Raw genomic sequence first — 72,089 nt, 5'->3', positions numbered from 1 at the left:
CCCTTTTATCCTTGTTCTCAGAAGAAAGTTCATAATTCCAATTATTTGAAATGTTCAAATTTAAAAGGTAGATGGATATAAAAGAGGGAGTATTTTGACAAACTACCATTGGTCTAAATTGAAGGATGGTATGGGATTTAGCTATATAAATTTAACACTATCTATTGTAAGGATCCCATCAGGGTAGGAGATTTTATTAACTAATAACAAATATTTGCTTCTCACTAGAATATAGAATTGGTATATGCTAAAGAATGACCATGCAATATATTAATAATTAAACTATATGAGGATTTAAATAGTTTTATTGATTTAATGTAACTCTATAGAAACCTATAGTGCAATTATCTCAATTATTATTTGAAATGAAGCAAGTAGTTAGAAATAAAAAAGAAAGGAGAGATAGCATAATAGTAAAGTGAAAAGAAAGAGGTAAAGTTAAAGAGTTCCTATGTATGTATTTATTTTCTGTTTACATTTTTCTAAATCACATTCTTTTGTTTCTTTCAGTTTTATTTTCTACATATATACACATTTTGGGAGGGCCCACGTGTGCAGTTAAATGTTGTCTCTCATTAAGTAGAAGATCTGTTTTGTTCTGAACTCTGTGTGTGTGAGTGTGTGTGTGTGATTTGCTTTCAAATTATTTTTAAAAGACTAGCATTTTGCTACCTAATTTTGATCCTATTTAATGTCTGATATTGGGCTTCCCTCAACAAAATTCCTGCCTGGTTCAATCTATCTTTTAAAATGTTAGTTGTGCTCTTTTCCTTCAGTGTTTCTAGTACCCACAGTGCCTGGCACACAGCAAGAAGTCAGTAAACATTAATGAAAACAGAGAAGAGCTCTGAATTCCACAATTTTACAAAATGCCTCAATTGTTAGACAAAATGGAAGTATCCAAGATGGACCCCTGTAATCAAAACAACTTGGGAGGCTGAAGCAAGAGGATCACACTTTCAAGGCCAACCTGGGCAACTTAGCAAGACCACTCCCCTCATCCTACACCAAAAAAAAAAAAAAAAGCTCAGGAATGTAGCTCAGTGACTGAGAGCACTTGCTAACATGTTCAAGGCCCTAGATTTAATCACCAATCCCAAAGGGAAAAAAAAACATCTAAGGCAGATATCGCCAGAGTGAAACAATAAAGAAGAAAAAACTAACAAACAATACTTCCTCAAAATTACACAAAAATTCAGAGGTATCAAGCTCTGTGCCAGTGAGGAGCACTAATCAGCCAAGATCAAAGTTCTAATATGTTTAAGTTAGAAACAAAGAAACTAGTATAGTGATGCCACCTGCTTCACTCTTCCTGCTAAGGATTGCTTTAGCTATTTTGAGTCTCTTATTTTTCAAGATAAATTTCATTATTGCCTTTTCTATTTCTATGAGGAATTCCGTTGGTATTTCGATCAGAATTGCATTAAATCTGTATAGTGCTTTTGGTAGTATGGTCATTCTGATAATATCAATTCTGCCTATCCAAGAGCAAGGAAGATCTTTCCATCTTCTAAGGTCTTCTTTGATTTCTTTTTTTAGGGTTCTGTAGTTTTTATTGTATAGATCTTTCACCTCTTTTGTTAAATTTTTGTTTTGTTTTGTTTTTGAGGTTATTGTAAATGTAGTTTTCCTCCTTTCCTTCTCAGAGAATTTGTCACTGATATACAGAAATGCCTTTGATTTATGGGTGTTGATTTTATGTCCTGCTACTTTGCTGAATTCATTTACTAGTTCTAGAAGTTTTCTGGTGGAGCTTTGTGGGTCTTCTAGGTACAGAATCATATCGTCAGCAAATAGTGCTAATTTAAGTTCTTGTATATATATATATATATATATATATATATATATATGAACTTAAATTATATATATATATATATATATATATATATATACCTTTAATTTCTTTTGTCTAATTGCTCTGGCCAGTGTTTCAAGAACTATATTGAATAAAAGTGGTGAAAGACTGTCTTGTTCCAGTTTTTAGAGGGAATGCCTTTAATTTTTCTCCATTTACAATGATGTTGACCTGAGGCTTAGTGTAGATAGCCTTTAAGAAGTTGAGATATTTCCTGTTATCCCTAGTTTTTCTAGTGTTTTGAAGATGAAAAGGTGCTGTATTTTGTCAAATGCTATTTCTGTATCTATGGAGATGATCATACAATTCTTATACTACAGAGCATTAGTAACAAAAATAGCATGGAATTGGCACCAAAACACACTGGTAGACCAATGGTACAGAATAGAGGACACAGAGACTAACCCACAAAATTACAATTATCTTATATTAGACAAAGGTGCCAAAAACATGCATTAAAGAAAAGATAGCCTCTTCCATAAGGGTGCTGGGAAAATTGGAAATCCATATGCAATAAAATAAAATCAAATCTCAATCTCTCACCATGCACAAAACTTAACTCAAAGTGGATCAAGGACCTAGGAATTAAACCAGAGACTCTGCATCTAATAGAAGGAAAATAGGTCCTAATCTTCATCATGTGGGATTAGGCCCCAACTTCCTCAATAAGACTCCTATAGTGCAAGAATTAAAACCAAGAATCAATAAATGGAATGGAATCAAACTAAAAAAGTTTCTTCTCAGCAAATGAAACAATCTGTGAGGTAAACAGAGAGCCTACATCCTGGGAGCAAGTTTTTACTCCTTACACACCAGATAGAGCACTAATCTCTAGGGTATATAAAGAACTCAAAAAGCTAAGCACCAACCCCCCCCCCCCAAATCCCCAAATAACCCAATCAACAAATGAACCAAGGATCTGAACAGACACACTCAGAAGAGGATATATAGTAAGTCAACAAATATATGAAAAAATTGTCATCATCTCTAGCAATTAGAGAAATTAAAATCAAAGTACTCTAAGATATCATCCCATTCTAGTCAGAATGGCAGCTATTATGTAGACAAACAACAATAAGTGTTAGCAAAGATGTGGGGAAAAAGGTCACTCATACACTGCTGGTGGGACTGCAAATTGGTGCAGCCAATATGGAAAGCAGTATGGAGATTCCTTGGAAATCTGGGAATGGAACCACCATTTGATCCAGCTATCCCTCTCCTTGGTCTATACCTAAAAGACTTAAAATCAGCATACTAAAGAGACACAGCCAGATCAATGTTTATAGCAGCACAATTCACAATAGCTAAATTGTGGAACCAACCTAGATGCCCTTCAGTGGATGAATGGATAAAATAAAATGTGGCATATATACACAATGGAATTTTACTCAGCAATAAAAGAGAATAGAATCATGGCATTTGCAGGTAAATGGACGGCATTGGAGAAGATAATGCTAAGTGAATTTAGCCAATCACAAAAAAAAAAAAAGCCTAATGGAATATTTTCTCTGACATAAGGAGGCTGACTCATAGTGGTAGGGAGGGGGAGCATGGGATGAATAGATGAATTCTAGATAGGGCAGAGGGGTTGGGGAAAAGGGAGGGGGCAGGGGATTAGCAAGGATGGTGGAATGTGATGCACATCATTATCCAAAGAACATGTATGAAGATATATATTGGTGTCAACTTTATATACAACCAGAGATATGAAAATTTGTGCTGTATATGTGTAATAAGAATTGTAATGCATTTCTCTGTCATTTGTTTTTTTTTTAAATCAATAAAAAAGAAGAAACAAAGAAACTGTAAACAGGGCATATTAAAGAAACAATACTTTGTTTATAAGGATAGAGCCTTAAAATAGCAATCCCATGTCACCAAGTCTCTTAACAATAACTGGGGATGGTGAAAGTAGCTACCAACTAACATTCGGGTACTTCGCTTTATATTTCTCAGGTTTTTGGAAAATTGGTCTTAATCCTTCATTTACTCATGTATCCCTTACTTACTTCATTCCACTTCTTTATTCTGTTGTGTTTTTTATAGTGTTATTTTATATTGCTTGAAATCCCCAGATAAGATTGTAAGGTTTGTATTTTTTTTCCTTTTCCCCTTCTTTTTTATTCTCATAAACTTCTGAAAATTCTCCTGTATTACTAGTTGGAGCCCAAAGGCAAACTTTTAGATTTTTCCAAAATTGGTTTTTAGTTCAGACAAATATTTTAGAAGAAATGTAATATTAAAAAACAAAGAAAACAGTGAAAATACTAGAAATATATTTAGTGGTTACAATAACTTAATAGCTAAATCCTTGCTTTGCAATATTTTGTGCAATGACAAAATATAAATAAGTAACAAAGTCTTATAGTTTTTGTTACTGTGTGTTTTTTTTCCTGTCATTTTGTTTGTTTGTTTGTTGTTATTGTTGTTTTATATTCTCCTAGTTAGTCACTACTCAAATTCAAATCATGTCTTGTAGAAGTCACATTTTTAGAATCTTAAAAAAAAGAACATGCAGAATTACAGAATTTATTTGATATAAACACCTTTACAGGCAAAGACACTGAAGTCTTGAGAGACAAATCCCAGTTGAAAGACACTAAGTACTAAACTTGCTGTCCAATTCGACATTCACCACAGCTTCAAATTCCTAATTGAAGTCTGACCTCCTTTAGAATGTTCTCTTCCTTTCCCCTGGACAAATTGCTTCCTGTTAAATCAGTCACTCCATGTCTCAACAAGTCCAGTAACCAGTTCAACTCCTATAGATCTCATTCTCTATGAAACACTCTGCAATCTGCCCCAAAGCTCACTTTTAATACTTACGTTCCTTTTATAAGTTCTCTACATCAATCAAACTTGTATTTTTTTTCTTTCTGTGCCTTTTTATAACATCATTTTTCTATCTCAAATATCCTCCTCTGTTCGTCAAATATTACATATCATTCCTGTAGCAGAACAACTCATTCTACCACAGGCATTATCTGAAGCTGAAAAAAAAAATCTACCAACAGCACTGTGCAGACAGTAGTTTTACTTCCATTTAACACATAACTTAATCCACATTCAGAGAGGCTAAGTTAGTTGTCAGATGCAGAGCTACTAAGTTAAAAAAAAAAACAGGTCAAAATTAGGTAAATTTATTCCAATCACTTCAATATGGTAAAACATTGCTAAAGTTTATTAAGGCAAGATGCTCTCATCTATGCCAGTCCTAAAATGTGATTCTAATCATACCATCATTTTAAAGGTTCACATACCCTAGCAAACAGAAATACACATGGACGCATGGCAAGAAATATCCATCAGTGACTGGGTCTCTTCTTCCATTTCACCACTTCTCTTCAAGTGTGTCTCTGTCATAGTGAAGAGGTAAAAAGTGTATTACCACAAATTGTTCTGTTCCTGTTCTTCTAGACACTGATCATACTGCTGCTACAGAGCAGGTGCAATTATCACTGTAGAAAAAGGTAAAAATTAGGAACTTCCTGTTAAAATTTCTGTTAAAGGATTAAATAGATAAAAATACCGTGAGCCAGGAGAAGGCAACGGTTTGCGCCTGTGACTTTTTTTTTCTACTTATTTATGTATTTTATTTGTTCTTTTTAGTTATACATGACAGTAGAGTATGGTTTGACATATTTATACAAACATGACTTTTCTTTCACTTCTGTTTTTTCATTTGGTAGTAATGATATTACAAAATGTTTCTTAAATCCATCAAGTTGAACAACAGCATAGATTCTGTCAGGTATACTGTAATTTTTTCCATGGCTAAGTATGTCCTATTGTGGTCAATTTTAAAAGAACCAAGTAATTGGTTTTCCTAATGTAATGACACAGAAGGAAAAATTCTTACTTGGCCTAGCTTTTTAGAAAAAATGTTATATGTAGAACAACAGGGCAAAAAATGGTGGTTAGTAAGGAAGCCTTCTTTCTGTGATATATCACTCCCTGTGAGGACTACGTATTAAATGATGTGGTAGAATCAAATGTCTCCAAGTTGATGATACAGCTCCATTACAAGAGAGTATTCCCTACCTGAGCCTCTTTGAATGAAAAATACCTCTCTCCCACACAGAGATAAACTGGTGCACATATAGGCCTCTGTTTCTACTTACCTATTTGGTTCTATCATTCATTGATTTAAGGTCTTCTTTTGAAAATCTCTAACACATTATAAAATATTTTAAAAGTTTAACCCTATAATTTGGAGGCTAATGAGTTTTTCTCCTCAAAGGATTACTGAAAGAAGGGTTACATATTATTTATAAACTAAAAATGTAATTTTTGTGGAATTTCATTGTTCATTTAAATTCTTTCTTAATGCAATTAATAGTGTTAATTTAGAATGACTCTATTAAATTTTACAGTGGAAATCTAAAAAGAAATGACTTAATTATTGGATGTCAAATCAGCAAAAGAAATTTGGAGTCACAAGATATGTTTATGTTGGACTCTTGAAATTTTCATATTAGAACTATGTGTTTACAAGGCTTACTCCTGAGAAAATCTTGGATCCTTCCATAGCTGTGCAGGTGACCTTAAGAATCTTCCCTGGAGTCCCTTCCAATTTACTCACTTGTTAAAATGAGTCACTCCTAAATGCAAATAATGCCTCACTTGATGCTTAACCTGCTGGATGCTGCTCTGTTTCAGATGATTTATGATCATACATTTAAATAATTACATTGGTCTTGTTGTTCTAATATTTCATCTCAGCTTACAAGAAGATACATGCAGATAAATGTATTACAACCTCCATTCCTTTCAATTATTTTCCTCTATTAGAAATTAAGCATCCTTAAAATAACAAAACAACAAGTCTCTTCCCACTGGAACTTAGAGAGTAAATCTACATTAATATGTTATTTTATAATTCCAAACAATAAAATATTCAAAGCTAATGTTTTCACAGCTACCTTCTAGTAGATATGAATTAAAATACATTTCACATAATGGAAAAATACTAAACTTTACTTCTTTAAAAGAAAAATGTAACTAAAAGGTAAAAAGGAATTGCTTTAGAAATCAAAATAATAAAGTAGATATTTAAAAAGCAGGTAACAGATTAAATACTTGGATAAATTTCACTAAAGTTGAAGATATTTTAAATAGCTATGATAATGTGAAGATAATGATGATAAGATGAATGTGCTAAACTACTCTATGGGAAGGAAAAAATTTCAGAATAAAGAGTTACAATTCCTGTCACATTTCAAAAACTCAGCATAAGAGAATTATTATTATTATTAATGATAGAATATCAGATAAGCTCCCAGAAACCAAAGGCACCCATACTTATTATAAGCCCTCCCTGGCACTTGGATTCCACACTCTACAGTTTGCTCAATCTTAATTTGTCCTTCCTTTTTCTTCCAGGGTTATATTTTCCTCCAGTAAATAAAATCATGGTCAGTAGCCCTGGAAAGAAAAAAAACAATGCTTTATTTAGAAACAGAGGTTGAGGTCAAGTCTGTACTTAACAGAGAAATAAAGAACTAAAACACAGGCCAAAATCTCAAGTGTCCCAACTGCTTAGAGGGAAAAATGCAACAAAATGTAAGTAAAACATTGAACAATGTTCTGCTTCGTACAAGCAGAATAATGTGCCAACTTTTAATTAGATGTAAATGCAGCTCATTGACATGATTTGTCCAGATTAAGTGATGGTAAATCCAGATAATAATACTGACCTCTGCATTACTTTTATTCAGTAGTCCTGGCTAGTAGTCCTGCCTTTAGTTTGAAAATAAAAAAAGTAATAATTATTTTATTAAATGCCAGTTTATCATATTTCCTCATCTAGAAGCATATTTTGTGTTTTTAAAGATTCTTGGAATTAAATTTGTTTCTAGATACAGAATACTGAGAGGATATAAACAATAGCACAAGGTCATAGCTCAAGGTCAGGAGATTTAGCACAATGACTTCCTGGAGAACTCAAATTTTTACAACTTCTGTTTCCTCATCCTGACCAAATTGGCTTTCATCCTGAGTTTTTCTGCCTTATGGCCAACATATTGCTATTCAAGCATTATGGATCACAAAGTCATTAAAAGGGGAAAAGGACATTTCCCCTTTAGAATTTACTTCAATCGAGGAGGAACTTTTCAAAAATGTCCATTCCATGGACATTTGTCATTTGTCATTCCCAAAGCATTCAGCAGTTAAAAAAAAAAAAATGGAAATACCGTTTGTGGATGAGACAAATTTTGATTCCCCTTCTTGGGCTCAGAGAGAAAATCAACATTCTTGAATACAGCATATTTAAATGATTGAACAAAATTAATGACTGTGGGCAAGAAAAAGGGGAGAGTAGCACTGTGAAGGCACAGTAGAGTCTGTCCCATTCAGATGATAGTGTCACATTCAGATGATACTTAAATAAATGCCTCAATAACTTTTTCTTTCAACTTTTGTATAATGTATAATAATTCTTTTATGTTTCATTTATTAATGTCTTTATTTGTGCATTATAGTCATACAAATGGTGGGGTTAATTTTGACATGAATACATCTGCATGGAATATAACTTGCTCCATATGAGAACCCAGTACTTGCTCTTTCCCTCTCCTTATCTTTCCTCCTATTCCTTTTCTCTACTGGCCTTCCTTTGATTTATTTATTAGTTTTTGATTGGTGATTTATACAAACACATAAATGTGATTCACTGTGATATATTCAGATATACACATAGCATAGTTTGGTCAATGTCATTCTGCTGTTTCTCTCTTTTCGTATCCATTCTCTCTCCACCTCTATTCCTTTCCTATATTCCACTGATTTCCCTTGTATTTTCATGGGATCTCCCCTTATATTTTCTGTATTTTACTATAGCTTCTGCATATGAGAGAAAAAATATTCAACTCTTGACCTTCTGGGTCTGGCTTATTTCATTTTAGCATGATATTCTCCAGTTTCATCCGTTTGCCAACAAATGACATAATTTCATTCTTCTTTATGGCTGAGTAAAACTCCATTATGTATACGTACACAATTTCTTAACCCATTCATCTATTGATGGGCATCGGGGTTGATTCAATAATTTAGCTATTTTGAATTGTGCTGCTATAAACATTGATGGAGCTATATTGCTATAGTATGTTGATTTTAGGTCTTTTGTATAAATACCAAGTATTGGGATAGCTGAGTCATATGGTGTTTTTTTCCTAGTTTCTTAAGGAATCTCTATAATATTTCTATTTATTTGCAGTCACCAACAATGTATGAATATAGTTTTTTTTATCCCCACATCCTCACCAGCATTTATTATTATCTGTTTTCTTAATGACTGCAATTCAAACCAGAATGGCATGAAATCTCAACATAGTTTGATTTTAATCTGACTGATTGCTAGGAATATTGAATATTTTTTCATATATATATGTTGGCAACTTTGTATTTCTTCTTTAAGAAAATGTCTTTTTAGCTGTTTTTTCCATTTATGGATTGGGTTTGGGTTTTTTTTTGGGGGGGGAGGTTGTTAAGTTTTTTGAGTTATTTATATATTCTGGATATGGATCCCTTATTAGGGGATTAGTTGGCAAATATTTTCTCCCATTCTGTAGGCTCTCTCTTCACATTTTTAATCATTTCCTTTGTTGTGCAGAAGCTTTTCAATTTGATATAAATCTGGTTATGGATTTTTGATTCTATTTCTTGAGCTTTAGGGGTCTTATAAGGAAGTTGGTATCTGCACCAAATGTTGAAGTGTTGTTGATCATGCATTTTCTTCTAGAAGTTGCAAAGTTTCTGGTCTAATTTCTCATGTTTGATTGACTTTGAGTTGACATTTGGGCAGAATGGAGGTAGGGATCTTGCTTCATTCTTCTATATATGGATATATGGTTTTCCCAGCATCATTTGGTAAAAAGGATATCTTTTCTCCAGCACAAGTATTTGGCATCTTTGTCAAGTATCAGATGACAAGAACTATGGAGGTTTGTATCTGCATCTTCTAGTCTATTACATTAGACTTCATTCTGTTATGATGCCAATACCATGCCATTTTTGTTACTATAGATCTGTATTATAACTAGAGCTCAGGTATTCTAGCATTACTCTTTTTTCTCAGTATTGTTTTGGCTATTCTGGGTTTTTTCACTTTTAAAAGTTTAGATTAAATTAGAGAAACACATACCAAAGGGATTTTCTTCTAAGCAAGTATTTAATTTTATATCAATGAATTTACCCACAAACACTCTTTCTCTCAAGTTCCAATATTGAAAATTTAAAAATTCTCTCATTATTTGTACTCTCACTTAAATCCACACACAAAAATACACACACATAAGAATTTATTTTAATCCAATTTTAAACTTAATTATTTAAAACTTGAAAATGTCACAAAATATTTCAGCCTTTTATTTTAATATCATACACATACATTGTTTGCCATGATCATTCAAAGACTATTTAATTTTCATAAGAAAATATTCCCAAAAGTTACAGTCTTACTGCCCTGTAGGAAATTAACTATTGCATTGAACTTATTTTATTGTGTTATCTTTGTTGTTTTGATCCTCATTTAGATAATTTTTTTTCATTTTACTTTTTTCCTTTATTCATGTGTTGAATATAATTTTTAAAATGTGATAATTATAAATATTTAAAAGGTGACATATATGTATATGTATGTATACATACACATTTATACTTACACTTTGATATGACAAAAGAATAAATAAAATAACTTTAATTATTTTTATGCTTGCCACAAACCTTAAATATTAAGAATCACTAAACATGGATATGTACTGAGATATATGGTAAACCAGCTATGACCCATATAGCTATTTCATAAAATTAGGAAGTTATACTTTGTTGAAGTATAAAAAAATAATCATAGTGAATTTGTGAAATGGGTTAAATTCTATTTAGGTTCTAGCTAATGTTAAAGGTACACATGATGAATTAGAATTTTAGTTTAAGAACTCAGAGATCAAATGGAAATTATAAATAAATACAGTTTTAATCAATTAGTTTCTAAGATGTTAACTTGGTCTATTGAGACAACAGTTGAAGGTAAAAAAAATAAAATAAAAATGAACATTGCCAAAGAAAGAAAAGTAAATCACTTTCTGTTTCCTCAGTGCTTGCTATCAGGTTTTGCTGGGTAAAATATTTTAAAGAGAATTTCATAACAAAACAATTTTACTTTATATTTCTGTTAAATTTCTTTCATTAATTTTTTTTGCCAATTCAGTTCTGTGCATTAAAAACATAATTCACCTCCTAATTTCTACATCTTTAAAAATGCAAAATCAATTTAGCTCTCTTTTACTTATCTGTGTATTTCATTTCAAGCATTATTTGTGAGAAAATGAATTGGAAACAGATAAAATTGGCTCAGCTGTTTCATCAGGTGCTCAATTTTCTGTTTCTCTCTCACAGACATTCAAAGCTTTGAAACAACTTTTCTTTTCTGTTGGAGATGTCAAAATAGTCTCTGAATATCTATACAATAACTACCTACCAGAATCGATACTTCACATTTCATAATGTTTAAAAAGTATTTTATAAACTTGAGAGAGAATATGAATAATCAGAAACTTGACAGCTTAAAAAAAAAAAAAACCTCACAATCCTATTATTTGTATATGTTTGCCTTAACAACTTTCAAAGTTCAACTCTTGTTCGACATTATCCTCCTAAATGTAAAGAAGCCAAATACAAAAGGAAAATGGCATGAAATTTCTTCAAGTATTTATTCTTCGTTCTATTCTGGGTTATGAAACCCGAAGAATAAGTTCACGTTTTGACAAAATCTCAAAATTCTTAGCCATGAAGCAAAAGTAGAAAAGCATCTGCACAGTTAGTTATACCAAAAGTGTGTGTATTGTGCTTCCTCACTGATTTATATAGTACAGGAGAAGGTTAAGGTAATGAGTTAGCCTGGCGTAATGGCTCATACCTGTAATCCCAGCAGCTCGGAGGCCGAGGCAGGAGGATCATGAGTTCAAAGCCAGGCTCAACGACTTAGCAAGGCCCTAAGCAATTCAGCAAGAACATGTCTCTAATTTTTTTTTTAAGGGCTGGGGATGTGACTCAGTGGTTGAGAACACCTGGTTTCAATTCCTAGTACAAAAGGAAAGAAAAAAAATAACAGAAAGAAAGAAAGTAAGTTAGATAAGAATAATTATAAATGGAAAAAGTTATAGCTAATTAATTAATTAGAAACATTATTTTGTCTTAAATTATTGAATTTTTTTGAGTGTTTGTATGTGTAAAAAGTCTTGAAACAAGTCAAAATTTCAAAAATTTAAAAGGGTAAAACTGGGCTGGGATTGTGGCTCAGCAGCAGAGCACTTGCCTAGTACATGTGAGTCGCTGGATTCGATTCTCAGCACCACGTATCAATAAATAAAATAAAGGTCCATTGACAACAACAACAAAAATTTTTAAATAAAAGGATAAAATTGGAATTTATAAAATTGTATTTTTATAAATACCAGTAAATATTAAGAAAGAATCATAAAGAATATCTTGAAAAAATAATTTCACTTACAGTAAAAATGTACAATCCTAATCCTTTCTGTTTTACCTAATTTTCTAAACCTCCAAAATTTTTACTTTTAGACCTGTGTATACACCAGAGGTACTGTGAGAATAGACTCCACTGCAATTCAAAAGTCAGAGTTCATTGTTCTGGTCTTTAAACAACTATGAACATATAATTCGCCTGAAATTAGAATACCTGTGTGTTCAGAGACACAGAGAGTGAGAGAAAAAGATTTTTCTATTGTATGTTTTTTTTAAAATGTATTTAACTATTTCTACCATTTAACTAGCTCTACCAACAAATCCAACTACAAGGTTGTCAATCTCAGCATTGTCAAGGATTTTTGTTTGTTATGCTTTCCTTTTCACAGTTTATCCAGATTGTCTCCTTATATGAGCAATAAACTTTGAACTCTGCTTTTCAGCAGTGAATTAAAATTTGGTGCTTCCTTCTTCATATCTCTCTAAAACAACTCTTTTATTACATCTTGATTTCCATGACTTCATTGGGCTTCACCTGGTATGGCCTGCCAACCCTAATGAATGTAAATTTTAAGATTTGCTGTTCAGTCAAAATATAACATAAAAGTCAGTTTCTAGCTACACAAACTTAACCAAAACTGTACTCTTTGCCTTCTTTTTTAAGTTGGCATGGAGATCTAAAATCAAGAACATTGTTTTAATTTGTGTCTTAGACTGTGGCATACTATTGAATATATTGCCAACTATGTTTGCCTGGCAAAGTTGAAACCTATTGTTTAAATTGAAAGTATGATAATTAAATGGGTACAATTCTGCACACAATAATTTACAGAATATTAAGTTAGTTGTTCTCATCATTATATCAAGAATCTAGTCTTCCAATTTGAATCTAGAGTTGTTTGCAATATGCCACACTATCTCCAACACCTGTTGATTCTTTACTAACATGCAACTCAAAACAGTCTCCAGCCGGCAGCATCTTCATCACCCAGTTCCTCTTAGAAATGCTGATCTCAAGGCACAACCTAGAATAGCTGAAATACAAGCCACATTTTAACAAAATTGCCAGATAATTTCTAAGTGAAATAAAGTCTTTAAAGCTTTATCTTAGTACATTTCCTATGTAAGCTAAAGTAAATTTCATTCTTACTTAAATTCCAGATCTATGTACATTATTTCATTTTCTGGGAAAATAAATGGCCTTCTACTTAAGTGAAAAGTACTGGATTCTGTCCATTCATATTTTTTTTATCTAAGCCCATTTGAAAAGCATTCATTTATTTATATACTAACATTTTTGTATTCTCAAATAATTATTAAGAACTTAATATTAGCAGGCATTATTCTAGATTCAGGGAATTTCAGAGTGATGAGAGAGAAAAAACAAAACTTTCCCTCATAAAAATTACATTATATATGAGAATTTGTGCTCCATTCATGTATAATGTATCAAAATGCATTCTACTGTCATGTATAACTAACTAGAACAAATTTAATAATTTTTGAAATACAATGACATTTATGGTTATGTAGTCAAAAAATTCCTAAACATTTAACACCATCAATTTCTTATTATCAAATTAGTAGTCTAACATCTGATGAAAACTCTTGTGATCTTGCTATTTTTTTCTCAACCCCTTCTGCAGTCCACAAGTGAGAAAACCTTACATATTATTAAGTTCTGTCAAATTCACAATGACTCCCTCTCCAACAACTTCTTTATCTTTGTGGCTCCTTTAGGTGCCTTTGTATGGCCTCAACACATCTGGAGCTCAACTCTGTTTTAAGTCCTGCAAAATAATAATAATAATAATAATAATAATAATAATAATAATAAAATGAAATCATTAGTGAACAATGTAAACTTTGTAGAAGATTCAATAACACAGAAAGAGAACAATATTTGCTTTACACAGTCACAGATTGGATTCTCTAAATGGAAGATTTCTCTGTAGGAGTTCTATTGGAAAGTGCTGTCAAAACACACTAGAAAGGCAGTGATAAAGCAAGTTTACAAAGAGGAAGAATTTGAATTGTGATAATTAGGTTGTTAAAGAAACCTCAAACAACTGCAGCAGTGGGAGTTCTAAGGTTGAGGTGGTTCTTTGGAGACATTCTTTTTTATTGTTATTAAATTATTTATTTATTCTAATTTGTTAAAGATGATGGCAAAATGCAATTCATTTCATATTACACAAATAGAGCACAAATTTTCAAGTCTCTGGTTGTACTTAAAGTATTTTCACACCATTCGTGTCTGTATACAAGTACTTAGGCTAATGATGTCTAACTCATTCCACCATCTTTTCTACCCCCAAACCCCTTCCTTCCTCTCCCTCCCCATTTGCCCTATCTAAAGTTCCTCCATTCCTCCCATGCCACCTCATCGCCATTATGAGTCAGCATCCTCATATCAAAGAAAACATTCTGCCTTTGTTTTTTTGAGATTGGCTTACTTCATTAGCATTATATTCTCCAACTCCAACCATTTACCTAAAAATACCATGATTTATTCTCTTTTAGTGGTGAGTAATGTTCCATTGTGTATACATACCAAAGTTTCCCTATCCATTCATCTACTGAAGGGCATCTAGGTTGGTTCCACAGTTTAGCTATTGTGAATTGTGCTGCTATAAACATTGATGTGGCTGTGTCCCTGTAGTATGCTGTTTTTAAGTCCTTTGGATATAGACCTAGGAGTGGGATAGCTGGGTCAAATGGTGGTTCCATTCCAAGTTTTCTAGGGAATCTCCATGCTGCTTTCCAGATTGACTGCACCAATCTGCAGTCCCACCAGCAATGTATGAGTGTGCCTTTCCCCCAAAATCCTTGCCAGTTTGTATTCTTGATAGCTGCCATTCTAACCGGAGTAATGCCGCAGTCTGGCTGGGCACAAAATAACCGAGCCACCTCAAAAGCCTTGTAGATTCAAACAGCAACTCTTTATTCCTGAACTCTCACCGGCACTCTACACGCACGTTCTGGGAAAAAATACACTCCCTCCACTGGGCTCTGCTTACCAATACTCTCAGAACCCTGCGAGAACTCAACGGGAGGATACGCCCTAATCCTGGAGCCGCCCTCAGGATCCACCCTAAACCTGGAGCCGCCCTATTCCCAGCAGGATCCACCCTAAACCCCCTAAACCCCCTAAACCCGGAGCCACCTTAATCCCTGAGCAGGGTCACCTTTCAAACCAAAATGCCATGCGTCATTCCTACTTGGCTATGGCTCTCAGCAGAGTAAGATGAAATCTTAGAATAGTTTTGATTTGCATGTCTCTAATTGCTAGAGATGTTGAACATTTTTTCATATATTTGCTGATTGATTGTATATCATCTTCTGAGAAGTGTCTGTTCAGGTCCTCGGCCCATTTATTGATTGGGTTATTTGTTTTTTTGGTGTTAGGGTTTTTGAGTGCTTTATATTTCCTAGAGATTAGTGCTGTATCTGATGTGCTTGTGGTAAAGATTTGATCCCATTCTTTAGGCTCTCTATTCACCTCACTGATTGTTTCTTTTGCTGAGAAGAAGGTTCTTAGTTTGAATCCATCCCTTTTATTGATTCTTGGATATAATGCTTGTGCTATTTGAGTCTTTTTAAGGAAAATGGGGCCTAATTTGACATGATGAAGATTTGGGCCCACTTTTTCTTTCATTAGGCACAAGGTCTCTGGTTTAATTCCTAGGTCCTTGATCTACTTTGAGTTTTGTGCATCATAACATACAGAGGTTTAATTTCATTTTGTTACATGTATATTTCTATTTTACCCAGTACCATTTGTTGATGAGGCTATCTTTTCCTCAATATTTGTTTTCGGTGCCTTTGTCTAATATGAGAAAACTGTAATTATGTGTGTTTGTCTCAGTGTCCTCTATTCTGTGCCATTGGTCTACAGGTCCATTTGGGTGCCAATATCATGCTGTTTTTGTTACTATTGCTCTGTAGTCTAGTTTAAGGTCTGATATAGTGATACCACCAGCCTCACTCTTCTTGCTAAGGATCACTTTGGCTATTCTGGGTCTCTTATTTTTCCAGATGAATTTCATGATTGCTCTTTCTATTTCTATGAGTAATGTCATTGGGATTTTGATTGGGATTGCTTTGAATCTGTATAGTGCTTTTGGTAGTATGGTCATTTTGACAATATTAATTCTGCCTATCAAAGAACAAGGTAGATCTTTCCATCTTCTAAGGTCTTATTTAATTTCTTTCTTTTGCATTCTATAGTTATCACTGTAGAGGTCTTTCACCTCATTCATTGATTCCCAGGTATTTTATTTTATATTATTTTTTGAGGCTATTGTAAATGGGGTGGTTTTTCTAGTTTGTCTTTCTGAGGATTTGTCACTGATGTACATAAATGCCTTTGATTTATGGATGTTGTTTTTTTATCCTGCTACTTTGCTGAATTCATGTATTAGTTCTAGAAGATTTCTGGTGGAATTTTTTGGGTCTTCTAGATATAGAGTCATAATGTCAGCAAATGGTGATAATTTAAGTTCTTTTTTTCATATCCTTATCCCTTTAATTTCTTTTGTCTGTCTAATTGCTCTGGCTAGTGTTTCAAGAACTATGTTAAATAGACTTGGTAAAAAAAAAAAAAGTATCCGTATCTTGTTCCAGTTTTTAGTGAGAATGCTTTCAATTTTTCTCCATTTAGAAAGATGTTGGCCTGGGGATTAGCATAGATAGCTTTTACAATGTTGAAATATGTTCCTAAAATCCCTAGTTTTTCTCATGTTTTTAACATGAAGGGGTGCAGTATTTTGTCAAATGCTTTCTTTGCATCTATTGAAATGATCATATGATTGTTATCATTGAGTCTATTGATGTGATGAATTACATTTATTGATTTCCATATGTTGAGACAATCATCCCTGGGATTAACCCTACTTGATTGTGTTGCATGATCTATTTGATATGTTTTTGTATTCGATTTGCCAGAATTTTTTGAGAATTTTTGCATCTATATTCATTAGAGATATTGGTCTGAAGTTTTCTCTCTTTGATGTGTCTTTGTCTGATTTTGGATATTGGCCTTATAGAATGTGTTTGGAAGTGTTTCCACTTTTCTATTTCATAGAATAGTTCAAGGAGTATTGGTTTTAGTTCTTATTTAAAGGTCTTGTAGAACTCAGCTGCATATCCATCTGGTCCTGGGCTTTTCTTGGTTGGTACGCTTCTGATGGCATCCTCTATTTTCGTGCTTGAAATTGATTTGTTTAAGCTGTGTCTATCATCCTGATTTAATTTGGTTATATCATATGCCTCTAGGAATTTGTTGATCCCTTTGATATTTTCTATTTTATCGTAGTATAAGTTTTCAAAATAATTTTTAATTATCTTCTGTATTTCTGTAGTGTATATAGTGGTATTTCATCACAGATGTTAGTAATTTGAGTTTTCTCAATCCTTCTCTGTTAGCATGGCTAATGGTTTATCAATTTTATTTATGTTTTCAAAGGAATAACTTTTTGTTATTTCATTTTTTTCAATTATTTCTTTTGTTTCAGTTTCATTGATTTCAGCTGATTTAGTCTATTTCTTATCTTCTACTACTTTGGGGGCTGATTTGTTCTTTTTCTAGGGCTTACAGATGTAATGTTAGGTAACTTATTTGTTGACTTTTTCTTCTTTGAAGGAATGGAATCCATGCAATGAACTTTCCACTTAGTACTGCCTTCATAGTGTCCCAGAGATTTTGATATGTTGTATCAGTGTTCTCTTTTACCTATAAGAATTTTTAAATCTCCTCCTTGATATCTTTTGCAACCCATTTTTATTCAATAGCATATCATTTAGTCTCCAGATGTTGGAGTAGCTTTTATTTTTTTATTTTATCATTGATTTCTAATTTAATTCAATTGTAGTCTGACAGAATGAAAGGAAGTATCTCTACATTTTGTATTTACTAAGAGTTGCTTTGTGGCATAATATATGGTTTATTTTAGAGAAGGATCCATGTGCTGATGAGAAGAAAATGTATTTTCTTGTTGATGGATAATATATTTTATATATGACATTTAATTCTAAGTTATTGATTGTATTATTGAGTTCTGTATTGTCTTTGTTTAGCTTTTGTTGGAAAGATCTATTCAGTGATGAAAGAGGTATGATAAAGTCCCCCACAATTATTGTGTTGTGGTCTATTTGACTCCTGAACTTGAGAAGAGTTTGATTGATGAACATAGATGCTCCATTATTTGGGGGATATATAGTTATAACTGTTATATCTTGTTGATGTATGATTCCCTTAAGCAGTACAAAATGTCCATCTTTATCCATTTTGATTAACTTTGGCTTGAAGTCTATTTTATTTGATATAAAGATGGAACTCCCGCTTGTTTACACAGACTATGAAAATGGTATATTTTATCCTAACCTTTCACATTTAGTCTCTGGATGTCTTTCTTTAAGATGAGTCTCTTGAAGGCAGTGTATTTTGGGGTCTTTTTTTAATCTAATTCACCACTCTATGTCTTTTGATTGGTGATATTATTTCATTGAAGAGACTGTGCATTACTTTGGTTTAAATCTCTGAATCTTCCTCTATCCCAATAAATCTTAAATTTGGTCTTTTGATGGTATCCTATAATTCTTGGATATTCTGTTCATGATTTCTTACCATCTTCACTGTGAGGTCAACTTTATTTTTAAGTTTGTATATTTTGTATTCATTGTCTGAGGTTCCATCTTCCAAGTAATCTAGTCTGTTGGTAATGCTTTTTATTGAGTTTTTTATTTGCCTTATTTTTTCTTTCATTTCAAGGATTTCTGTTTTTTTTTTCATAATCTATATCTTTTTTTTTAAAATAATCTCTTGCTACCTGTATTTGCTCTCTTATCCCTTAGTTGGTGTGATCCATGGTTGCCTGTATTTGTTCTCTTACCTCTTTGTTGAAGTGATTGATTTTTGCCTATATCTGCTCACTTAGATCATTATTTAATTCCCAGATTATTTTAGTTATGTATATTCTGAACTCCTTCTCTGACATTTCATCTACTGTGCTATCTGTGAATTCTATTGTTGTAGTATCTTGGTTTGTTTGGGGCACTTTCCTCCCTTGTTTTTTCATGATATCTACGTGTCTTCTTCTCTTGCAGTGTAGATCTGAGGTATTACAGCTTCTGCACTATTGTCTTATAGTGTCCCTGCAGGTTATCAATACCTCAACTTTAAGAGGGAGATCAATATCACTGCACTCAATATACCCAATGTGCAGCCATAGATCAGTTAGCTTCTATTTTTACATTTACAGTTTTGTTGCTATAATCAGAAATGATGAGTTTGGTAATCTTCTACCATGTAGTCAATAGGTTTGTATAATGTTTTACAGTTTCTAATGGTAAAAGGGGGGTCTAGGGGGTTGGCTGAGGTGTTATGAGGTAGGACGTAAGAATATAGGAGCATTAGAGTATATGACTAGTGAAAGGGTAATCATAAGAAGTTGGCTGTTATTAGGAGAAACAGAGAGAGGCAACCCCATGCAAGACTCTCTGTTACCTCAGAACAGGATAACTGTTAGCACCCCTAGTAGAGATACCTCTGGTGTAGCTAGGCCCACAGGGACCTTGGTGACATCTTACCAGGTCCTTTTTTGTCCCTTGATAGAAGTGGCGATATCCCAGTTTCATGGCACTTGCAGTCTCAAGACTATATGTATCTTCATATTGGGCTATGGAGCCACTCTGATGAATAAGGAACCCCAACGCACATGGGGGTCCCTCTTTGCCAGGGCGCGGGGTGCTTCTCCAGGCGGGCCTCTCTGGGGGTTGCTGGCCCAAGTGGAGCTGGGGCGGGCCTCTCTCTGGGTCACCAGGATGTGCCTGGAGACATTCTTTATTGAAGAAAAACTTCCAAACCCTTGCCTTAAACACTCCAGGAAATGGACAGTGGACAGAATGAGCCATGAAAGAGATCTAAAATGGCAATATCTGTGAGAGAAATTGGGAAGGAAGGAGAAGGAAGCTGGGAATCCCATCAGACTTCTGAGGAATTTCAAATCCCAAATGAAGTGAGTGAGAAGAAGAAGGAAGCAACTTTGAATGGAAGCATCTCAGACATAGTGTCATCACGAAAGTTTGGTAAGACTACCAAGGTGTCTTTGAGTCAAAGCTGCTTATCAAAGAATTCTGCACCACCTGGGAATGAATTTGCTTTGGATTCCCCTGTATACTTGATCATTGTCTGGAAATAGTCCGTAGAAATTATGGGCTTAATTTCAAAGTTCAGACAATTAAACATCAGAGATCTAAGAGTGTATCTCATCATCTCCATAATAAGTTGCTAGTGTTTGCTGCTATAAAATGAGGGCACAGAGGAACAAATCTGGAATGTATAAAATTCACTTGGATACCTTTCAGTATTTTTTTTAACTGTGATGCAAGTAAACAAGCATTTGTAATAATTATGAACTGAAAATAGCAAAGTACCTGGGAGCTTAGAATTCTCAAGATTGAAGACCTGTCTTCAGTAAGCATTGTGACATAAAAAGTATAAATGCCCATTAAGATTAGAGGATCTCTAAAGTGGGAGGTATAAAAGGAGTTGAATATATATTATAGTCTTTATCCATAATAGCAGATAAATTTTACTAACACTCTCATTCTGTGCTCTTATTTTAAATATTAACTACCACTGTAATTTGAAATGCCAATAACAGAGTGGAATCAGTATTATGGACAAGCATATCTCAGCATTACAAGAAGTAGATCACAGGTAATACAATGAGGAAATCACTCCATATGCCACTGTTTTACCTTGCTTTCAACTGTGACTGTGGCAAACAAATTTGTGCTTCACTATACCTCAGTCCGACTATCCAGCATCAGAGATAACAACATTTCTCAGAGGATACTCAAATTGTGACCCAGTAATGACTCATTGACACAGTCTTTATTGGCTTTTTCCTTCCTTTATTCTCACTCTCCCTATTCCCTCTCTCTTATTTTCTTGAAATATCTACTGAATTATGTACCTGTGTCCAAGTTTTTATCTCACACTGCTTTCGAGTGGGCTCCAGGCCAAGACAATGAGGACACTAGATATTTCTTCTTATATGTCAGGAAGCTTTTTAACTAGTATTTACTATTTTGGTCTCAGTTACTCTGACTATCTCAGAATGTTATTAAAAAAATCATCTCCTATAGAAAGGAAAACATTTTGATCTTAAGATTTTATTATAGTTGGAAATTGATAGATTGTTATTTTTCATGATTTTTTAAAAAAATATTTTTAGTTCTGGATGGACACAAAACATTTATTTTATTTTTACGTGATGCTGAGGATCGAACCCAGTGCCTCACACGTGCTATGCAAGTGCTTTACCACTGTGCTACAACCCCAGATCTTTCATTTTTAATGTAATAACTATTTTGGTATTTAGAAAAACAAATTTGGCCAACACAAAAGCATACTCACACATACAATCAAACCATTTGAATCTATTTACTTGTAGTCAAAGAAGGATTAAAGACTGTATAATTTTAATTCCTAGATTTAAAAGTTTCTATGAAAAGTATGTTGAAATGTGTTTATGAAACTAGATAGAAATTATGAAATGTATAATTTGATGAAAATGAATTTTTCACTAGTTATTCAGTTATTCATATGCTAAGTAGAAAGTAGGTGTCACGAAGTCTTAGTTGAAGAAGAGAAGAGCAAGACATTTCTTCTTCATTCTATTATAACATAAAGTGCAAAAATCAAGAAATCAGACACTAGAATCCGGTTCTTTACACAGAAAGTCTTGGTAAGAAGAGTGACTGACAAAAAAGAAGATCCTTTTACCAATGCCTCTTGATGAAAGAAGGATGATGTGTGTATTGGTCTACATCTGATAAAGCAGACAGCTAATTTTGTTTTATTCTTTGAAATAAATAAATGAATTGATAGAGATAACTGTAAAATATATTATGTGCAACAATTTTGAAATATATATGCACATGTGAAATGATTAATTCTATTTAATTAACATATGTATTACCTAATATAGTTATCATTTTGGGTGATAATTTTGTAGTGTGCACTTCACATCTGGTCTCTTAGCATTTTTCAGGAATACAATATACTGTTCACTGTAGTCACCATGTTATACAATAGTTCTTGATCTCCTCCTATCTAGCTGAAATTTGTACATTTTGGCCAACGTGACCCTAAACTCCTCCCATGTATTGTTTTTGTCTCTTTTCAACTAAGAATCAAAGTCTGAATGACTCTCAGAATTTCCAAATCAACAAACATCTAGATTATAAATTCAAAACCCCATTTCATTAAATTCAGTTAATAAGTTTGGGTTCAGAGCATCACAAAACCTTGATAATATTTTTCTTAATATATGTGTTTCATATTCACTTGAATAATCAGTGATTTTTAAAAATTCATTATCATATAGTGTATATTATATAACAGTAAAATAGTACAGAAGGGCATACTCTGTGACCCAACTGGGCAGACACAAATTATTTACAGTTTATTGTACCCAGAAATACAGCATTACCAGAAGGCAGAGTATAGTTATGAGTCCCTATGAGAAAGCAAATAAAATTCAAATTTTACTTCAGAGAAATCAAATATCAGAGTTTTCACAGTACAAAAATTCAAAGTTAAAATATTCCATTGAGTTTTTCCATGTAATAAGATCAGGAATTATATATTATCATTTTAATGAATATGTATATTAGGAAAATAATACTTCCATTGTTTCTCAAAATAATTGTTCTTATTTTTAACTGAAACTTAATATTTACCAAACACTATGGTGGGACTAAGGAAAATGTTGATTTATATTCTTTATTTTTCTTTCTTTAAGACAAGAGTGTCAATGCTGTTCTGAAATAGATTCTTTTGTGGGCACAGCATTCAAGAAATTGTATGCATGCCACATCCTTAAGAATCAGCAACTGCGTGGAATGAATATTCAAAGAAGGTACAAATCTCCATACACTACTTTTGCAAAGCTAGTTGAATGCTTGTTAAAGTAGGCAGAGTTCCCAATGCTAGAGTATAAATTTAAGCCATCTAAGAAATCTTATACAGACGAAGCCCACTCGCTTCAGGGAAATCTAGGCAAAATAAGATTCAAGACAGTCAGACATTAAAATGTTTCATTTCAACAGCATCTTTCTCGTGACTGAGAGGTTCCTTTAAACTGAAATATTTCTAGACATTCTGAGCAAAAAAAAAAAAACATAGCTTAAGACAATATTCTAATTGAAGTTTAGAAAGTTATTTTTGATTCAATATTATACATTACAAAGAAAAACTACTTGATATAAATCAAAGACTAGTCTGAGTCGCATAGATCTCATAAATCTTACATTTAAGTGCTCTGTATTAAAATAGCACTTCAAGGCACCCCAAAACAGTATATTTCTATGCCAATCCTTTCACAAATAAGGGAAGGTTGAGGAATTCATAACTAGGACTTTTTGATGCAAATATGAAAGATACTAAAATAAACTTAAGTAATATAATGAATAAATAAAAGTATTTGACTATTCATAGATGGATTGTTAACTACCTCTGTAAAATGAAGTGCCAAATTTATCTTGAGCTTACTAGAATCATTTCTATATTTTAAGAGCATCATTTTTTTTTTTAACTTTCACACAGAGGATTTTTACTAGTCTTAGGAGAGGAGATTGCCAGACAAAATGTGCAGAATCTAAATGAAGTGGTAGATTTATTTTTTCAAAATGCTTTATTAAAATATTAAACCAATATAGATATGCTATATGTATACTCTGGCAAAGAAAGGAATGATCTATGTCACAAAGGAACAATATAGCTTGCATAATAGGATTTTATTTCCTGATTAATGGACAGCACAGAAAGCCAAAAGCAACAATTTGGGAGACCTCTCTTTTTTTTTTATTTGTATCTGCCAATCATATGGAAGTATGGTGTTCCAACACTCACTACCAGCTTTTTAGATTTCACTTTACAAAGGTAAACCTTACTTTTGAAGTACCTGAACCTTTTTAATCTGGGTATGCTGTCATCAGATGTATCCAGATGTATTCTTAGCAATTACTATATAAAGTCACTTCAAGTTTGACCCTTAGCCTCCACATATTTTAATCATTTCTATCCCATTTACTTTTTAAAAATGATGGTCTAAAAATTAGTTATCTAAATTTTAATACCTAAGATTTCAATCTAAACATTTGCTTGATTACAGTTTCCAAGTATTATAAACTTCTTAAAAATGTGAGAATCAAATTCTGACTATTAGGATGTGTATACACTGTGAAATACCCAGAAAAGCTGGAAACTTCTTGGCTGCATTCTTAATGCTCAGTACCTTGTATGTACTGAACAAATTACCTCTCAGTGCTTTTCGACACTACAATGTTAGGTGGGGGATGGAAGGATTACTGGGATAGAGCAATGATATTTAAAAAAATGTTGTAAAGAATAAAACTGAACCAAAAGACGAAATTTAAATTTCATTAGCCTGTCAAAGATATCATTCATCTTCTTCAAAGAAATCTCTGTCATCTAGTTTATTTACACATTTTTCTGATCAAGAGTTCTTCCTACTTTCATAATCCCATAGCAAAAATTTAATATCCTATTGAATTTTGAATTTAGGTGGGCATAGTAAAACTGTCTTTAAATTATGGCTTGGAACTAGGTGTTTTATAGGTAGCATATACTTTCCTTTTGTGGTGTGCTTGCTCTCAGATCAGGAAAAATTAATGTTTTATGTACCTTATAGACCAATTCTTTTTGTTTATTGGTGGGAGTCATAATTTTATATCTTTCTCTCAAAGTCACAAATTTCATACAACCGTTTTTTTTTTTAGCTTATTTGGATCTATTCCATCCAGATAGAAATTATTAATCTCTAGTTTGGTTTTTCTAGAGGGTCTTACTTTGGAAAATCCATACAAGCAATGATTTTTCTTAAATCATTATGAAAGTATAAATTTCACCGCAGCATATTTTGAATACCTATTATCTTTGCAATGGAAAAAAGATTTTATTTTTATTTTGAATTATTTAATTACATGGCAACAAAATTCATCACATTGACAGAAAAACAGAAGTCATATGATCATTGCAATACATGTAGTAAAGCATTGATCATAGTCCATACCTATTCATTAAAAATCATTCTAGAGGAATAAGAATGAAAAGAATATCAATGATAAACAACATCCATAAAATCCCCAAGCAAACAGTATTCTTAGGATGAAATGTTGAATTATTGAAAAATTAAATAGGATACAAGTTTGCCCACAATTACCATGCCTAATGAACATTGTCTTGGCAGTCTCCTGCAGTGTAACAAGAATAACAAGAATGAATTAAGCTAATTGAAGTTTGTTTATAGAGTATCATTCAGCAATGAAAATGAATGAGCTACTGCTACCCAGAACAACATAGATGTGTTAAAAACAAAATGTAAAGCAAATGAAGCCAGTCCACAAAGTAAGATTCTATTTGTCAAAGTTCAAATACAGATACAAATTTCTCATATATGAGGTTAGAAGTCAGGGAAGTGATGTCCTTGGAGAACTTACTATTCATTAGGAAACAGGAGCTCTGATGAGATTTTCTTTATTGATCCAGGTGTTGTTTAAACAAAGGTATTCACTTTATTAAAGCTCACCTGTCTTTTCAGTTATGACTTATTGTTCTGAATTTATGTTATAATTCAATAAATGTATCTTAAATAAGAATCTCCTATTGACCACTTTATAAAATGTGAGAGTGAGTGATAAAATAATAATATGTATGATAATATAGTAATAGCATTTACCAAAAAGTATAATAGTGCTATAAAATAATATGGTAGATTATAAAATAATACAAAAAATATATAGCTAAGACATATGCCTAATGGGTAAAACACCAAAATGTTTTACATATTTATATATTCAATAATCCTGAAAGACCCTATGATTCTATTATACACACTATAGAGTAAATAATAAATTATATAACAATATGAAATATTATATTTAACAGATGCTTAATGTATGCATTGTTCTACAAGCTTTGTTTACATATTTTAAAAATTCTATGATCCTATTACTATCTTTAATTTACATATGCTTTAACAGGAGTACAGAGAAAACATGAGGACACAGTGTTTTGTCCAATGTATACAGCTATTTCATGGCAGAAAATATTACACAGCCAACTATGTAAATGCAATAAAGAAAATACATGAATATCTATGACAGGTATGCATTTGTGATGTGCCTTTACTGTCTCATGGCATAGGCAGAGCTCCTATTTTAGTTTAACACAGAGAGAGCTCCACTTGTGGATACTCCTAAGCTTTTCTATTTGTGTATTAACATTTTTTGCCTTTGTCAGATGGCTCTGCGTTTGTCCTCCCTGTCTCCAGTAACAATGCCTAGGTTGGTGCTGCTGTAATGTTCAACAAGTAATCTCTTGATGAGAAGTCACCTAAAACAGTGGGACTTATTTGCTCAGGCTCAATTTTATTACCCCACTATGCCTCAGCCATCTCTTCCCCCCTCACCGAAAATAGTGAAGCAAGATAAATACAATACAAAATTATCTGGAATAATAAATTCAGTTTTCCCCAATTTAATTCTGTCATCAAGAGGTAGGAAATATACTATAATCTAATTGATTTTGCTGTTACTTCAAGTTGGTTCTTTGACAAGATATGACTTTAATATTTATTTTAATATATTACTTTTTATTTACCTGTGTTTTTGCCTCCCCAGTTAATATGAAAATTGATATGAAAAAGAACAAAAAAGGAAAAGTAGACAGATATGATATGGATTTTTCAGGCTGTACAGAATATTAACATCATAATTATTTTTGTTTATAAATTCCCTCCCAATTTACAGTGGAAGAACCGATGAGAATCCTTGCTCAGATTAAGTGAATAACAATATTTGAGTGGCTGCCTTTGTTGTAACATTCAATGAATTTTTGGGTTTCAGTTTCTCTTCTCAAACCTCACACATGCAAAAAAGTCAAGAACAGATGAATACTGTTCTATTTGATGTGACTTCCCATTTTTTTGAGTTTGCTTCAATTGCAATTTGTACATATTATAAAACTGAAGGGTGTCTCCGAGACATTGTGCAACTGTGAAAGGTAAATAACTCCACCCCTTAAATCTTTTTCAGTTCTAGGAAAGTCTTATTTCTTCGATTCTCCTAAATCTTTCAATTAGATTTTTTGTAAGTAGGACCTTTTGGGTATGTATATTTGTTTTGTCGTAGTTGTACTTGGGATTGAATCCAGGGGCACTTAACTACTAAGCAACATCACCAGCTCTATTATACATATATACATATTTTTTTCTTTGTTTAGAGACAGGGTCTCACTAAGTTGCTTAGGTTCTCACTAAATTGCTGAGGTTGGCTTTGAACTTGAGAACCTCCTGCCTCAGTCCCATAAGAGGCTAGAATTACAAGTGTAATCCATCACACCAGTCTAAATATGGTATTTAATAGTGGTAGAACAAAAGAAAAAAAATCAATTGACTAGAAAAAAAGAAAGAAATCAATTTAACCATTGATTATTTTTCAATACCACTCTAATGCTAATCATTCTTAGTTTCTTTAGCTTGTTATTCACTTAATTTGGGCAATGATTCTCATTGGTTTTTCCATTGTAAATTGGGAGGAAAAAACAATAATCACCAGTGATTTGGTGTCAGCAAACCAGTCATTTATTTCTTTGAATATGCTTCAAATGCTGTTTTCCATAAACACTTTGGTATACCATCCTAAGCAAACTATTTTTCAAGGTCCCAAGAATGCAGTAGGAAAAGGCCCTAGAGATTTTGTATCTAAACCCATATGTTAAAGAGGAAGATAGGAAAAATATAACCTGGAAGTTCATAAGTGTTTCATTGAAAGTTATTGATGCATGAAATTTAAATCTCTAGGCAGCCTGAAAATCCAACGTGTATTTTTTTCCTAATGTATCATATTTTATCTTATGTATGCATTGTTTTGCTATCATCAAATTAAGGAAAAGAAAATAAGATGTTATGATTTCTGTTTCAGTTTCCAGAACTTAAATTAATATTATTATGGCTGTATTAATTGGTAAAATCTGAGCTTGAGATTTAAGGTGAAAACTATACCTGAGTTTTCCTCCAGACAAACTTTTTACTTTTATTCAGCATACTGATTAATGTAAGTGGCCTCCCCAGTCTTCTATCATTTGTTAAAATATCTGATGACATATTTAATCACAAATCTGACTCAAATTTTGATGCGTGAAAAAAATGTTCTGATATTCTTTTTTTAAAGTGAGCATGTAAGTTCAAATCAATAGGATTATAAATACCCCATACCATTTCAAAGCATAACTAACCAAGTATTAGTGATGCCTTTAAATGTAGCCATGAAAATATATTATGGCTACATTGATTGATTTTTGTACATGTTTTTACTCATAAGCCATTAAAGCTCCAATGACTATCCTTATGATCACAATAACTGTAAAATTTTTAAATGAACATAATTTAGTCTTTGCTTATGTTTTGCTTCCCTGTCCCCATTATTTTGCTTTCTTAATTCTTACTTTAAGTGGTAAAGAAAAAAATAAAAAGTTCCCCTGTGATCTTGTTTTGTTATAATTTGTTTCTAATAAATTAATGTGGGTTAAGGAAAACAGAACATATGCAAACACCAAAGACAAAAAAAAATATATGCTCAGATAAAATACTTAACAATATATTAAGCAACAGCACTTTTTTTGTTTTCTATTTTTTTTCTGTCTAGCTGTATATGTGTCTATATGTGAAGATAAACCTACTTATTAAACCTAAAATAATATAACTGCTTTCTATTATTGCCTCCCTTTTGTCTGGGTCATTTTAAATTTTTTTTTCAGTTGTAGATGGACACAATGCCTTCATTTTACTTTTATGCAGTGCTGAGGATGGAACCCAGTGCCTTCCACGTGCAAGGCAAGCACTCTATCACTGAGCTACAACCGCAGTCCTGTCTGGGTCATTTTTAATCATTAAAAGTCATTGATTATTGATTATTATTGTTAATTATTTAGAAAAACTAGATTGTTTAAAATTTTGCTCATAAAAGTAATGTGTCAATAAATATTATCACTCATTATTATAATGAGGGGTGTAGACTATCTAGAGTCCAACTTCGTATACTTAAGTTCCAGTCCTAGCATTATCTGCATTACTAAGCAAGTCACTGAGTTCTGTTATTATTATTATTATTATTATTATTATTATTATTGCTTTTTTAATTGGTTAAATTTATTCTTGCAGTGATATCATCTGCAAAATAATGATAATAATGACATCTAGTCATAGATCTGTTAGAAAAAATGGGCAAAAAGTTTGTGAGTAGCACATATAAAACCCATAGGAAATGCATAGCAGTTGATAAGTACATGTATGTGAACTGCTGCAAAGTTATTTTCTTTATTTGGGACTTTAGGGAGAATTCTAAAAGTGAAATTAGTGGTTCAAATCCTATTGTGATTTTTTAAAATGTTAATATTAATTGCTTAAATATTTTCTGAAAAGGCTGCCCAAAGTTGTATTTTACACCTTACTAGCAAAATATGTACTTAGATTTTAACAGTGACTGGTATGTAGAGTTCACCATTAAGATCATTTTATTACAATTTTTTGTTTTCTATTCTTATAAGTCTTCTAAATATTGTAAAGTTTCTACATTGAGAATTTAATAAATGACAGCTAACACTTTCATTTTTATTTGACTACACATGATGGTAAGTATGTGGGAAATGTTTATATGCCAATTGTTTTTCCTCTTTTTTGCCTATTATTTAATTGAGGCTGTGATTCTTAATTAAATCTGTGCATTTTTTCTATTGCTTCTTATAGCACTTCTAAATTTTGTATGTTCTCCCCTATACAAAAAGTTTATACACATTCAGTTCCTCTATAAGCTGTATAAGTCACACTTTTATGTTATTGCACTATCACTTATAAAATTTGTTTTGGTGTATGACCAGATGAATATCTATCATCTTATTTTATATACTTTTCTGTGCCCTATGTCTCCCTTACCTAAACATTTCCATACATTTCTCTTTGTATTTTCCCCTTCACATTCTTGATCTTTGCAAATTTCCCTCCACATCCATCTCTATGCCAATATTTTCCCTTTATTATAAGGGACCACTCCTTGTACATTCAAATTAAAATCTAGGAGTTTTGCTTCATTCCTCACTCAACCGAACCTTTCCTCAATCCAAAATATCATGAGGTATTAACATTAATTCCCAAATATGTCTCTGTATCTCCACTTTTCATTGTTTCTACTGCCATCACCCAAGACTGAGGCATAAATATTTCTCCCCTAGACTTTGGTAACAGTTTCTAACTGATTTGCTGACATCCCCTCTTCTATTTCTATGGTTCTTTCTCCATGTAGAATCCAGTTATCTTTTAGAAATAAAATTTTTACTTTTTTATTTGGAATCTTTAAAGACTTTCTATTACACATAATTTTTTTAAAGCCACAAGATCTGTCTTCCCAGTACCTGTATGATGTTACTTACTACTACTTCTCTACTCTTAAGCTATAATAGCAACCAGCCTGCTTTTATATTCCTAATATTATTAAATCTTGTGTTGGCCTCAGTGTCTTTCCGCTCACTCTTCACTTTGGCCTTTTGCAGCACACACGTACTGCCCCTGGATTTTCAAATATTTCCTGATTAGAACTCAGCTTACACACTCATTAGAGAAGCCTTCTCTGAGTATCTTGTCTAAAGTTGTCCAGTCCTTTTCTACCTTCAATCTCCAATCCCAGGTCCTATAAAAAATACTCCCTTATATTATCTTCACAGAGCTATGACAAAATTAATTAGGCAAAATTATTTGAGCTTAGTTCCTTTGTTCTTTAGAGTTAAAACTTCTTGAGAGCAGAAACTCTTTTATTCACTGCTGTATTCTTAATCCATTGGTTAATTTCCAATATATAGTTGATTTTGTCAATGATAAGTGCTGAAAAACTGAATGAATCAATTAATCATAATTCAGATAAAGGTTTTCTTTTGTATTTTGATAAACTATCCACTCTAGTTGTCTATCTGCTTTTAAAATTCATCTTTGGCCCCTTCCATTCTTGAGTTTCAATTTCCTTTTGCCAGTCGTATTGATTCTTGGTGTTGTCTAATTCTTTTTAGAGTTTTGGACCCAAAACATTCAAGTCAACTATTATTTAAATACATGAAAAAAAACAACATATAAGTATTCCTTTTTTCCTTCCTCCTGCATTTCTCTCAATTGCTCATGTTGTCCATTTAGGTCTGGGTGGGCTAAGGACTCTAGCTATACTCAATCACTCCCATCCTGCAGCATATAAAACTAGTTGACAACTAGTTACTGACATTTTGAAAGGAACATGTATGCATTTTTTTTATCACAGAGAAGAGACTAGTCAGGGGGGGAAAAAGGAAAATACAGAAGTCAGTACCATTTAGAGAAGTATATGAATTGATTTAATTAACTTGAGATGAATAAATAACCAATCAGAAGCTAAAGACATGGATGCAGAGTTTAAAAAGATAAAAAAAAAATAATGGGCAAATATGATATTCCAGTCTGTGTAAAAAATATATATGAAGAAATTTTGGATTAGTCCTTAAAATAGGCTACAATTATGAAGTGAAAGATGGACATAGGCAAGGAAGGAGAACAAAAATAAATGAAAGAAATTGAGAGGTTTATATTTGAATTATCTTCTTCCTTTTATCCTTTCTTTCCTTCTTCTTTATTTTTGAGGTAGAAGAAGTCTCATCTCCCTTCTGCTTTATTTAATTCCCTTAAGGTAGTATCTCTTAAAAGATCAGTCCTCAGTGCATCAGAAAAACCTAGAATTTTTGTGAAAAATTTATACACCTGACCCCACTCCAGTACAACTAAGTCAGAGTTTCTGGGGTGAGGCTTTCATAATTTAAGAATTTTAATTAACTCCCCAAGTTTTTCTGAGACATGCTAAAGTCAAAGCAACACTGCTACAAGGCTTAATTTAAATTCTATGTTTAAGGTTTTCATGGCTTGAGGGTTAAGATAAAAACGTCAAAGAAAAAGCCGAGATATACTTTAAAATGCATTTTTGGTAGTTTCTGTGACATAGGAGTCAGAATACAGAGGATACAATAGAGAATGAATAATAAAAAAAATAGATGTCACATATGTGGTTTCTCAGCAGTGAAAAAGAAAGACAAATATATCAGAAGATTTCATTGGTGTTAATGAGGGTTTTTTAAAATTTTCTTTTCCCAAAATTCAATAATATGAAGACAAAAAAGGACATTAGTAGAAATATTAAATAAAATTTGTTGTAAATAAATATGTTTTATTGATGTTAATTTTGTGGCTAAAGTTTTTTCAATTTATTTCAAAATCAATTGATTGAAACTGCTTTTTTATAAAACTAGATAAAATCTGATTACATGTATTGTACATAACAGACAACATAATGTCTTTGATGGAGGCACATTGAAGTCAAAGTTTATTGAATTATTTTTAATTATTTCTCTACAACAGTTTCTATAGTTGAATCTATCATACAAGAATCATCTTATATAAATAGCAGATCTGGTGTATTCATCTTTGAGTCTGCTATCGATTTGGATGATGAAACATCTTTAGATGATCCCTCAGGAATTTATGGAATACACTTATGTAGTCAAAACTCTGATTTGTTCTATGCAGAATCAAAATTCTATTAGAGTGTCTTTACTCTCAAGAGCATAAGACCTAGCTAATGAAGTGGTGATAGTAGTTAACATCTTTGAGCAATCATAGAGACTTTTAAACATTCTTTATCTTACTGAACACTCACAGCTATCCAATGAGGAAGGAAATTAACCCCATGTCAGAAGAGGAACTGAGAGAAATAGGGATTGAATAATTTATCAAAAAAATGGAACAAGATAGAGAAAGAGATGGAGATTAAGCCCCAAACCCTGCTTTTAACCACCAAGTTATTCCATTTTTCCTGGGAAGAAAAGATATATAATATAGTATTGAATGCTGAAAGGCAATTTATCCTTGGATACTGAATCCTGTGAATTAATTTTTTTCCTGAGAAGAGCAAATGTGGAATATAATAGCTAAAGCTGGAGCAACTGAGATGATTTCTTGAGGAACTAGACAACAAGACAGCATAAACTTTGCAGAGAATGAAAATGAAGACAAAGCTATAACTTACCTCTGCTTATCTTAATATTTTTGTATTTCTTTTTTTATTATAAAATTTAGTTTGTTTTAATTTGTTATACATGACTGAGAATGCATTTATGCACTTTGATACATCATTCATCGATGAGATATAATTTCTCATTTTTCTGAGTGTACATGTTACGAATCATATTGGTTATGTAGTCACATATATACATACAGTAATAATGTCTGTTTTATTATACTATCTTTCTTATCCCCACATTCCCTCCCCTCCCCTCACATCACTTCCCTCTACCTAATCTAAGCTATGCTATTCTTCCCTAGAGAAAACATTTGGGGTTTGGTTTTGTGGGATTCGCTTACTTGACTTAGCATGGTATTCTCCAACTCCAACCATTTACTGGCAAATGACAAAATTTTACTCTTCTTTAGAGCTGACCAATATTTCAGTGAGTATATAGACCACATTTTCTTTATCCATTCATCTATTGAAATTTAGTTTGTTTTAATTTGTTATACATGACTGTATAACAAATTAAAACAAACTATTGGTTGGTTTCATAGTTTAGCTATTGTGAATTGAGCTGCTATAAATATTGATGTGGATGCATCACTATAGTATGCTGATCCTTTGGGTATAATCAAGGAAGTGGGATAGCTGGGTCAAATGGTGGTTCCATTCCCAATTTTCTGAGGAATCTCCATACTCCTTCCTTAGTGGTTGTTCCAATTTGCAGTCCTACCAGCAATGTATGAGTGTATCTTTTTTACCACATCCTCACCAACATTGTTGCCTCTATTCTTGATGAGTGCCATTCTGACAGGAGTGAGATGAAATCTTAGAGTAGTTTTGATTTGCATTTCTCTAATTCCTAGAGATGTTTAACACTTTTTTTCATATATTTGTTGATCAGCTGTGTTTCTTCTTCTGTGAAGTGTCTGTTCAGTTCCTTAGCCCATTTATTGATTGGGTTATTTGGTTTTGGTTTTTTTTTTTGGTGTTAAGTTTTTTGAATTCTTTATATATATAAGAGATTAATGCTTTATCAGAGGTGCCTGTGGTAAAAATTTTCTCCCAATCTGTATGCTCTCTCCTCACGTTATTGTTTCTTTTGCTGAGAAGAAGCTTTGTAATTTGAATCCATCCCATTTATTGATTCTTGACTTTACTTCTTGCACTTTAGGTGATGTTAAGGAAGTCAGGTCCTAGGCCAATGTGGTGAAGATTTGGGCCAAGTTTTTCTTATATTATGCATAGGATCTCTGTTCTAGTGCCTAATTTTTTGATCCACTTTGAGTTGATTTTTGTGCAGATTGAGAGATAGAGGTTTAATTTCATTTTGGTATATATGGATTTTTAGTTTTGCCAGCACCATTTGTTGAATAGACTATCTTTTCTCCAGTGAATGTTTTTGGCACCCTTGTCTATTATGAGATAACTGTATTAATGTGGGTTTGTCTCTGTGTCCTCTATACTGTACCATTGGTCTGCAAGTTTATTTTGGTGCCAATATCATGCTGTTGTTGTTACTATAGCTCTGTAGTATAGTTTAAGGTGATGCCTCTTGCTTCACTTTTCTTGCTAAGGATTCCTTTAGCTATTCTGGGTCTCTTATTTTTCCAAAAAATAAATTTAATAATTGCATCAATTAGAGTTTTCTCCCTTTTTCTCTCTATTAGCAAGGGCAGAGGTTTATCTATTTTTTCAAGGAACCAACTTTTTGTTTTGTCAATTTTTTCAATTATTTCTTTTGTTTCAATTTCACTAATTTCAGCTCTGATTTTAATTATTTTCTATGTTCTACTGCTTTTGGTGTTGATTTGTTCTTCTTTTTCTAGGGCTTTGATATATAATGTTAGGTCACTTATTTGTTGACTTTTTATTTTTTAATGAATGCACTCAATGCAATAAACTTTCCTCTTAGTACTGCCTTCATAGTGTCCCAGAGAATTTGATATGTTATATCAGTGTTCTCACCTCTAAGAATTTTTTTTTATTTCATTCTTGATTTCTTCTACTATCCCTTCATCATTTAGTTGTATGTTATTTAGTCTCCATTTGTTACAGTAGCTTCTATTTTTTATCATTGATTTCTAATTTCATTCCATTGTGGTCTGATAAAATGAAAGGTATTATCTTTGTTTTTTTGTATTTACTATGAGTTGCTTTGTGGCATAAGATATGGCCTGTTTTAGAGAAGCAGCCATGTACTGCTAAGAAGAAAGTATATTTGCTCATTGATGGATGAAATATTCTATATATGACTGTTAAGTCTAAATTATTAATTGTATTATTTAGTTCTATAGTTTTCTTATTTAGTTTTTGTTTGGAAGATCTGTCCAGTAGTGAGAGAGGTATGTTAAAGTCATCCAGTATTATTGTATTGTGGTTTATTTGAAATTTGGAATTAAGAAGGGTTTGTTTGATGTACATAGATGCTCCATTGTTTGGGGCATAAATATTTATAATTGTTATGTTCTGCTTATGTATACTTCCCTTAAGAAGCATGAAATGCCCTTCTTTTTCTCTTCTAATTAACTTTGATTTGAAGTCTACTTTATATTAAATGAGAATGGAAACCCCTGCTTGTTTACACAATCCATATGAGTGATAAGATTTTTCCCATTTTTTCACCTTCAGCCTGTGGAAGTCTTCCTATGCAGTGAGTCTCTTGAAGATAGCATATTGTTGCGTCTTGCTTTTTAATCCAATCTGCCAGTCTATGTCTTTTGATTGATGAGTTTAGGCCATTAACATTCAAGGTTATTATTGAAATATGATTTGAAATCCTTGTAATTTTGATTTATCTCTGGCTTTTGATTTGTCTTAGTTACTCATTTGGTTGAATGTCTCTTTAGTGTAGATCCTCCCTTTTCTGGTTTTCACTTTTTTTTTTTTTTTCACTTCATTGTCATGGAATATTTTATTGATTTTGTTGAGAATGCTCTGTTAGTTTAGGCTTTCGAGTTGTGAATTCTTTTAATTTTTGTTTATCGTGGAATGTTTTAATTTCACCTTCAAATCTGAAATTTTATTTTGCTGGATATAAAAATTCTTGTTTGGCATCCATTTGCTTTCAGAGCTTGAAATATATTATTCTAGGACCTCTTAGCTTTGAGGGCCTAGGCTGAGAAATCAGTTGAGTTTGGAATTGGTTTCCCCCATCCATAATTTGATATTTTTTTTTTCCTCTCACAACCTTTAAGATTTTTTCTTATCATGTGTTTGTCATTCTCGTTATAATGTGTGTTGGTGTGGATTTGCTATAATTTTGTACATTTGGGGTCTTGTAATCCTCTTGTATTTGATTTTCCATTCCATTATTTAGGTTTAGGAAATATTCTGCTATTATATCATTGAAAAGATTGTGCATTCCTTTGGTTTGTGTCTCTGCTCCTTCATCTGTTCTGATAACTCTTAAATTTGGTCTTTTCATGTTATCCCATAATTTTTGGATGTTCTATTCATGGTTTCTTACCATCTTCTCTGCATGTTCAACTCTACTTTCAAGATTATATATTTTGTCTTCATTGTCTGAGGTTCTGTCTCCCAAGTGGTCTAGTCTGTTGGTGATTATTTCTAGTGAATTTATAATTTGGTTTACTGATTCCTTCATTTCAATGATTTCTGTTTGTTTTTTTTTTCACGATATCTAACTCTTTATAGACTTTCACTTCCTGTATTTTTTCTTTGATTTCACTGCTTACACTCTCCTATACTTCAAATATCAATTTAACTATATACAATCTGAACTCCTTCTTGAACATTTCTTCTACTGTCTTATCAGTAATTTCTGTTGTTGAAGCATCTTGGTTTATTTGAAGCACTTTATTCCCTTGTTTTTTCATGTTGTTAGTGTGTTTTCCCATCTAGAAATATGGATCGAGGGCAGGATAAATTCTACCCTGTAGACCTATAGTGTCCTGAATGTTTCCAGCACCTCACCTTTACTGCTAAGACCAATATCAATAGCACCCAGTATACACAAAATATAGCCTTAAACCTAGTAACTCCCACTAAGGTGTCTACTGCTTTCTTGCATTAAACCAAAATGATGAGTTCAATAACTATCTATAGTACAAACAGAATGTTTGTTAAAACAATTTACAATTTCAAATGGTGGATGAGAGAACAGAGGGAGTGTAGTATGCAATATTCTCAAGGGAGGAAGATAGAAGCTAAAAGTAAAAATTCACAGGAAGTGTAGAAGAGGAGCCGACAGAGATTGGTTGTTGGTTGGAGAAAAGTTGGAAATAAAATTCAAGAAAATAGATGAGAGAGGAAGAATACGAACAAAGAGAAAAAAAATTAACGACATAAGAATAAAACAAAAATGCAAAACACCATTCATTTATCATTGTCTTCCACACGCTGATGCAAACAAAAAATCCTGTTCCAAATATGGTAGAGAGATTAGTGAATGAAAAAATAAAATAAATCTTGCTGGAGAGTCAAACTGTCTTTTTCAGTGTTCAACAGTTTCTCAGCCCTGTCTCTGATGTCTCTGGGGATCACCAAATCCAAATCAGCCCTAATACCCAGTCTCTATCCCACAGATCAGGGCTTCAGATACCTCAGGATTGGCCATGCAATAGTACCAAGATCTCAATGTTGCTCCTACTTGCAGAGAGACCACCAGGGATATACACATGCAAAGGAGCAATCCTGAAATGCAGCAGCAAAATAAGGGCCACTAGCACTCTCAGCAGGAAAACTCCAGTCTCCTCCAAACCCAAACCCGTCGGCACCCTCACCCTCACCCTGCAGGTCCCAGCCAGAGTCCCCAGACAGAGACCCTTGTGATGGTAAACCTGCTGGCACCCAGATGCCAGGCTCTGGCTAATGTTCCAAAATGGGTGCAAATAAACCTGGAGTCTTCCCTAAAGCAATCCTCTAGGCTGTGGTAGCAGCAGTAGTAGTGGTGGTGGTTGGAAGCAGGCAGCAGCTCAGCAGTAGCCTGCAGCTGCAGCAGTGGCTGCAACTGCAGCTGTGAGTCAGCATCACCAGGCGATCTCTGGGGGTCAGGAGCAGTGTGGGCTTCAGTTGCATCTGGGGCAGTGGTTTCTTCTGTGGCAGCAGCACCCATAAAGAAGACCTCCAGGTGGTCTCAGACTGGCAGCAGCAGAATCAGAGGCAGCAGCAATGGTAGTAGCGATGCAGGTGGCAGTTGATTGACAGTAGACTTCCGGTTCAATGACAGGGGCTATGGAGGCAGTGTCAGAATTTGCAATGGAGGTAACTGAGGCAATGCCCAGAGAAAAGACCTCTGGGCCCTGCAATGGCTTTTGTGGCAGCCCAGAAAGAAGACCTCCAGGCGACCTCAGGATGGCAGCAGTGGAATCAAAGGTAGTCTGTATTTCTTTTTAAATACAACTTCAATTTTACAAACAAACAAAAAATGTGAGGATAGTAAGGTTTTTCTTATATCTGATACTTCACCAACTATCCAATTATTTGCTTCTCTCTCCCTCTCTCCCTTACTCCCTCTCCTTCTTCCCCTCCCACTTTAATCAGCAACTTGAGATCTATTCCTTTCAATATGGGTAACTCTGAACTAAATGACCTTCACATACCAAAGTGCACTGGGATGATGCTATCTATACTGTCCAGTATAGATATCTGCCCTAATTCCCCCACCCTGCCTCTTCACTTAAAAGAAGGAAGCTGGTGACTTTCTGCAGTCACTGTTTCCAAAATATTCCAGTCTATCATGCACATGCTTCTGCCTTCTTAAGACTCAGTTCTACCCCTAGTTCTGTTCTCCAAGGCTACTGGCTTTCTCTACACCATAGATCTGCCTTCTGAGTCAACTTTCCTTTTCTGTAATAAATGTTCTCTGTTTTCAACTGAACAGACTTTGGGCCCAAAGGCCTCCAAAATTTTTTCATACTGACTCTCTTTTTCTCAGTATCATTTACTATAAATAAAAAAAAAAAACATTGTGGGTTTCTTATGTATCTGTTGATCAATATACTTCATTAGACAAAAACAACAGCAACAATTTTCCTAGAGATATATCTTGCTTTACCTTAAGATCACTTTGAGGCTGCTGTGGGGACACACCCACAAGAATCTCAGAGGATCTTTAGCCTGACACACTTAATATAAGACTGCCATTTGAAAAGGATGGACATAAGAAACAGCTTTATTTGTGTACACAAGTCCTGGATTCCCTATATTTAATGTGTTTCTATTGTTGTTGTTCTGTTATATACTTAAATTTATCTCTCATCTCTCACACTTTATCATAGGAATTAAGAAGCCAGATGCAAATTTCAATAGTTGCTTGTATCCAAGTATCCTTTTTCCTGTACCAGAAAGTTTTCCAAGTATTATTGCTGCATGATTGTAGATTAAAGCAACTACAAAAATTTCTTTTTTTCACAGATCAGCAATTTGGAAATAGTTCATTGAGAATGACTCAGCTTTGCTCCAAGCAACATTAGTTAAGATAGCTTTGCTGAGGTATTGGAGACAGACTTTCAAAACAATTTATTTTCCTAGCCATTTGGAGCTGTATTCTAAGAGCTTAACTTGGGTTTATGGACAGCGAATTCAATTCGCTCTACCTTGGCCTCTCTATAGACTGCTTGGATTTCTTCAATATAGTGGTTAGGTTCAAGAGCAAGCATCCCAAAAGAGTAAGTAGAGGTTCAGGAAGGTTTTATAACCTAACTTCAAAAATCACATTATATCACTTCCAATATTATAAATTTATTGAAGCAGATACAAAGGTTTGTCTAAGGGTGCTGGTCAGCTTGTAATTGATGTGACTAAAATGCCTGACAAGAAAAACTTAAAGGAGGAAAGTTTTATTTTGATCCATGGTTTCAGAAGTTTCCATTCATGGTCAGCCCACTCTTACCTGAGGTGAGACAAAACATCATGTTGGAATGGTGTGGGAGAAAAAAAAGCTGCTCAGCTCATGGTAACCAGAAAGCAGAGAGAGGGAGTGGAATAAGCCAGAGATAAGACACACCCTTCCAGGGTAATATTAAGTGACCTACTTACTCCAACTAGATCCTACCTCCCAGTGGTCCATTAGGCCATTAAAGGATTAATCTACTAATGAGATGGGAACCCTTCATGATTTAATATCTTCCCAACATCCCACCACAGAACACATGAGACTTTGGGGCACATTTCAGATCTAATCCCTAACAATAAATGTCAAGTGTTCACTGTAAAAAGACCACGTAGATTGAGTGATATTGCTGTAGCCACCTTAGAAAATACAGTCTGCCATATAATCATCATTGTAATATCTGCTAGGCTCATCGAAGGTAATTTTGTTTTTTTTCCCCTTTTTGAATAATATACAATTTGTGAGGAGGCACTTAAATCCATATAGACATCCTATTCTTTATCAAACTTTTACCTACTACTTGAGCATGCATTGATGATTTTCTCATATCAGTTAAACTTCTGGTAGATCATTAGATGCAATTTATTCCCTTTTAAAATGATGATAATTGAGTTTTAAAATTAAACTCAGATTAGCTTTTATTGATAGAGTTACCCCTAAGACATAAATTTTCCAGGGCTTCAGCTAAATACTCAATTTGTTCCATGAGATTTCCATATTCCAGCTATTTTAAAGCTCCAATTTCCAAGTATTGAATAACCCCATAATAAATTAACTCTGCTAATCTGTGACACCATTTGTGAAGGTCTTATGTTAAATCTTCACAAGGTATTGTGGTCTCTGGGAGTCATTGTTTCCCTTCTTTGGTAATCACTTTAGTAATAATCTAGTCCATAATATAACAATCTACTCCAAAATATAGCATTAAAATCAATATTTACTGCTCTTAAGTCTAAGAGCCAGTTGAGGAGCTTTTCTAATCTGGTCCAGGCTCACATAATGGTTTATGGGCTTGTTCATGTCTCTTTGATCAGCTGGCAACCTGACTGGCAGCAGCCCATGTTAGGTTGGCCTCACTGGCTGTTTGGCTGTCAGAGGTGATGGCAGTCACTCTTGTTATCCAAGAGTGTAACTCGTGTCTATTCACATGGTGATGACAGATTTTCAAAAGTGCAGACTAATGCAAGGCCTCTTGAGTTTAGTCTTACACCTGGAATAGCATCACTTCTTAGCATCAATACTTAGATTAAATCACAAGGCCAGCATAGACTATGTCTCTTGATGAGAAGAATTTCAAAGATGTGAATTCAAGGAAAGGAACATTTTTTGCCCAAATTTTTAATATTATATATAGTGAATAATCCTCAGTTTCTGTTCCAAAGTCCTAAATCATGAGTACTTCAGGAATGTAGTTTTAATGTTAATATAAGGACTTCAGTTTGTTTGGGGTTATGATAGAGTAACTCGTACTAGATTAAGCTCCTTTGAAATGTAACTGTAAAACTGATAAAATACATGAAGCAAAGTTTTACACTAATTGGAAAATAGTTCAATTAATTTGCTGTCACCTGTCATTACAGAGTCACATGAACTTAGCTCATGTTTGTTGGTGTGGTAATATTAACCTCTAAGATACTGTAGGAATGTAAGTTCTGTGTTTCCTGGACCAATGGGTATTAAGTTCATTATATTTTACTTACTGTGTTAGTCAGCTTTTGTCACTGTGACCAAAAGACCTGACAAGAACAACTTAGAGGAGGAAAAGGTGTATTTTGGTTCACAGTTTCAAAGATTTAATCCATGGTTGGCTCCATTGCTCTAGGCCCAAAATGAGGCAGAACATTATGGTGGAACAGCATGACACAGGAGCACTACTCTGCACATGACAGCAGAGGGTTGGGGGGCAGGCACTGCAGGGAAGATGAACCCTTCCAGGGCTTGTCCCCAGTTAATCTCCTCCTCCAGCATCTCCCTATAGTTATTACTACTTAGTGCATTCAAACTAGGATTAACTGATTAGGTTACAGATCTTACAATCTAATCATTTGCCTCTAACTATTCCTGCATTAACACAGGTACTTTTGTGGATACTTCCTATCCAAACCATGACACTTTTCAGATGAATATGTATTCGGTGCTTCCCATAAGGTACAGGGTTTAAGGTTGCCCCACTTACCAACATTCTAAGGATTTCTTTCCCAGACACCTTTTTACTGATATATACTGAAGTCTAAGTTTGCTTTTCTAATTGTAACAGAACAAGAAAACTGATTACCTTTTCTAGCACCGTTTTTATTAATTTGATTTGCAAGCCATGTAAACCTTAACCTTAACATTTTAGCAGTTTTCGTCCTTAGAAAAATAAAGTCAAATTTTTATTTCTTGTATTTAATCTATGCCCTTTTGCATATCCATTCCTTGCATGATGATGATTGTTATGGTTTATAATGTGAGGTGTCCATCAAGAGTTCATGTGTGAAACAATGCAAGAAAGTTCAGAGGTGAAATTATTTGGTTAGAGGAGCCTTAACCTACTCAGAGCATATAACTGTAGGCAGGTAGGATGTGACTGGGGAAGGTAGGTCCCTAGATGTGTGACTTTGGGGTTTATATTTTGTCCCTGGTGAGTTGAGTTTCTCTCTGTTTCCTTGTTGCCATGTGCTGAGCTGTTTCCTCCTCCACACCTTTCCACCACAATGTTCTACCTCACCTTGCCTCAGAGCTATGGAGTTGGCATTCTGTAGACCAAGACCTCTGAAATCCTGGGACAAAATAAACCTTTTCTCCTCTGTATTTTTCTTGTCATGTCTTTTGGTCACAGTTATGAAACAAACAAACAAAAAAAAAACCCGACAAAAACAATGTCTAATTACTCTCTATTGGTTTCTGCCTTTCTAATGCTAGATTTTATTTTCATTATCTTCTTAACATCAACAAAAATCTTCTGGTTCTGAAGAGAGTTGGTTTCAGCTGACTGACTACCTCAGAATAAAATATCCTAAATCAGGATAATATTTTTTTATTATGGGGGAATGAATTCCATCTTAGAAGATAATTACGTTACCTAACAAAGGGACCTTGAGATTTGTGAGTCTGAGCAGTAGCCAGTCTCAGCTGGCAAGAGAACTTCAGGGTGTGGTCTTGAGATGGCAAATTCCTGCCAATTTTGATTCTATTTAGAGTTAACTCTGCCTATTAAAAAAGAATACAAAACCCATAATGTGGAGGGGTATTATTCTGTTATGAAAAGAATGGAAGATTCCTGTGATTCCTCTTCTGCTATACCTATCTAATCTTAAGGTGTTTTAAATAATGATATTCAATGTTTGATTTTTATATAAACGTCTCTGACATGAGAGCTGTTGAGTAGGTAATGCACTAAATTCATTTTTTGTGAATTTTCTTAAGATACAAGTCAGTGTTTAATCTATTTGGTATTCAGGAATTAAATCCATTTTACTTCACCATTAGGGCATTCAAAAATTAGAACTTTGTTTTTACATTTTAAATATTATTGTGCTGATATGGTATTATTGTGTAATATTCTCAGTAATATATATCATCTTGCTTCAATTCTTAAAATCCAGGGTATTAGTGCTTAATCACACATTGTCCCTTCTATAAAGTTAAACAAGAACTTGGGAATACTGAATAGATTGAATGAATATTTTTAATAACTAAAACTGATAGTAAAAAGAAAATCATTAAGGTTAGTATTTTAGCACAAATTTCCTTATCTAAAATAACTTGATTAATATTTTGCTTTTCCTGTAGATGTTCATTTTAATTTAATTAGAGTTTTAACTATGCTAATAAAATAACTCTAATCCTTAGCTTTAACAACATGAACAGAAAAATATTTCTATGCCATAAGAAAATAATTGCTGTACTCACACTGAGTATCATAATAAAGAATTTGTATCTTAAGAAAATTCAATATCAACATTCATTTTAAAGAATACCTTTGTGTGTGTGTGTGTTTGTGTGTGTTTGTGTGTGTGGTGCTGGGGATTGAACCCAGGGCCTTGTGCATGTGAAGCAAACACTCTACAAACTGAGCTATATCTCTAGCCCTAATTAACTTTTATATTTCTTTTAAATGTCTTAGATTTTCTAGGTGAAATTGTGTGTAGGGGGCACATAGACCTTAAAGATTATTATATCTTGTTATAAGAAGCAGCATAGAAAAAAATAACAAAACTTACTTCTGATATATTATGTTTTACTTTAAAAATCTTCTAAGAGAGAGGAAAATTAGAAACTGAATTTCTAAGATGCTGGTTAGAATTCCAATGACCACTTTATACTGAAAGTAATAAAGACAAATAGAAAATGACCAATTTGTATCAAAGTTTCCTTCCAAAGATATAATATCCATTTCCCCCCCATAATTTTCTTATGACTTTCCCTGCAGATTACAGGCAGAAACAGAAATCTCAAACTTCTCATCATTGATAATTTATCTCACCTAATTAATGAGAGTTCTCTCTTTCATATTCTCTTTCTCTCTCTCCTCTTTCTCTTCACACCTTAGAAAAGTAGTATTTTCAATTTATTTTTATAATGAAATTGAAATCTTGGTGCATACTTCTGTTTTTCAAGACAAGTTAGTATCAAGGTTAATAAAAATATAAAGCAAAACAGTTAAATATAATTGACAATATCCATTGCTTTTATAGAAAATTTCAGCAAAATACAGATTAATTTTTTGCTTAAAATTTTTTGCATTGATAAGCATACACTACACCAAGATTTTCAATATATTTTTATTTGTTCAGATAGAGAACAACATTTTAATTTGTTTATATGTTCATCATTATACTTACTGATTTAATAAGTTCTCCTACATTCAACGATTTAAATATAAATCATCTTATTTTTTTGATCTTCTATTTCCTTTGAAGAGGACTATTTTAAAAATCAAGAATAATTCTAAACATATTTCTTTATTACATGTGTAGATGAATATTTGTGATTTTACCCTTATATTCTAAGAAACAGATAAACAGCAGAATCTTGCTTTAATTGAAGAAGCAAAAAAAGAAAGGTACCTTCCACAATAAATAATCGGTTTATGGTATGTTAAAAAAAATTTACCCTGATTATCAGTCTGAACTGTGGATACCATTTCTTTGAACTGCAGCAACTGGTCAAAAATATGAGGAGGAACTTACAGTTCTTCCTGTATTATTCATTGGTTCAAAAAGACTAGAAGAAAACACAAGGATTGAAACTAAGTACCCACATTTCCAAAGAGTTAAAAAAAAATTTCTTCCTTATTCAGTAAATACAACAATTTGAAACGGAGTCAAAATGAAAAAGAAAATTTGTATAACCAAAATAGATATAAAGGTTATGATTGGGATATCATTTATGGAGATAGGTCATTTTTAATTGGAATAATGCTCACTATTTTTAAATCTACATTTTAAAATGCATTTACTTCATTTCAGAAAAATTAGTATAAATGATTAAAATATACTATTTTATAAGACTCTAGAGACATTTATCTGAAGGATTTGAGAATGTTAATTTGGAAATTTAATTCTTCCAACAGAAAAAAAGATTGCTTTTTTAATATGGTTACTACCTAAATAATATCTTCCTTATTAAATTTGTTTTTTCAAACCATTACAAATAACTTATCATGTTAGCTAGTTGTTTCCTCATCATATCATCAGAACATTTCTATCTTAATTTATGATACAAACTTTGTGCAATAGAGAAAATGTCAACTATAATGATGTTGTTTGTCATGGTAAAAATATGGATCTGAATTCTGAGAAAAGGAAATGATGTTTAATGCATCAAAGGATGATATTTTAGGCAGGTTATAACATTTATATTCTTTAGATATTCTGGGGTTTAGGGAGTATTTCAGTTGAAGTATAAAAAAAGAGTTTAAGACTACCCAACTATGAGAAAATGAATAGTTGGTTATAATTGAACACATATGTACTTTTGGTGACAATAAATATGTAATAAGTCATTTCCTAGTTGCCCTTTCAGAAACTCCCAATTTCCATGTGTGGAAATGCTATTCTAATTCAACACTTATTTTATCAGGCCTGAAATCTTTGGCAAAGTTTATTATTTCAAAATGTGTCAGGAGAATGGATGGTTTAAAGAGAAATAAAATTGAAAAGTGTCTGACTATGACTTTTTTTTGTATGAAGATTCTTAGGACTAGTGCTAAATTAAAATAGAAAAATAAATATAAAGAATATTTTTTAAATTCCACTCAGTTGTTTTCAAGTTGAGGTATTTACTGAATAAGGAAGGATTATTTCTCAAATATTTGCCAACATGAATGTTCAGTCTACAACTCTTGTGCTTCCTTCTAGTCTTTTCAGATCAAGGAATAATAGCTATCAAAAACTACAGGAGGAACTTTAAGTGGTTCTCACATATTCATTGAGAACTAATTAAGATAGTAAAGTTATGACAGTTTTTAAGCTTATTTAATTAATGAAGGGACGTATTGAGCTGTATTGTTAAATAATAAAATTTTTGGTGTGGCTTCCTGTTGGGTTAAGTGGGGGAGATAGTGATTATTCTAAATATTCAGTGTTAGATAGCCTCTGTAAAAGTGCTTTTTCTGTTGAATTAAAAGCACAAAATTGGATCAAATTAATTACTTAAATATTGGAGGGACATCAATCAAAATTAATGAAAGGAAAAATCAATCAATCAAACATTATTAATCTAGCTGGAATGTGCCAGCTGTTTGCTGAATTGACTTGACATTTTATCCACTCTCATTTTTAGAACCTTACAGAGAAGAATAAGGCATGAGTTTTCATGCACTTTATTTCATATTTAAAGTGAGGTTAATTTAAGAATAACTTACATGGGAAAATGTACCCTTTCTGACTACAGTTTGATGTGTTTTACAAATGTATGAAAAACTTAACCATTTTCATTACCATCAAAAGATTCTTTCATACCTGTCCCTATCACATGCTTTTTTTTTTTGTACTAGGATTTGAACTCAAATCCTAGTACAAAAACCACTGAGCCACATTCCCAACTCTATTTGTTTCTTTGTTTATTCATTCACTTTTTTATTTGTTTTGAGAAAGGATCTTGCTAAGTTGCTTAAGGGCTTGCTTATTTTCTGAGGCTGGCCTCAATCCTGCAATCTTCCTGGCCTACCTTTCCAAGCTGTAACACCCAACCTTTATGCCCTTTTGTACATACTCTCCTTCTATCACTCTCAGTCTCTGAATCCACTGATCTGATTCTTGTTCCTAGTTTAACCTTTTCCTGAATGTCAACAGATCATGTAGTATAGAGCACTTTGTGCGTCTGGTTTCTTTTTCTTTACACGTGCTCTTGAATTTCACCCATACTGTTGCACGTATTAGGAGTTTTATTCCTTTAAATGCCTTCATAATATTAAATTGTATGGATGTAGAACACTTTGTCCATGTCTTCCCTGGTATTTGGATATCTGAGTCATTTCTAGGTTGAGAAATTACAAATACAGTAGTTGCCACTATTTATATACAGGTCTAATTTTGAACATATGTGTTTTATTTCTCCTGAGTAAGTATATAGGATTGGGATTGCTATTTCTAATGGCAGCTGCATGTTTAACTTTATAATAAACTTCAAAAATTCTGGCTATGCCAGTTTCTCTTCTCACCAGCAATATATTCTATTTCCTTTTGCTCTACATCTTCACTACCAGTTTCTAGAGTCTTTGTTTTTGTTTTCCCTTTCTCTCTCTTTTTTCTTTTAATGTAAGCTCTTCTGATAGATGTTTAGAAACAGCTAATTGTTGTTTTAATTTTGATTTAATAATAATGTTGGACATCTTTTCAGGTGCTTATTTGTCCTTCATCTCTAAAGTAAAATGTGTCTTTAGATGTTTTGACCATTTTCTTAAAATAATAGATGATTTTTGAGCAGTTTTAAGTTCTTAGCAAAAGGGAAAAGAAGGTATATAGTTCCTACATATACCTTCCTCCACATGGACATAGCCTAACCCAAGCCCACACAGAGTGGGATGTGCTTTACAATTAATGAAACTAGATTGACACATCATTGTCATCAAGGTCCATGGTTTACAGCCGGATTATATATGTATATACATATAATTATATATGTATACACATATATATACATATATAATTATATATAATTATATATGTATAATATGTATTATATATATGTATCATATATATATATATATATATATATATATATAAAATTTATAGTTTCACACAGAATATCTTCAGTGTACTAAAAGTCCTCTATGCTTTGCTTATTCAACCCTTTCTCCAATTCCACTTGCCTTTAGATTGTCTCCATAGTTTTGCCTTTTCTAGGATATTACCTAAATGACTACAATAAATAGCCTTTCCAGGTAGGTAAATATGAATAAAGCTGGAAATATTTGTGTTCAGGTTTTCATTTTCACATAGACATAAGCTTTCAGATCATTTAGGCAACATAATTGCTAGATAATACAATAAAAACATGTATAGTTTTTAAATAAACTACCAAACTATTCTCTGACATGGCTCTCCTATACAATTTTAAATTCCCACCAGCAGTAAATGAAAATTCTTGCTATTTTATATTCTTACCAGCATTTGGTTTTATCAGTGTTATATAATTGGATCATCCTAATAGTTATGTAATTGTATTTCATCGCTGTTCTAACTGGCATATGATGTTCAACATCTTTTCTTTCACTTATCTGCCATCTCTATCTCTTCTTTGGTTGTGTGCCTGTTCATGTTTCTTCCCCATTTTTAACAAAGCTGCTCATTTATTTATTGGTGAATTTACAAGAATCTTGTGTATTTTGTATAGCAGTCCTTTTTAAGTTAAGTCATTTGCAAATATTTTCTTCCAGTCTTATTCTCTTCAAAGTATTGTTTGGAAAGCAGAAGTTTTTAATTTGAATGAATTTCATCTCATTAATTATTGCTTTCATTTATCATGCCTTTATTGTTGCATATAAAATGTCATCAATGTACAAAAATCCATCTACATTTTCTCCTATTATTATCTATGAGTTTTATAGTTTGGGGATTTATATATACATATTTGATCAACTTTGAGTTAATGTGAATGGTAAAAGGTCTATGTCTAGATTCATTTTCATTTGTTGAAAAGACAATCTTTACACCATTTTCTCCTTTGTCATAGATTAGCTCTCTACCTTTATGGGAATCTATTTCTGTACTTTTTCTTCTATTACATTGGGATATCTATTAATGCCTTATCTGCGGTGCAGGTGGCAAAGATTTCTCCCATTTTGTAAGTTCTCTCTTCACTACATATACTCTCTTGGTATATGTAGTAAGCTTTGTAGCTACTGTCTCATGCCTTTATCAGTCTTGAAGTCAAATAGTATCAGTCCACTGATTTTGTATGTCTTTCTTATTGTTTTAGCTACTCTAGAAGTTTTCACTTTGAATTTTTGTTAATTTTTTATTGTTGGTTGTTCAAAACATTACATAGTTCTTGATATATCATATTTCACACTTTGATTCAAGTGGGTTATGAACTCCCATTTTTTACCCCATATACAGATTGCAGAATCACATCAGTTACACATCCATTGATTTTTGAATTTTTGATATATTTTGTGAATAGCCACAAAATAACTCAATGCAGGCATTGATTAAGATTGCATTTTTGTTTTATAGGTTGAGTTGGGAAGATCATGAGAATATTGAGTTGACCTATATATCAACGTGGACTCTCCACTTATTTCTTAGATTTCTTTCATCACAGTTTCATAGTTTCTCATACAGACATTGTATATATTTTGATAGAGTTAGAATTAAGTATTTCATTTTGGATTCATGCTAACAGAAATGGTGTTTTTCTTTTAAATTCAAATCCCATGTGTTCATTACTGATTTATAGGAAAACAATTGGCTATTGTAGATTAAGCTTGCTAAAATCACTCAGTAGTTTGAGGAGGTTCCAAGTGTCTTTCAAATTGAAAACACATACACACAAACATACGCACATACACACACACACACACCCCAAATATTTTATGTTAACAAAGACAAATTTTACATGTTTTATTTAAAGTTTGCATATTTTATGCACAACCTAGTTGTCTTTGCTTACTCCATTCTCAAAAATATACTTCCCATGTTTTCCTGTAGAATTTTCATAGTTTTACTTTTTATTTGTCCTTTTTAATTATACATGGCATTAGAGTTTATTTTGGCATACAAGCATGAGTTATACCTTATTCTAATTAGGATCTCAGTCTTCTGGATGTACACAGTGGTGATATTCACTCTGGTGTATGAAATTTATGTCAAATTTATTCCTATCTCCCCTCCATTCCTTTCATTCCCCTTTGTTTAATCCATGGAAATTCTACCTCCACCACCCTCTATTGTGAGTTAGCATCATATATCAGTGAAAATATTCAACATTTGGTTTTAGGGTATTGGCTGATTTTACTTAGCATGATAGTCTCCAGATCCATCCATTTACCAGAAAATGTCATAAAGTCATTCTTCTTTATGGCTTAGTAATGTTCCATTCTGTATACATACAACATTTTCTTTATCCATTCATCTGTTGAAGGGCACCTGGTTCCATAGCTTAGCTATTGTGAATTATGCTCGTATACCCTTTAATATGGCTGTATCACTGTAGTATGCTGATTTTAACTCCTTTAGATATATACTCAGGAGTGTTTTAACAGGTCAATTATTGTTTTCATTTCTAGTGCTAGATTTGATGAATTTCCATACAGCTTTCAACAGTAGTTGCACCAATTTTCAGTCCCACCAACAATATATGAGTGTACTCTTTTCCCCACATCCTTGCCAACATTTATTGCTACTTATATTCTTGATAATTGGCATGCCGACTGGAGTGAGGGGACATCTCAGTGTAGTTTTAATTTGAATTTTTCAAATTACTAGAAATGCTGAACATTTTTTCATGTGTTTCTTGACTGTTCATATTTCTTCATTTAAGAAGTATCTGTTTAGTTCCTTTGTCCATTTATTGACTGGGTTGTTTTGTTGGTGTTAACCTTTTTGAGTTATTTGTATATTTTGAAAATAATGCCTTATCTGAGGTGCAGGTGGCAAAGATTTCTCCCATTTTGTAAGTTCTCTCTTCACACACTTGATTCATTTTTGTTAAAAAAGATTTTTAGTTTGATATCATCATATTTATTGATTTTTTCTTTACTTATAATGCTTTAGGGATCTTGTTGAGGAAGTCAATTTCTAAGCCATCATGTTGGAGTGTTGGACCTACTTTTTTCTTTGAGTAGGTGCAGAATTTCTGATAAAATACCTAAATCTTTGATCTACTTTGACATGAGTTTTATGCAGGGTGAGAAATATTGGTGAAATTTCATTCTGCTACATATGGCTTTCTAGTTTTCCCAGCAATAATTTTTTTGAAGAGGCTATCTTTTCTCCAATGTATGATTTGGGCACCTTTGTCTAGCATGAGATAATGGTATTTATGTGGGTTTGTCTTTGTGTCTTCTATCCTGTTCCATTAGTGTTCATGTCTATTTTGGTGAGATATCATGCTGTTTTTGTTACTATAGCTCTGTAGCATAATTTAGGTTCTCCTGCTTCAATTCTCTTACTAAGGATTTTGTTGGCTATTCTGGGCCTCTTATTTTTCCCAAATGATTTTCATGACTGCCTTTTCTATTTCTGTGAAGAATATAATTGAAATTTTAATAGGATTTACATTAAATCTGTAGAGCACTATTGGTAGTATGGCCATTTTGACAATATTAATTCTGCCTATCCAAGAACATAAAATATCTTCCTATCTTCTAAGGTCTTCTTCAATTTCTTTCTTTAGTGTTCTGTACTTTTCATTGTAGAGATCTTTTACCTCTTTTGTTACCTCAATTCCCAAAGATTTTATTTTCTTTTTAGAAGCTATGGTGAATAGGATTGTTTTCCTAACTTCCCTTTCAGTTGATCCATCACTTTTTTATAGGAATGCAATTGATAAATGGATGTGAATTTTATATTCTGCTACTCTGCTGAAATCATTTATGAGTTCTAGAATTTTTCTGGTAGAGTTTCTCTGGTCTTCTAAATATAGAATCATGTTATCAACAAATAAGGATAGTTTGAGTTCTTCTTTTCCTATTAATATCTCTATAATTTCTTTCTTCTGTTTAACTGCTTTGGCTATAGTTTCAAGGGCTATGTTGAATGGATGTGGTAAAATTGGGCATCCCTGTCTTGTTCCAGTTCTTAGAGGAAATGCTTTCAATTTTTCTCCAATTAGTATGAAATTGACCTTGGGTTTAACATATATAGCTTTTACAATACTGACACATTTTCCTTATATTCCTAGTTTTTCTAGTGTTTTGAGCATGAATGGATGCTGTATTTTGTCAAATGTTTATTTGGCATCTTTTGAGGTAATCATGTGATTCTTGTCTTTAAGTCTGTTTTTATGATGAAACTTTTTAAAATATATTTTTAGTTGTCAAAGGACCTTTATTTTACATATTTATATATGGTTCTGGGAATTAAACCCAGTGCTTCACATATGCTAGGCAAGTGCTCTACCACTGAGCCACAAGCCCAGCCCAATGTGATGAATTATGTTTATTGATTTCCATATGTTGAACTAATCTTGCGTCTCTAAGATAAAATCCACTTGATTATGGCACACTACCTTTAAAATATGTTTCTGTGTGTGATTTGTAATGAACACATGGGATTTGAATTTAAAAGAAAAACACCATTTCTGTTAGCATGAATCCAAAATGAAATACTTAATTCTAACTCTATCAAAATATATACAATGTCTTTGCCTGGTTTTGGTATCAGGGTGTTACTATCTTCACAGAATCAGTTTGGAAGGGTTCTCTCCTTTTCTATTCCATGGAATAATTTGAGGAGGAGTCATGTTAGTTCTTCTTTTAGTGTCTGGTTAAACTCTACTGAGAAACTCTCTGTTCCTGGGCTTTTCTTTTTTGATGGGTTTTTGAGGGTGATTTCAAGTTCTTGCTTAAAATTGATCTGTTTCAATTTTATATGTCCTCCTGATTTATTTAGAGTAAGTCATATGTCTCTAGAAATTTGTTGATGTCTTCAAGATTTTCTAATTTATTGGATTATAAATTTTCAACATACTTTCTGATTATCTTCCATATTTCAGTATTGTCTATGGTAATATTTCCTTTTTTATCATGAATTTTAGTAATCTGAGGTTTTTTTCTTTTTTCTTTTGGTTAGGTTGGCTAAAGGTTATCTATTTTATTTATTTTTTCAAAGAACTGACTTTTGCTTCATTGCTTTTTCAATTGTTTTTTTATTTGTTTGTTTCAATTTTATTGATTTTGATCCTGGTTTTAATTATTTCTTGTCTTCTACTGTTCTACTTCTTTTTCTAGGGCCTTTATATGTCATGTTAGAGTATTCATTTAGTTACTTTCTGTTCTTTTAATGAATGAGCTGAATGCTGTAATTCATGTGAGAAGTGCCTGCAGAGTGGCCCAGAGATTTTGATACATTGTATCACTATTCTCATTTACCTTTAAGTATTTTTTATTCCATTCCTGGTATCTTCTGCTATCCATTCAACATTCAATAGCATCTTAGTCTTCAGGTATAGAGTAGCTTCTGTTTTTTTTATTTTATCATGGATTTCTAACTTCAGTCTATTATTATCTGATAAAATGTAAGGTATTATCTTTATTTTTTTATTTGTTAAGAGTTGCTTTGTGGTCTGGGATATGGTCAATTTTAGAAGGATCCATGTGTGGGTGGGAAGAAAGTGTATTCAGTAATTGATGGATATTGATGAATGAAATATTCTATGTCTATTAAGTATAAATTATTAAATGCATTTCCTAATTCTATAGATTTTTATTTTGTTTTTGTTTGCAAGACCTAGCCACTGATAAGAAAGGCATGTTAAAGTCATCCAGTATTATTGTGTGGTGATCTATTTATTTCTTGACATTGAGAAGGATTTATTTGATGTACATAGATGTTCCATTGTTTAGTGCATAAATATTTAAGATTGTTATTTCTTGTTGATGTACAATTTCCTTAAGTAGTATGAAATGTCCTTCTTTTCCCCTTTTGATTAAATTAGGCTTGAAGTCCTCTTTATCTGATATGAGCACAGGGACCTCTGCTTCTTTACAAGATCCTTGCTAATGATATGTTTTTTCAGTCTTTTTACCGGAAATGTCTTTGTCTATGAGTTGAGTCTTTTGGAGACAGCATATTGTTGGGTCTTGTGTTTTAATCCAATCTTCCAGTCTATGCATTTTAGTAGATGAGTTTAGGCCATTGACATTGAATGTTATTTTACAGAAATCATTTTTAATCTCTGTTATTTTTATTTATTTCTGGTTTTTAATTTATATTCAGTTTCTCATTTTATTGACTATTTTTCTAATGTAGTTTCTCCCTCTGATGGTTTTCAATTTTATTTTTTATTTCTTCCTGAAATATTTTATGTTTTGTAGTGCAGGCTTTCTAGTTATTAATTCTTTTAACTTTTGTTCACTGTGGAAGGCTTTTATTTCATCTTTCAATCTGAAGCTTAATTTTGCAGCATATAGTGGTTTTTATTTCTTTCAGAACTTGGTGTATATGATTCCAAGACCTACTAGCATTTAGAGTCTGGGTTGAAAAAAATCAGCTGAAATCTGGATTTCTTTACCTCTAAATGTGACCTGTAGTTTTGCTTGAGCAGTCTTTAAAATTCTATCCTTATTTTGTATGTTGGGCACTTTTATAATAAATTCCATTGGCATGCATCTGTTGTAATTTTATATATTTAGAGTCCTATATGATTCCTGTATTTGACTTTCCATTTTATTCTTAAGGTTTGGAAAATTTCAGATACTGTTTCATTGAAAATATTGTGCATTTCTTTAGTTTGTATTTCAGAGACTTCCCCTATCTGATGAATCTTAAATATGGCCTTTTCATTTTATCCTATATTTGTTGAAAATTATGTTTATGACCTCTTAACAACTTTTCTCCATGAACAACTTTATTTTCAAGTGTATATATTTTGTCTTCACTGCATGAAACTCTATCATCCAAGTGATCTAGTATTCTTGATGCACTTTCTATTACATTTTTAATTTGATTTACTGATTTCTTCATTTTGAGGAGCTCCATTTGGTTCTTTTTTGGAATCTCCCTTTCTTTACTGAAATTATCTTTCACTTTCTGTATTTTCTCTCATTTGTAATTTTCTCTCAATGTAATGATTCAACCCATTACATTGTCTTTTATCTGACAGATCATTTTCTCCACTGTCATATTAGTGGATCCTGTTATTGAGGTATTTTGGCTCCTTTAGGATGGTCTGTTCCCTTGTTTTTTCATATTGTTTGTATGTCTATCTATATATCAGTATGAATTGAGTTGACAGAACTTCTACCTAGAAACTTACCATGTTGCTAAAAGTTTCTATTACCTCATTTTTTATGGGGAGACAAATAACAACAACTAATGCAGACAATATATAGTGTTAAGCTAAATAGTTCCTATGATGCCATCTACAATATTAATTGCTTTAATAGACAGAAATGGTAAAGAATTGCCATCTGTAAAAACAGAAAGTCTGCAAAAAGGTTTGCTATTTCAAACAGTGAAGAAGGAGAATGCAGAAGAGATTGTGGATGTGAAGATTTTGAGAAAGGAGGAGAAAAGCAGAAGTAAAAAATCAAAGGAAGTGTAAAAGAGAATACAGTAGAATTTGGCTGTTAGCAAAAGAAAAGATAGAAAGAGAATCAAGAGATATGGGCAAGTGAAAAACAATACAAAACAAAATCAAAATATACCAATCAAAAACCACAGCCCTCAAAAGACAAAGTCTGAAAATAACTACCTTCACAACTGCTAGAAATGAGAAAAGTGACACACATATGTTTATATACATATGTCCATGAACCATTCAAATTGGTGGGGATGGGGAGGGTTCCTTTATGGAAAATTAAGAATTCTTTTTAATTGCAGTTATTAAAAAATTATCTATGATAATATATATTGATTGTCTGTTTCCAAGTGTCTTTATGTTTTTCTTGAGGTATGTATTGAGCACAAAGATAGTAGTCACAGGCTCTAGAGTCCTTCTTCTTTTTGTGTTGCTCATCATGTTGCTGGTTGGAGCTCAACATTTCTCATCTTTCCTTCTCAGCAATATGAGCAATATGAGGTGGGGAGTGGGTTTATTAAATAGATTTATTTTATGCAGAATTTTTTCCATGATGTTAGATAGAATTGTGTCATTTTCTGGAATTTGGAATATTCCAATTTTCTAGCATTATTTATTAAAAAGACTATCCTTTCTCTATTAAATTTTCTTAATATTTTTTCCAATAATTTAAAATTTTGTGAGTACATTTAATATTAGATTGTAATCTGTTTCACTGATTGATGCAACTATTCTTTCTCCAATAACACACTGCCTTGGTCAGTGGAGTGCTATACATAGTCTCAAAATCAGGTAAATGAGAATGTCCAATTTTATTTTTTGCTTTCTTTCTTTTTTCTCTTTATTTTCATTTCTTTCATTAAAAAAATCTTTTATTTTTCCATATAAATTTTAGCAGAAGTTTATCAATCTGTAACACTGGCTGTTGTGGTTTTGTTTCGTATAATTGTGATTTTGTTAATCAATTTGGGGAGAATTGAGACTTTTAGAATATCCTTGAACACAGTGTATCTCTCTATTTAATTAGGTTTTCTTTAATTGCTCTCATTAAAGCTTTGTAGTTTTCACAGTGAAATGTTTGCACACATTTTGATGAATTTATACCTGAGTAGTTTCTGTTCTTAATTCTACTGTAAATTGTATATTTCAATTCACTTTTTTTTAATTTTTTATATATATATATATTTTTTTAATATTTATTTTTTTTTAGTTTTCGGTGGACACAACATCTTTGTTTGTATGTGGTGCTGAGGATCGAACCCTGGTCGCACGCATGCCAGGCGAGCGCGCTACCACTTGAGCCACATCCCCAGCCCCTCAATTCACTTTTAAATTGTTAGTTTATAGAAGTATAATTGATTTTTTGTATGCTGCACTATATCCTCTTACCTTTAAAACTCCACTTTTTAGCTCTAATAGCTATTTTTAATATACCTGATGATTTTATGTGGAGATAATCATGTTTTCTATGAATTGAGCTCGTTTTATTTCTTCCTTTTTAATCTCTATACATTGTATATCCTTCACTTCTTTTAATGCACAAATTAAGTCGTTCAGAGCACATTTGAACATAAGCAGGAAAAGCAGGTTTCTCTGCATTTTTCTAGGGTTTGGGGGAAGTATTTAGTCTTTGACCATCAAGTATGATTTTAGAAGGAAGATTTTTCCAAATTTAACATTGACAGTGTGAAGATGTTCAAGTCGTTTGGAGAGTTTTTTGTCATGAATGAATGAATGTTGATTCCTTTCAAAAGAAAATATCTTAAGTAGTTCTTCTTTCTTTTTTCATCTAATGATATGCTATGTTATACAGTTTGATTGTGAAAGGTCAACCAGCTTTGCATTCCTTTGATAAAGCCCACTTGGTTAGGATGCAAAATCCTTTTTTACCTATTGCTGGGTTGATTTGCTACTGTTTTGTTAAGTCGTTTTGTGCATATTTTCAAAAGGGACATTGGATATTGATATATATAGTTTTTCTATTCTTATGACCTTTTTGTTTGCTTTTGGTATTTGGATAATTATGGCTTCATAAAATTTGTGCTGAAGTGTTCCCTACTTTTCTGTATCCCAGAAGATTTATCAAGAATTTGTCTTAGGCCAGCCAGCGACACTGTGAAGTGCAGACATTCTATTGCTGTTAGATAGCCACAAGGGCTGAAAGTGGTGATAATGAAAAAAATGGCTGCTCTGGAGGGCAAAATCTATCATCAAATGGAATATTATTTTGAAGACTTCAATTTGCCAAGAGACAATTTTTTAAAGGAACAGATCAAATTGGATGAAGGATGGGTACCTTTGGAAATAATGATAAAATTCAATATGTTAAACCATCTAACAACAGACTTTAATATAATAGTGAAAGCGTTGAGCAAATCTAAAGCAGAACCTCTGAAAATCAATGAAGACAAAACTAAAATTTGAAGATCTCTAAGCAAACCCCTCCCAGATGTGACCTAGGAGTATTAAAATGATGTAAAAAACAGATCTGTTTATATTAAAGTCTTCTCAGCTCATGCTTCCCTTGAAGACATAAAAGAATGGCTAGAAGATAAAGATTAAGCACTGAATATTCAGATGAGAAGAACATAGCACAAAGCATTTAAAGGATCAGTATTTGCTGTGTTTGATAGTATTGACTCTGCTAAGGAGATTGCAGAGACCCCTGGCCAAAAGTACAAAGACACAGATCTGCTAATACTTTTTAAGGAAGATTACTTTGAAAAGAAGGAGAAAGAAGAAGGAGAATGAGGAGGAGGAGGAGGGGGAGGAGGAGGAGGAGGAGAGAAGGAGGAGGAGGAGGAGGAGGAAGAGAAAGAGAAAAGAAAGAAAGTAAGAAGGAAGGAAGGAAGAAAGGAAGAAAGGAAGGAAGGAAGGAAGGAGGAAGGAAAAGTGGAAAGTTAAGTTAAAAGCTAAACAAGAGCAAGAAGAAAAACAAAAGTTAGCAGAAGATGTTGAAATGAAATTTCCAGAAGAAAAGATCACGTTTGCTAAAATTTTCAGGTGACTTAGATGATCAGACTCATAGAAAAGATCGGCACTTCTTTGTTCAAATCATGGTGAAATACAATGGATAGACTTTATCAGAGGAGCAAAAGAGGAAATTATTCTCTTTAAAGAAAAAGTCAAGGAAGCGCTGGATAAAACCAAAGGTGCAGACAATGGTAACCTACACTTAAGGAACAAAAAAGTGACTTAGGAAGTACTAGGAGGTGTGGAAAAAAGTAACTTTGAAAAAAAACATCACAGGAGACCAACAAGAATCCCTAGACAGATGGAAGTCAAAAGGTCTCAGATTTGAAGGAAAAGGAAAAGGTAATAAAGCTGCCCAGCCTGGGTCTAAGGGAAAAGTACAGTTTCAGGGCAAGAAAACAAAATTTGATGGTGATGATGACCATAATGAAAATGGTGCAGCAGAACAGTGAAAACAGCAAGAGAAGAAATAGACAAAGAAGAGCCTGCAAACAGAATACAACAGACACTAGTATGGCAACATGTAAAAACATGGATGTGTAACCGATGTGATTCTGCAATCTGTATACGGGGTAAAAATGGGAGTTCATAATCCACTTGAATCAAATGTATAAAATATGATATGTGAAGAGCATTGTAATGTTTTGAACAACTAATAATAAAAAAAAGAAAACAGAAAATGGTGCTGGAGACTGGTAGTTTAGTAAATCATTTAAAAAATATTCCTTGTAGTTAGGTTTTAAGCTGCTTTTTGTCTTGGGAGGCTTTTAAAAAGAAAACCATATTAGGTCCACCTTTAAAACAAGAAGAAATAATTATTGTTTAACTTTTTTTTTTCTGTTATCCAAGTGAGGGTTTTATTTGTTTGCTTATTTTTTAATGTTTAGTTCTGTTTGTGTTCAGAGGATTCAAATATCAAAAGGAAGATTCTTCCACTAAATTGCATTTGTAACATGAGAATGTATTAGTACAAACTAATCAGATATATACTATATAAAAATAAAAAAATTATTTGTCTTACTTCTTACATCTTTAATAGACTGGGACAGCTGCTTCTGAGGTTTTCTTTGTGGAAAGATGAAGTATGAACTTGATTTTTATAACAGATAGAAGTGACACCTGTCATGTAAGAATTGAGTTACAACTTAAAATGAGTTTTCTTTTTAAACTGCTTATTGCATTTATTTTTAAGTCAAAAATATTTATTGTTTTCTGTGTATTCTGTTTTATTTTATAAGTCTAATTGATCTTTACTAATTTTCCACCGAGATTCTTGGCACTGGTAGTTTGCATCCCTTCTATTTCTTTATTTAGCAACACAGTTAAGTGATTATCAATTTTTAAAAATTTTTTTTAAAAGAATTAGATTTAATTTTCATTGATTTTATTTATTATTTTCTGTTTTAAATTTTAGTAATTTTTTTCTTGTATTTATTATTTCTTTTACTCTCCTGATAATGATTTGATTTGTTCTTTTTCTAATAACTTTATATAGAAATTTAGATTATTGAAATTCTCATTTTTAACATTCTTAGTTTTTTCCTAAGCATTGTTTTATTATTGTCCCATAAATTTTCATATCTTATTTCTTCATCTTTATACAATTTTATAATTTCCCTTGTGTCTTTTTTTCTCTTTGAGTTATAGATAGTTTAGAAATGTGTTGTTTCATTTCCAAATCTATTTGGATTTTCCAAATATTATTTTTTATATTGTTATTATATATGACTGTATTTGGTGAAATTTTAGCATTTGGTGAAATTTTGACATTTTTTTTTCATGCAAAGTAATATCATACACAAATAAGTCTAATTTGGGTGTTTTTTGTTTTGTTTTGTTTTGTTTGATAGACTGTTCTTGCTAGTTCTTCTAGTACTATCTTGAACAGAAATGACAAGAATGAACATCTTTGCCTTTTTTCAGAACTTAGAGGGAAAGCTGTCAGTTTTTCCTCATTGATTATATCATCTGTAGACTTTTCACAAATGGCCTTTTTTTTCTGTTGAGAATATTCCTCTAGTATCTGCCTTACTGAAATTTTTTATCTTGAAAAATGCTAAACTTGACCAAGTACTTTTCCTGCTATTATTTACATGATTATGTGATTTTTATCTTTTGTTCTGTTAACATGACAGATCACACTGTTTGTTTCCCATAAGTTAAACTAACCTTCAGTTCTAGGGACAAATCCCACTTGTTGATGATGTATGCTTTTCTATAATGTGTTGCTAAATTCAGGTTGGTATTATTTTATTGCAGTTTTTTGGTATATATGTGCATTAGAGATATTAGCCTGTAGTTTTCTTTTCTTGTGTTGCTTTTTGCCAGTGTTGGTATTAGGATGATGCCACATCATTAAATGGCTTTGGAAGGATTACCTACCTCTACCTTTATTATTTGGAAATTTAAGAATTGCATTAGTTATTTGGGTATTTACTATAATTCAGCCATTTAAGCTTCTACATTCAGCTTTTATTTTGGGGGGAGAGGTTTGATGGCTATTTATGTGTAATTGGTCTGTTTAGAATTTCTATTTCTCTCTTCTCTCTCTCTCTCTCTCTGTCTCTCTCTCTCTGTCTCTCTCTCTGTCTCTCTCTCTCTCTCTCTCTCTCTCTCTCTGTCTCTCTCACCAGAGTTTGAACTGACAGGCACTTAAACATATTACGTCACAAAACAAGCCCTTTTTAGTTTTTAATTTAAGGCAGGATTTCACTGAGTTGTTTAGGGCTTGATAATTTGCTGAGCCTGGCTTTGAACTTGTGATCCTCCTACCTCAGCCTCCCAAGTACACTGTGATTATAGATGTGCACCTCTACTCCTGGCCAGGATTTTTATTATATTTTTTTTATTCAGTCTTGTCAGTGTGCATGTTTCTTGGAATTTATCTATTTCCTTTCAGTTATCCAATTTATTAGACTATAGTTATTTGTAATAGTTTCTTATGATCACTTTTATCTGTGGTATCCATTGTAATATCTGCTCTTTAATTTTTTATTATATTATTTGAATCTTACAAATTTGGCCTTTTAATTGAATGTTTTGATCATTTATGTTTAATATAATTATCAATGTGATTAGATTTAAATGGTTTTTCCTCTGAAACATAAATATGTATAAATGACAAAGAGAAATATTTTTCATCATCACATAATTTTCTTCTGCCTTTTTAACTCAAGTATTTTTTATTCCTGTACAAGTTTATTTATACACTTATTTGACAATAAAATATATTATCTACTGTAGTTACGAAGTTATGAACTACTAAATCCACAAGAATTTACTGATATAGAAAAGACATTATGTTATAGAAATGGTGTGAGGCAGTAATACTTTCATTAGCTAAAATAATTAAATGAAAAAACATAAATAAGTCCTTTTATTATTCTAGCCCATCTCTTCTTTTGGATTAGTAATTGTGTATTTTAAAATTGTTTTATTGGGCACTTTTTAGTTTTTAGTATGTATAATATGAATATTTAACTTGTCACAATGTACCTTGAGATAATATCACACCACCACCTCATTTATAGTGGCAATTACGTACAAACTATGCTTTTATTCCCTCTCTTTATAATTTGTGTTATTTTTGGTTACATGTTCCTTCTACATTGGTAATAAATCTTACAGTGCTTTGCTATTTTCATTATTTTAGACAACCAATTGTTTTTCTTAAATATATTACAAAAGAAAAAAGTTGTTCTTTTATATTTGTTATCTATTCATGTTGGTTTTTATTTCTTTCTATAAACTCAAATTGCCATGTTATCAAACGTCTTCAGCCTAAGGATCTACCTTAAGATTTCTCATTATGAGCTACTCCAGTAGTAAATTTGATTAGCATTTGTTTTCTTAAAGCATTGCTTTTCACTTTTTTTCTCAGAAGACTTTTTGCTGGATTTGAGTTCTATTTGAAGGATTCATTTTATCTTTTTTGTACTTAACAGATGTCACCCTATCATCTTCTGGCTTGCATAGTATTTGGTGAGAAATCTGTTGTGATTCTTACCTTTGTTCCTATGTATGCAGTATTTCCTTTTTTCTGTGATAGCTTTCAAAATTGACTGTTTATTTTTGTTTATATAAAAATTTAACTATGATTGTCTAGGTATTTTTTTATTTTTTTAAAAATTTTGTGTGTTCAAAAACTCTTGTATAGAATTCTGTGAGCATTTTGGGCTTTAGTTAAATTTGGAAATGTATCATCTAGTCTCCAGCATTTTTTTCTTCCATATTCTTTGTCAAATCAACACATGTAGGCAATTTAATGTTGTCTCAGCTTTTATGTGATTTGCTCAGTATTTTTTTAAATTCTCTGTTTCATTTTGGAGAGTTTTTTTTTTTAATCAGCCTTCATTTACGTTCACAAATTTCTTCCTCAGATATGTGATGCCTGTCAAAGTAATTCTTCATCTTAGATAGCAGTTTGATATTTTATGTTTTGCTTATTTTTAATTTTCAGGAGTATTGATTTTACTCTTTGTGATAATTTCCATGTTTTTACTGAAATTCCTCATCACATTTACATATGTTTTTAACTTTACCACCCTGTTTTTCAACATACTAAATCATAGTTATTATAAAGCCTCTGTGATGCACACCTGTCATTCCAGCAGCTCAGGAAGCTGAGGCTGATAAATACACACACACACACACACACACACAGCTGAATTTGATGTGAAGAACATTTATAGCTGGAAATGAATAGAAATCTTTTTCTCTTAGGATGACAATAATTGGTTGAGCGGTGTTTGGGTTTTTGATCTTGGTACCCTCATCCCCAACTTCTTTAGTGGAGGGCTACTTGAACCATGTGTGAGAGCCATGTGTGAGAGTAAGCCCTGTGATTCCAGAGGTTCCTCTCACTTTTTCTGCTCCATCCTCAGCTTACAGGCCTTGTGCAAGTAACAACCCAAAGTCTCTCTCTGTAGTCTTTCATCTCTAAAAGTGTTAGACTGCTGTTTCTTGTTAAACAACACTAAGTTCATGTTGAGTGAAGGGACTTCTGGTGTGGGCTCAGTCTTAGACATGTGAGCCTGTATGTCAGGAATGAGGCCTTGTTATCTATCATTCTTGTTGTTCTCCTATGAGTGACAATCATGTTTAGACTTTAATCCTTGAAGCATCTTAAACAGCAGATGCATTTTTTTTTTCTGCTCCTTATTGCCGCTGGAAATGAAATACCTTTAATGACCTTTCCCTGGAGGCAGACCACTCGTCCCAAAATCATGATCTTCGGTTCCTTGAGTCAGGAAAGAAGGTTTGTTAATCTTTCCTAGATGCTGAGGAGTTTTGCCTCTACAGAAAGCATTTATTTTTTTTTAACTGGGTCCTGGGATAAGACAGATTGCTGCCCCTCCTTCAGTAGTGTAAAGCTTATTTCTTCCTACAGAGACAAGTTGAGTAAGTGGACTATATTTTGACACTGTTCTACCTCCATCATGCTTTATCACTGAGGTGTCCTTCCCTGCCCTCATTCTTTGCCATGAGCAACTAGTAAAGATCAATATAAGAGTCTATAATTGAGTGCAGGTCTCCTTGTTCTGTGCTTTTAGATATTTCAAAATTATGTTAGCCCATATTTAACCTTCAATAATTCATTAAAATTTTTGGCTAATTCTTCTTATTTGTTCCTATAGAAGACTCTTCATCCTTTGTGCTCTGTTTTCTGTTCTGGCTAACTTTGGTGGTGTCTGTCACTTTTGGAACTCAATTTTCTTTGTAGTCTCACCACCTCAGTTCTCTGAAGATTTCAAGGAAATTTACATTTTTATAGATCATCCAGTATTTTCTTATTGTTAGGATTACAACAATGTTCTTCTTTAGCTTTCTATACCCTAAGAAAAAGGAGAAATCTATATAGCATCCTAAAAAGAAAACATGTTTATAGCTGATATATTTTTCTTCCATCATAAAAATTCAAAACAGAGATAGAAAATTCCTATTACAGCAAAACCCAAAATCTCTCCCCAGATATGTTACTCCAGCCTACAGATTTGTAATCAGGCTAATATAAACATCTATAAACAGTACATGGAAAAACAAAACAAAACAAATCATCTTATTTTGGGAATTTAGAATACAGATTACAAAAGTAACAAAGGATTTCATAATATACTATATAAAGAAAAATAGATGGTAAAATAAGTTTGGGATATTCTGTGCTAAATAAAAATTAATATTATGCTTATTAGAAGACTTCTCCTTGATTATAATATATTGCATTATGGATATGTAAGAGGAGAAATAAATCTGTCTAGCATTTTTAAATTTATCTGGCCACTAAACCCCTTTCTTTGATTTTTCTAGAAGAAAGTGTTTTATAAAACTTGTATTAGTTAGCCCTCTATCTCTACATTGAAATATCTGAGGCAATTTACTGGTAGAGGGAAAAGGTTTGTTTCAACTCACAGTTCTGTAGGTTGCAGTGCAAGATTGAAGGGCCCTGTTGCTTTGAACCCTTGGAGAGTTCAGCGCATAATAATGTGAGTGTCTGGTAGAAGAAACTACTTATTTCATGAAGCAGTAAACAAGGAGAGACTGGAGTCCCTCAACCCCCTACCAGGGCATGCCTCCAAAGACCTAAGGGTCTCACACTAGATACACCTCCTAAAGATTTGATCATTTATCAATAACCTACAATTGGGGAACACTAACCATATTCCAAACCATAGAAAAGCCCAGTGTGGGAATGCTGGTTTAAATTTTTCTGAAAATACTGTCATTTAAAAATTTTAAAAATATTTTCTCTTTTTCAAAAGTTTTATTTGTATCTAATTCTTTGAGCTTCAAGTCTCTCGTGGTGACATAAAAAATGTGATAAGGCATCAAAGTGTAAAAAAAAGGATAGGAATTTCAATGGCTACAATATAACTGATTTTATATTAGTAAATTTTAGATAATTCTATGAGATCTAACCTAAAATTTATTGTTTATTTGTTTTGCCTTCTATTATTTTTAGTCATACATACCACATTAAAAATATGTCAAGTGAAGTTTGGGTAGAGATTCCTATTTGGGTTTTGGTTTCTGATTTAATTTTATTGACATCTTCCAAAGGAAACTTTGAAAACTTAGTTCATCTTCTCTAAACTGAACAGATAGCTCTACCTATGTTGTAATTATGGGAATTATAATCAGGTGAAATAGTCTAATGAATAGACCACTGTGATACATCTGTAATCTGTCTATTTTGGAGAAAATTAAGCTGGTATTGTTGTATGCATCATGAGTAATATTCCACCACATTTTGAAATTTTCATTTTATATCTTTCTTCACTAATTAGTTCACTCATTTATTCAGAGGCAGTTAAACACCGAAATTCACCAACAATTCATAAAGATGACGAGGGATAAGGAATTAATTTTATTTAATTCAATGCAAATTATTCACTAAAACGTAAAAGTAAATTTTTATAAAATTTTATGAATTCTTTGAAATATTCTCCAAAGTCAACATACAAATATATCATAGATAACATAGATAAAAGATCAAGATTTTGTTTCTCTATTTAGATTTTCTCTTTATATGTGGTACATATAAAAATTCAAACTGAAATGCATACTGTATTTTCTGAACCATACTCTACAAGCATATGTTGTAGTGAGGTACTTATGTGTCAAGAGCAATATGTTTCAAAAAAACCCATCTAATTTTATAGTAAAAACAGTTAATTATGAGAAGATAAAATGAAATTTGATCTCTTTTTATAAAACCAAATACTTGATATTCACTATAGTTGATATGCATTTGGTTGCTTTTGATCTAATCAGATATTTACCCAAGTGATATGCCATATCAGAGGGATCAATAACACAAATGACAGACATTTTGTTTTCTAAGGGCAAGTATAATTACTTGTAAGATATATATATATATATATATATATATATATATATATATATATATATTTTGATTGCATAAAGCAAATAGTCAAATTAATCTTACTTTTGCAGTTTTAGTATGTACACCTCAGATTTGAATACTAAAATAATGTATATTTTCTATATACCCTCTAACACAGGTTTGAGAGGCATATTATTAAAGAATGTTCTGTTCATATTTACTTCTTAAGTACCTGACCAAACTAGACAAGATGTAAATAAAAGAGATATTTTAAGAGACTCATAATAGAAACTTATTACTCTGTGAAAATTTTATAAGAAATAAAATTTCAGAAAATCAAGTAACCTAAACAAAAAAAAATCACTTAAAATAATAAGCTCACCCCAGTGTAGCCATTTGATTAGTATGAGTTAACAATACTCCAGTAAACTCTGAAGAATTGAGACATTCAAGAAGTAAGCTGATTAAATCTACATCAAGCATGGCTGCCATCTTGTGGGGACAGGATATAATGTAATGAGGGGCCAATCTCAACAAGTGCCCCTTTTGGGTTACAAGTCATGATTTGACTTCCATCAACCAATTGCATTATGATTATTAACAGTCTCATGAAACAGCACACCAACATTCACACAGATGAGACAAGTGAAAGAGACCTACCAATGCATATGAATTTCTTCTCCTAAAATTTCAAAATCATGGCTCATGTGTGGAAAGTGAAACAGCTTTGAAATGCAAAGTTTTCACTTGAATTAACTTTAATAATAGATGCATTTGTAAAGCCCTCATATATACCAATCAGTCCTGTTGCAGAATTTGGTCAGGATTCACATCTCATTGTGTTAGAAGAGAACTTATTTTCTGACAGGGCAGTCTTACAGATTTAGGGAAAACTTTTAAAATAAACAAGACATTAAAGGCTAAATTTAGAAGTAAAAGAGGAAGAAGAAAGGAAGGATGTATTACTTAATACTGTACTAGTGTGACAGACAAAATAAAAGTAGAAAGTAGTTGACCTGAGAAAAATAAGGACAAAGGATAGCCAACGTTAGTATGTCATATAGGAATACATGATTTAATGATTTTCTTGAAGCTTATTTAAAAGTAAAAAAAAAATAATCATGATTTCTGTTTTTTCCTTCCAACAAATATTTCCTCATCCTCTTTTAGAAAAACAAGACATTGCATAATCTCCATTGAGCTGTGAACTTCTATGAGCTGCTAAATACAAAAAAAGTTTCCCTTTCAGCCCCTCAACCATATAGAATTTATGTTTTCTACTTCCACAAATGTATATTTCAATTATAATTTCAAAGTCCTTTTCCACAGCTACCTGCATTTACAGATGGTTAGTCACTGTCCTCTTATAGCCTTTCATTCATGTTTATGGTAAAGTTACCATTACTTAGAATCTTTTCTCTATAACCATATCATTAACATTATAATGTTAATTTTATAATTTATAATGTTAATGATATGGTTATAGAGAAGTAGCAATAATGATCAAAATACAGTCTATCTCTGTTTTTCCGTGATATTATTTGAACACTAACTTCTCACCTTAAGTTTGAAGTAGGTGCTCATAATAATACTGTTTTATGGTAAAACAAGATCTTCAGTCATTATTGGAGAGTTTTTATTTAAATCGACTAATGTAGGTTGATTTACTGCTGTTATAACTGTGAGCAGCTGAGTCTGAAAAATTTAGGCATTGGTATTCTTAGCATATTTTTTCAAGTAAAAATTAGAGAATTATACATGCCATGGGTTTCCATTACTGTGCTTTCTTTACACAATTATATGCTATTGAAAGAGTCTACACTTGCACTTACCCCATCGAGGCAAATTAATATTTCTCTGAAACTCTGTTTTTTTGTGTGTGTGTGGAAAATAATATTATGCTTCACATCTTAAAGCTATTCAGATTATCTACCATTTTCTTCAAATTATGGATGTTCATATCACAATTAATGCCTGAATGAAGTGACAGTCTCCACTTTGAAAAATAATTCATAAATCATGGTTAACTTTCATTTATATTCTCAAAAGTTAAGCACTTGTTAGAAAACTTTAGTGAATTAAGGCTATTTTAACAAAGTGTGAATTTCAGCCAGATGCATCAGACCATTTTCATATGATAAATAATCTTTGAATTAAAGCTAAGCAACCTTAATGAGACCAACAGATAGCCTTCATTAAAAAGCCTCGTTAATAAACACAACCAGTGAATGTGTTATTTTCTTTCTCCTTCTGTAACTTGACATCTAACTTATGCATTATAAATCTTTGTTTCCAGCTAATTAATATTATATCACAATATATGCAGCTTTCTAAAATAGAAGAAAATACTTAATACATTGTTAAAGTGTATTTAAACTTATATTTCATAAAACACCATTAATTAGCAGTCAATGGGTATGGAAATTATTTGGTAATTACAGTGAAAATAATGTTATTTATAAATTGATAATAATAAACTCATATTGCATTTTAATTTTGCACTACCTTCTCCTTTTTTTTTTTTCCTGGAAAACTTCAATTCATGGTTCTACTATCTCTTCCGAATGGTATTTTGCCGATTTTAAGTGATCATTATATCCTCATGATTTTTTTTGTGTGTGTAATATGTCACCCAAATTCCTTTAAATATTTTAGTGTTAGAACAGTGGCTCTGAAAAACGGCTGTACTTTAGAGTCACCTACAGAGATTTTAGAATATGTGCATTATATTTTGGGTCCTAAACCCCAGAGATTCTGAAAATTAGCCCTCTGTGATTCCTTTGAAAAACTTCCAAAATTATTTTCAAGAAAAGTTATGGTACAAAGACATTAAATTGGAGGACTGGGGAGTTATGAGAATGCTCTGCTTATAGTTCATGAAAACAGAGTTTCCAAAAGATGAGTTTGTATGAATATAACTACATTTAGTTATCTCTAGGACTGAGCCAGCTATTGTTTTGATGTTCCACCTGGCTCCAGGATTCTAAGATATTGTAGTGTTCTTTCCATGTTAAATGGTTATTTAATAATTTTTCTTGATAGAAACCATAGTGAATCATCACATTTGAAAAATGCTCCTGTTACTAGTATGATAAAAGCAAGCTAAGGGGAGATATATCCATTCTTTTAATTCATTATCTGTACCAACAAAGTATAATTCATTAAAGTGCATTAGAACACTTTAAACACCAACATGACATCAATAACAACACAAACATAATCAATAATGAGTACTAATGTAAAGAAAAAAATAAGGGAATGATGAAAATTGGGAAAAACAGAAACAGAAATGGCTCCTTAGAAGCATTGGTTTGTTCCAGAATTAGAAGGGAAGTAAAATTCACATCAACAAAGGGGTTCTCTGTGAAATGCTATGCTGAATAACATGTGCATAAGCTATGGTCCTTGCTCTCAAAACATTGATGATCTAATTCCTAAGTAATCTTGTCTACTTCTAAAGCAATATGAGATCATAGAAGATGGAGAGATTTATAACACACTAACGGATTGAGGGCTTGGGGAATATAACTCAGTGGTAGAGTACCTGCCTAGCATGGGCAAGGGCCTGGGTTCAATGCCCAGCATGGCAAAAAACAAACAGACAAACAAACAAACAAAAAATAAAGAACTGAACACCACTGCAGGGGACAAAGAATTTAAATTAGCCCTTTAGGTTGTGCAGGTAAGTTGTTGGCAAGATGAATATGTGCCTTTCAATAAGATCTGCTTACATAAGTAGTAATATGACAGCACAACATGTTCTGAAATATTCAGAAAAAAAATATTCAAGATGAATGAAATAGTATTTCACAGAGGGGACAACGTACAACTAATTTTAGAGAATGATGACCCAATTCACCAAGTTAGAGAAGAGGGCTCAAATGAGAGAATGAGAGGTTTGCCAAACTTAAAGAAAGGGGGGCTATGAAAGTCCGTTTGACATTTATACATCCAAAGTAATAACATTCCCATAGGATTGCATTTACAATTGAAGCAATATTAGGACCATTAATAACTCAATTAGTCAATTGATTGTGTTAACAAATCTTTGGTCTGAAATAAGGTTAGCTTGATATAAGTTAATCATTAGAAGAAAGGTAGTCACTGTAATCAGGATTTTATGATAAGAAATAAGCTGGCAGAAAAATCCTTTTACTGAAGACTGGGAGGCTGTCATTCAATACTTCCTCAGCTCTTCTTATGGAAGACAACCAACTTCCCATTCTGAATTTATCTGCATAGGTTATTAAGCTACTCAATGCAATATTTTGACCAAATGTTTCACTGAAGCATTTATTCCTGTTTTATTTCATTATTCTTTTTCTTTTTTAAAAATTTCAATCTTTCTTATTCTAATAGAGGAGGTCTATCTACAGAAGGATTTCAGGATTCTTTCTGTATCCTGATTGCCTAAAAAGAAAAATACCCTGGTGACAGGGGTGTGGGGGTGTAGGGGAGATCACTGTATAAAAGGCAATTAGCACGTTCTCTTCTTTCTATAACTTTATAATTGAAATCTCATTAAAAGCTTTCTAGGTCTCTTTTTCCCTAAGTGACCAGGTGTCCCTAATTTGTTTTCAACCAATGTGTCTAATTCCAGGCAAAGACTAGAAAAAGTCTGATACCTGTTGGAGAATAGCAAGGTTAAATAAGTGGGGTGGCTTTTTTAGGTTGCTTTTAACCTTGTAAAAGGAAAAAAAAAGCCAAAAAAACCTTCAACGTCTTTTCTCTTACAGTCCTGCCTTTTTCTCAGTCCCGGTTGAAGATTCCAAGGGAAATGAGAGCACTATTTTGTTTCTCCCTTGTATTGCAGATAGGGGGAGGAGGTGGTTATTAGAGAGAAGCTCTTCCTCTCTTGGTTTCCCCCTCTCTGCCTGACAGCACCACTCTCTCGCGGGCTCGCTCCTTCTCCTAGGTGATCCATTTCTAGGCAACGTGGTGGGGTTGGTGCTGAAGCTGCCAGGCTCGCTCCTAGCTTCCTGCATCCCGCAGGCGAACCGCTTCAAAAGCATCCTGCAGCCCGCGGCGGCTTCCCTCCGCCGGCCTGGCCCCGCTGCTCGCGCCTGGCGCAACTCCCCCGCCACCGCGCCCGAACCGGCTCCCCGGGCCCGCCTCGCCAAGCTCTGCTCCCCGCCTCGCACAGAAAGGAATTTTCTCTGCATTACTATCTGCATTACCTTGAAGTTCACTTTTTCTACCCCTCTTGGAGAGGGCTTTTTTCCCCTCCCTGCTGGAATCTG

At 32.6% G+C, this 72,089-nt stretch overlaps 1 pseudogene; it reads left to right on the top strand.

The window, feature by feature from the left end:
* Positions 1–38,689: 38,689 nt before the first annotated feature.
* LOC124102705 (lupus La protein homolog) lies at positions 38,690–63,911 on the top strand (annotated as a pseudogene).
* Positions 63,912–72,089: the final 8,178 nt, after the last annotated feature.

This window comes from Marmota monax, unplaced genomic scaffold (assembly GCF_021218885.2).
Source record: "Marmota monax isolate L192 unplaced genomic scaffold, Marmota_monax_Labrador192_F-V1.1 WCK01_AAM20220418_F8-fsc00002, whole genome shotgun sequence".
Taxonomy (NCBI): domain Eukaryota; kingdom Metazoa; phylum Chordata; class Mammalia; order Rodentia; family Sciuridae; genus Marmota; species Marmota monax.
Note: the sequence above shows the minus strand (reverse complement) of the source record. Positions and strands in the feature narration are given on the sequence as shown.